A 72,089-nucleotide genomic window follows, 5' to 3' on the forward strand; every position below is an offset into this window, starting at 1 on the left:
AATATTCAACTCTGAATATCCACATTTCCCAAAAGCAACAGGAAATCAGTAAGTGTGGTGAATTTGAATGTGTATAAAACCACAAAGTGCCCATGTTTTATCAGAAAGAGAATATTTTCAAATTCCTTTCTGCTCTGTTTTTCTGCTGCTTTCATTGTTTTTATTCTTCATTACCAAGAAATTATAGAGTTGTCATGCTGCCTTATAATTATTCACTAACATTAATGCACGTTGGATTATTTTACTGCATGTTATGAGGATAATAATAAAATCAAGCAAGATGCATGGTACACAAATGAGTCTAGAAATTACTCCAAGCACTTTTTCTCATCTTCTTTGTGAATATATATAGTAGGTGAGCATATAGAGTAAGTAGAATCTGCCTAATTAATTTAATTCCTTGTTTTTCTGTGTGTGTGTGTGTGTGTGTGTGTGTGTGTTTAAGCTTACGGAAGTTAGTAACTAAAAAGAAAACAATACATGCAGAGTCCGTGCTATGTAAATGTATACATTTTAAAGATAAGAGTAGAATTTCATTGCTTGATCATTTTCATATTCATCACACTAGCAGAGAAATTTAAACTATCCCTCCAATACAAATCCTCCCCAAAGAATGATAATGCGTTATCACTGAGGATAGGTCACACTCTAAGTAAGGTAGTAGAAGCATGAGCCTTTTCTCTTGGGAATTTAATTTTAATGAGTTGCTTTTCAAAATTCCCAAGTCTCCAATCAGCAAAAGGGTGATGATTGGTTAGTTTACCGCTAGGTAATGGCGGGTGTTATTCTTAAAAAGAGAGGTATACCAGTGTCGCAAATAATGGCATATGGAAAGCTGGTTAGTCTTAATGGTAGCCCTATTTATTTCCTTGGATGAAAATATTCCTAAGTGAGCAAAAATAGTGTAGTTGGTGTGACGCCATTTTTATAAAATCATGGGTAGATCGTTAGAGTTGCTTAGTGACATGCTTCTAGTGATTGCATCATATTCATGGTTAACTGCTGTTGTTTCTCTTTCTCAAACTCATTTAAAGGAAAAGTCATGTCACACACTGAAGCTGACCTTGTTTTCACAGAGGTCTTAAAATGTAAATGAACACATGTTTATCTATCAACGAATAGCCCACAAAAAGTAAATATTTCCTTACTATCATTTCTGGTATATTCTTCCACACCTCACCATACATGGCTTATTAAACTATCCCTCTAATGAAGTTTCAATATTCAAATGTAGCTTTTAGTCAATTTGCTAAACAACAGTTTAGCAAGTTAGTCAGATTGGCCACATCTTTGAGTGTGTACCCGTGTAGAAGGAACTTATCAATTAAAAATTAACCAAAGCTTGTCATTAAAATAGTGCTTGGGGTCTTGTTATTTGTTGTCCCTATAATCAGAGTCTGGCTGGCAACTGTGAACTTGAGAGATGTGGACAATGACTGTAACATGAGGATAAGGGAATGTCTTTTTTCAGAGAATTGTCCTATGTACCCCGATAACATGAATGTGCAGTGCTCAAGGGCTGTCTTTAAATTGACGATGACTTGTTTGAATCATTTAATAAGGCCATCTTAGCAATGAATACTTTCATAAGGTATCAGAATGTTTGAATAGATGAGCACTTGGGAAATACACACACATTTGAGTAGAAGTTCTAGGAAATGTGTAATTGTGTAATTCTCTGATGAAAACTCATAGAAATCCACTCTGCAGATAACAATGTTATTTCAGACAAACACATATACACCATTATTTGCATAAAGATTATTTTTTCAGAAGTTTTAGTAAAACCAGAAAAGATAATAGTTATTTTATGACACATGTAGTTTGGCGAGTAAAAATACAAGAGCATGTATAGTCCAAGAAAAAAATAAATGCCAATCATTTTGAGGATAGGGAATTTTATTTTGAATGCAGTGTCAGAGATGCAGAAACACACTTACAGGCTGGATATTACTTCCAGAACCTCTGTATCCTCTGCCATTTGCTCTTATTTCTTATATTCATTTCCATGGGATTCAAATTGTTTCCTTGAGAAAATATTTACAAACTGTTTTTGAACTTGGGACTATTCACATATTGAAGTGTTCTTTTATATTAATAAAATGGCTGTAGTATGATTTTCTTGTTTGCAATTCTTTCCTTGATAGCTCAATTTTCCAGCATGGCTGAAAATACTAAACATCTTGAATGTAGGCTCCATTAATTTCTCAGTTGGTGAAGTTGTGTGTGTGTGTGTGTGTGTGTGTGTGTGTGTGTGTGTGTGTATTTATGTGTTGATCAAGCCATTTTGTTAGGGTGAAGATACTTCACCCAAATCCAATGAGCTGGTTGGCTTCTAAGAAATTATTTTTTTAACAAGAGAAAATATGCCTCTTTTCATAGAAAAACAACAACACATTTTAACCATTAGAATGACTTTGCATATGTGTGCCATCTGTATATAGTTAAGATTGAAAATGGAGTATGAGATTAGAATTTGAAAAAACATCAAGAGCATGTCATCTTCTGAAACTTAAGCTAATAGAATTAGTATAAGAGGGAACAGAACAGCCATTCTCAGGCCTAGTGTGTTGTCAAAGAAACAAGACTAACTGTAAAGATTGAATGGGATGTGTAAAGCATAGAAAAGGGAGGTGGGGATGCAACAAATATGTGTATGTCTTTGCTTTCTGCATTTTGGATGCAATGCGTGTACTGAGTATACAAAATAATTTCCAGTTTTCAGCTGATGCCTTGATTCTTACCAGTGTCTGGGGTAGGTGATGAGGGCAAGCGTGAGGAACCCCAGCATCACAGGATCACAGGCTACAGCCATACCACTGGAATGTGTCCTCAGGTTTCCTGAGGTTGTTGAGGTGTTGAGAACATCGGCCTTGGTGAGGAACACAGAGCAAGAGGAAATAAGTGTCAGCTTTGTCCCGGAAGAGTTAGGATCAAGTTCTGCCATCAAGGGCTGAGCATAGCCAGGAAATGTTGGAGACATTCGGGGCATAAACTTGGCAGTTACAGGAGTGAAGAGTTAAGGTGGAGAAGGATGGCAACATGATTTGCAGAGTCTCTGCAAAATAAAAATCTAAGGCCTCTTACTCATAATTATTAAGAATTTCAAGACTATGACAGAAGAGTGTAAACCAAGCATGGGCCTTTCTACGTGCAGAGCCCTAGGCAGTCAAAACACACATGAAGGTGGCATGGAGTGGGGGCAGAGGTAAAGGATAAACATCAAGGCCCCCTTTCATTCTTTAAAGTAATGACAAACTATGGGAATCATGTTAATTCAGATTATTGTTATATTTAATTGACTTTTCCCCATTTACTTTATAAAAGTTTTAGTTTCCTGTGGCAAGAAAATGCACAGGCAGTCTTGTCTCATATATCCAAGTAGAATTAGTTTTTATGTCTCATTGTTTTTCCTTAATTATTGAACGCACAGTGCAAAATGATGACTTCATAATGCCTCTTACTTTATTTAAGATGAATTAATTACTTGATAATCTTAGCTTGTAGTCTACTTTAGCCCATAGGCCAAAGAGTAATGTAAAGGATAGTTTCATCGTTCAAATTCAGGGAGATCACATGGTGCATTAAAAATTACATTTGGGTTGTAGGACCAACATATATGTGACTGTCAGTGACTCAGTTAAATTATGTAAGTCTAACCTGTAAAATTTATATTATATTCGTGTCTGTAAATGAATCAAGCTATTGGGAAGAAAATGCACATTTCTCTATTGTAAATCAAAGGTTTCTAAATTCCCTTCCCTCCTAACATTGATATAACGTGTGCGCGTGCTCATGTGCGTGTGCACCTTTGTTGTAAAGAATTTCACCAAGGGTGTAAAGAGGGGATGGACCACAGCCTCTTAGAATTGCTCTTTGTTAACCAAGTGAAGGAGAAAAAGCCAGTGATCATTGAGGGACAAAAGGGAAAAAAAAACTAGTTTACTCTTTTCTAATTCTAAGGCTATTAAACCATGTTTGGCAGCTAGATACTTATATTTCCAAAACAAATAAAGGTCTTTGCTGGGGTTAATTACAAAGAAATGAAAGTAGTATCTGTTCTGATCACATCACAGCTGTCATTTCTCTAACAACACCACATTCCAAACTAGAGGCCACGAAACACCTCGGCACTATTGTTGGGGGCAGAACCTTTTCAGATTACACTTTCTGTGCCAAAGAAATGACTGTTACAGGCGATTTACCCACACGTTTCAGGATTTAATATAAACACACAACTTTTTTTCCTTAGAAAAAAACATTAAAAAAGCTCTGCATTCGCACATCTACAGCTATGCATATGAACCCCAGGCTTCATGAGAATTCCACCGGGAGGTTTTCACAAGGACCGGTGTGCAGGCCCCCCTTCCAGAGATTCTGAATAACTGAGAGGGGTTTGGGCACGCTTGCTGAAATTATTAAGTTCCTCGAATAATCTCGGTATTTAGGGAGGCTTGGGAAAGCATTGGTTCCAGTGTAGATATGTTTGACTTCTACTGCCCTTGGAGGTAGAGAGGAGGAGAGAGAATTTGTGCTTTGGGACGGAGAGATCAAAGTCCTCCAAACTCCTAAATGTTGGCATCCCTTCTCTGCGTGTTTGGTATCTTGTCTGGAAGCTTTAAAGATGGCGATCCGAACCCGCTGGATCACTTTTCCGCTGCCGGGGCAAAATCCTAGGTGGGGGTGGCTTATGGGGGCTGTGGTAATTTCACAAGGTGCTATATTTATGGGAGCCTTGGTGGAGGGACATCCAGTGAACCTGTGGCAAGTCGAAAGAACATCATTGAGAGGGTTCCCTGAGAGTAGCCTGGAGCTGCTGACTGAGATAGATAATGGTCAGTCCCAACCGCCCAGGGACTGACTCTGAGCTCACACGCTTATGGAATAAAGAACTGAGCACACAGCTTCTGTCTGCAATGCATATGGCTGGACCTGGTGAGGAGGAAAGTTAGAAAAATGATTCTATAATCATAGGATTCACAAAATGACACAGTTTTGTTAGCAGAATCCCAAACTGCTAGAGTATATAGCCTCCTGCCACAGAACACCAGAGGGATCGTCGGAGCTGACAGCATGGACGCTGGGCGCTGAAGAGCTCGAATCCAACTTTGGACCCTCCTGCTTACAAGCTGTGCAACACTGACAAGTCATTTGCTTTTCTAGGCTCAATTCCCTCAACTATAAACTGGGAATATTAAAATTGAAGAGGTTGTTAGAAGGCTTCATTAAGTTAAAAACAAAAATGGTGGTATGTAGGAAGTACTCAATATGTGTCGGTGATTAGAATTACTTTCATGTATTGAAACGCTGATAGTCCAAAAAAGAAAGAGAATATTACCAGTAATTTAGCACTTACTATGCTAAACAGCTTATAACTCAGAGCCAGTGGGATAAAGCTGCTATCAGGAGCTGTGAAGGGGATGACTTACCACCAGGCACATTTCCATCTGTTGCTGTTGATTAAACATGCCGTTGGAATTAAAGTTGTCACACGCTAATTATAAAGCCAGCGATGGCTAATTCATATGCCTTTGAAATATACTCCCAAAGTAGCAGGTAAACAATGTCGGCAATTACAGCATCTCATTAATTCTGTAAAATGTGATAATATTAGCTTGAATTAGGTGGTTAACAGTCCCCTTTTCCAGAAAAAGTGACAATTGTAAGGGTTGAAAAGCTTCCGATCTGCTACCAGATGTGAAATTTAAGTATAAAGGAGAATTCTAGAATTCGAAGCAGGGAGGTTTTCCTTGGCAAGTCACATCTATGCTGAGTTTAGTTTGATAACACAAATGCCAGTTGGATAATAGAAAATCTTGGTTTGCTCCAGGTTCCAAAGAATTCATTCCCCAGAGGGTCAGACAAATGGAGAAATCTTTTATACCTCCCCAGTCACTGCAGCCATCCTGAATTTTACTAGGCTGGTGCTGCAAGCCAAAACCAAGTAAGAAAATTCCAGGAGTTCACAGAACATCAGGCCAGCTGTTGACCATGTGTCTACTGTCTGGGTGATTAATGCCCCAGCTGAGACCGGGAGGGACAAGAATAAGAAGATCGTGGAAGATCCTTTCCTGACATAGTTCTTGCTAAACATGCTTCTCAGGGTTGTTTTACCACTGGGAACATTTCTAATTCCTTTGACCAAAAGGCCATTTTTATTATATGTATTCTCTTGTATTTACACCAGTAAATTTTAGAATCTTCAAAGGGTGAAGATGCTTTGTAAGATTCCCTTTTAAAGACTATTTGCTATTGAGGAAAAGAAACATCTCTTGATTCCCTAGGGTATATTTATTTGTCCTAAATATAAATACATGAATTAATAAACTCAAAGGCAAGACATATATGATAAAAACTGAATTAATCTACTCATTGCTCTTTTTATTTTAAAAATAATTTATGGCAACATTATGCTTGTATTTAATACAACGACCCAGTAGTGTATCTTTTTTTTAAAAAGACAATTCATCACTGTTTAAAAGAAGAAAGGGAACTAGCATTTATTAAGTACTTACTACTACACAGTCTCTTAACTTACGTTCTTTTATTTAATATTCACCTTTATTTATTTTTTAAGGTTTTCTTTTTAAGTAATCACTACACCCACATGGGGCTTGAACTCACAACCCAGAAATCAAGAGCTGCATTCTCTACCAACTGAGCCAGGCAGATGCCATTAATATTCCCCTTTAAAGTGAGTATTTTTACCTTCATCTTAAAGAAGACAAAAGGGAGATTTTAGAAACTAAGTTGCCCAAGGTCGCCGAACAAGGTTGACTCCAAAATCAGAAAACTTTTTGGTACATTTTGCTCTTTCAAGTCTCTATTGTTTACATTGTCAATAAACAAACAATAAAAGAAAAAAGAAAGAACTATAAGATTTGGTGTAATATTAGAGCAGATTCTAAACTTGATTGATCAACAAAATCAGGAACTTGAAAGAAATTTTCCTCTGGGTTGATTTTGTGGGTATCAGATTTTATTGGGGAACAATAAATATAGTTGCTAAAACAATATTTTTCTTGGTCTAGGCAACATAGAATGCTGGAATAAAAACTGCTGAGATCATCTGAAAGCAGTATGCTGTAATTAAAGGATTATTGAATTAAGAAATCAATCTATGCTTAATACTTTCTCTAGGGCACCTGGGTGGTTCAGACACTTAAGAGTCAGACTCTTGATCTCAGCTCAGGTCTTGAGCTCAGGTTCGTGAGTTCGGGCCCCGAGTTGGGCTCCATGCTGGATGTGGACCTACTTAAAAAAACAAAAAACAAAACAAAAAAACAAAACCCAACTTTTTCTATAAGATGAAGAAAGTAATATTTGGATTTCCAATATAACCTAGAATGTTCTAGTCCATTATGATTTATATAAAACTTCAAACCTAGCCTTGGGGAAAGCATCGCATAAAATTACATTTCCAACACATTGGTACTGACTATAGCCTCTTCTCAATTGTTTGTTCAAATCTTCCCTTGATCTGCATCCTATTGTCTCTGGATATTCCATTATTTAAAAATCTAATATTGATTTCCCTTTAAAATAATTTGCCTTGCTTATTGGCACTGAAGTCTGGTGACAATTCCCTGGCTCTCACCTTGAGGACAACTCACCTATTTTCTTTAGCAGTGGCCCTCAAGCAACTTGGGGTGAACATCTGACTTGTCTGAGCTGGCTTCTACCACCTGGTATCTCATGCAGTTCCCTAGATGTGATACAAGGGCCAAACACAGAGACTGTAAAAGAACTTTGGAAACATCAAGTGGAATGTACAGACTAAATGTACAGCATTATTATCAATAGCATTTTGGCTGACTTTTTAGTAGAAATTAATATATCCAGATTGGAGGAAATTATACAAGATAAATTACCTGGTTTCTTTTACAAATATATTGTTTGGAGGTGGAGGAGAATGGAAGCAGAGCTTAAGAATTAAAAAAACATTTAAAAAGATATTAAAAAATATCAGGTAAAACCAATGAGAGATGTCAGGTATAAAATAGATATTATTAATATTGTTTTACTCTTAAATATTCGATGTATATGTATTTATTTATATATTACTGAGGTCCTTTTAAAACTTACATGATTGAAAACACTGGAAGGATTCTCTATTTGTCAAGTTTGGGCTAATAAAGTCATATGAGAGAAAGTGGAAAAGTCTAAGATCAATAATACACCAGAAAACTATAATTTAGGCAGGATAGTTAGACTGGCTTTTTCCCAAACTTCCATTTTCAAATAAGCTTTTAATAATTGACTCTTCTTGTTGTCTGTCTGGAAAGAAAGCAATGCATGCAATAAACTTCATCCATTCTCCATTCCAGGATTCACATATGTAGTATCTATCACTTTGAACAGAACAAATACATGTGGTCAATTAAATTCAACCAGGTGTTTTTTGTTGGCAAGAATCTTAGAATCATAGCCCAGGTATTGAAGGACCCTTGGAGATCACAACCTAATTTCCTTAACTTAATTCATTTTTTCCTCATTTACCATCCATAATCTCTCAAACTGGTGTCTATGTGTAAATATGTACATGAGTTGGGTTAATTCATTACCAAAGCAGAACAGGCCCTCATGCCATCTCTGCACTGTGTTATATTCTGAGAACTCTATGTGATGCTAACAATCGGCCAGGGTGATTTGTCTGCCATGGTGGGATTCTATCTCACTTAAAAAGCCATGATTTCAGTCTTTACATTGATAAATAGACATAATAACATGATGGATGGTTTTAATTTCATAATATGACTTCTACTTTGGGAAATCACAGAATGCTGCAGATTAATGCATGTGATTGAAAATAAGTGACATCATGAAATCAGGTAAGACTGACATCAGATGAGCTAAATATTGTTCAGGTCTTCCTCTGCTCTGTTTTGAATAGGAAAAACAACACAAAACAAGCCTCCCTCAAAAAAACCTTCATTTTTTCGCCATGGTATCTTTATAAGTGTTCTTTTAAAAAATATTTTATTTATTTATTTGAGAGAGAGAGAGAGCAGGGGGAGGAGCAGAGGGAGAGAGTGACTCTCAAGTAGACTCCCCACTGAACAAAGAGCCTGACACGGGGCTCAATCTCATGACTCTGAGATCACGACCTGAGCAAAATCAAGAGTTGGATGCTCAACTGACCGAGCCACCCAGGGGCCCCTCTTTACAAGTGTTTTAAAGACACACGATTTCTAAATACTGTATTAGAAAATGTTCAACCACCCAAAATCCCTATTAAGAGATACCAAGGGGATCCAGGTGTCTGAAATCAAAACGAAGAGCATAACATTGTTTTTAATGAAAGCTGTTCAATGTCAGGCCAGAGGTAAGGCCCTCTCAGCAGTGACAGTGCTTAGCCAGCAAACTAGTAAATCTGTTCACCTACCGAAAAGCTTAATGAAAAGATATTTAAAAAGGAACTGCGGGAGAAAAAGACATCTTTTACATGAAAATGTAGAAAACAGGTGAAAAAGTATGATATGCAGATCTTGATTTAGCCTTTTCTTGTGATGCCATCAGCTCCCTAAACACATCTAAATGTTCAATTGCAATATATTGCAACTTACGTTAATCGGTTGCTTCAGTGCTAACCTGAGAGTGGAATTAAGCTGAAAATAGACATGGGAGCTGTTCGTGGGTTGATTTGCAGTGGGATGCAGTGTGCACGTGTGTATGTGGACAAGCATGCATATATATGTACATATAATTTAGTGATGATATTTTCTGTGCTTAAAACTCATCCATTTGGTAAAGAAAGATCAATGCCAGAAAAGAAGAGAATAAAAAGGGGATTTTGTAATTTGTAAAGACATACATATTCATACTTTTTTTTTGAGACAAACAAATGAATCATTGGAACTAGCCAAAGTATTCTGAAAAACTTAAAGGTAGTGAATTGATATTTGATTTTTTTTTTATTTATTTATTTGACAGAGATAGAGACAGCCAGTGAGAGAGGGAACACAAGCAGGGGGAGTGGGAGAGAAAGAAGCAGGCTCATAGCGGAGGAGCCCGATGTGGGGCTCGATCCCATAACGCCGGGATCATGCCCTGAGCCGAAGGCAGACGCTTAACCGCTGTGCCATCCAGGCGCCCCTGATTTTTTTTTTTTAATAAGGAATTTAGATTCAGAAAGTGAGATTCACAGTGGCTGGCCAAATTAAAGTTTGGATTTTTCATTAGTTGTTTGCTATTTTTCAATGATTTTCAATAATGTGTGGTAGATATAGACTCAGTGCAGGCTTTGGGAATTAGATTTCAGAGGCATCCTGTGGAACCTGGAGGATCGTGAAAGTCCAAGGGGCATAGAAATCTTTGAGATGTCACCTAGTCACGTATATCTCCTGAACTGGTCACAAACTTTTGCAGATGAAAAGCAACATAGCCCTCTGTCAGTAATACCCTCTAGGTTCAAGAAGTGGATTGTGTTACCTTGGAAAACTAAACTGTCTTCCACCAGCAGTCTTGTGTTGCTGCCTTGTAATGTTTGCTTCAGAGCTAGGCAAGCAAAAGTGTTATTCAAAAAGACTGTAAAAATTCACTCGCAGATTCCTTATCAGAACTCATAATAACCACCTAAAGACTTTGGTTAATCATATTGACAAGAGGACCAAATGGAAAGTAGACTTATGTTGGGATTTTCACAGCCCTCTTCATAGATAAAAGGAAACCAGTCACATTTTAGGGCTCATCAAATTCTACAAATGGAGTTATTTGCCCTTCACCTTCTCAGTTGAATGTGGAAATATTTTCACCTCATATCATTAGAAGATTACTCTCTCTACATTTCTTACTACTAGAATAATGTCTTCTGTAGATTATATTGTTTTCTCTGTTTCTTCTACAATTGGAATACAGACCACTACTATATATCATAATTTCATTACCTTTCTAAATTATTTTTGATGATCTCCTTAGACTTAAAATATCTATAAATAATAACACTTTAGAGAGAACATCAGTTATATTTGAGGGCCTATATCATGGTTCAAATGTCTCCCAGTAACTTGTATAATTTTCATTTAACTTAAATATTCTCTGCATTAGATTGGAAAGATTACAATAATTATTTTAGGCTGAAAATGACTAAGAGTAAAGAGAGTTTTCCAAAGAAGCAGAACCAATAGGAGATTAGATATGTAGAAAATAGGTAGGTATAGACAGATGTAGATGTAATTTAGGTATGATTTGACAGACAGAAGTCGAGAGAGACAGAGAGATTATGAGAAACTGGCTCACAAAATGATGGAGGCTGAGAAGTTCCACAGTTTACTGTCTGCAAGCTGGAGACCCAGGAAAGCAGAAGGTTTAATTCAGTTGAAGTCCAAGGGCAGGAGAAGATGAAATGAGATGTCCCTGTTTAATGGTGAGGCAGGAAAAAAAGGATGAATTCGACTTTCCTCCACCTTTTGTTCTGTTAAGGCCCTCATGGACTGAATGGTACTCACCCACAGTAAAGAGGGCCATCTACCTTACAGAGTCCACTAATTCAAGTATTAATCATCTGGAAACACCTTCAAAGACACAATGCAGAAATATGTTTAATCTGGGCATCCCATGGCCAGTCAAGTTAATGCATGAAATTAACTCTTACAAGTCCATCCCTTGTCAACTTGGTACCCATATGCATCTCCTTAAACTACACCCAATCTCCAAATGAAGACAAAAACAGGGCCATAACCTAACCTAATATAGCTACCCTGCATTCAACTAAAAATACACAAATCTTTTCCCTAGAAGAGGAAGTAAAGTCCTTGAGTGATGTTTACTGTTCTTGATATCCCATAAATTAAATACTAGATGTAAAGTTGATATATACATATGTATATAATACATACACATACATACACACAAACATATTCACAATAAAATAATGAGGAAATACTCATGATAATTACAGTTTTTATATCTGTAACTGAGGACTATAATTGGGCTGATTTAGATCATATTTGGTTTTCTGGAAAACCTTGTGAACTGCCCAAAGCTCTGTCTGTTGAAAGGATTTTCCCTCACCATTGTCCTTCAAGGTGGCCCAGAGAGGGGGTGTAATGCTACAGCTATCCAGTGGCCCGTGGTATCCGCATATCCCGCAGAACCATCTGCCAACCAGGCCCCAGTTTTCTCTTCTGTCAACCGATCCCGACACTCCCCACGAAGGCCTTAGGTGAGAGAGAAGGCAGATTGGTAGGAGTGGGGATCATGGATATTTGGGTCACTTCTTCCTGTAACTTACTTGTGCTTTCAGGGCCTGCTTAGGCCTGATCATGTATATACAACTTCTCTTTGATAGTACAGTGTTGCTGTGCCCACCCAACCCTATGGCTTGGTGTGTCAGACAACACCCAGTATATGGTGGACACTTCAGATTACATAGTAACTTGGCAGCTCATCATTAAGCCTTTAGTCGCTCCAAAGGCCCGATAGTAGGCTAAGGCCTGTTTCTAAAAGGAAAGTAGTTATCTGTGCAAGATGACAGGGTCTTGCTCCAAAATCCTAAAGGTCTATGCTGCAGAACACCTGTAGGGTCCTGACAAAGCCTCCAAACAGCATCCCTATCTGCCACTGATATGTCAGTGGTATTGAATCTGGTGGATTATATGACCCAAGTGGCAGAGCAGCTTGCAAAGCACTCTGGACATACTGTAGAGCCTTCTCTCATTCTGGGCCCCACTCAAAACTAGCAGTTTTTGGGGGCCACTCAATAAATGGATTAGAGTAACACACCAAATGAGGAATGTATTGCCTGTAAACTCCAGAGGCTTACTAGGTGTTATGACATTTTCTTGGTTGTAGGAAAGGTCAGATACAACAATTTATGCTTGACTTGAGAAGTGATATCTTGGCATATCTACACCACTGGTCCTTATGAAATTTCACTGAGGTAGAAATCCCTTTAATTTAATAGGATTTATTTCCCATCCTTTGACATGCAAATGTCTTACAAATAAGTCTATAGCAGCTCGCCCCTTCTTACTCACCGGGTCCAATCCGCATAATGTCATCAATGTAATGGATCCGTGTGATATGATATGGCAGGAAAAGGAGTATCAAGATCCCTGCAGACTGAATTATGGCACAGGGCTGGAGCGTTGATACATCCCTGAGGTAGGACAAGGAAGGTATATTGCTGGCTTGGTCAGCTGAAAGCAAAATGCTTCTGGTGGGCCTATGGACATGTATGGAGCAAAAGACATTTGCCAGATTAATAGCTGCATACTAGGTACCAGGGGATGTGTTAATTTGCTCAAGCAATGAAACCACATCTGGTGCAGCAGCTGCAATTGGAGTCACCACCTGGTTAACTTTACGATAATCCACTGTCATTTTCCAAAATTCATCTGACTGCACAGGACAAATAGGAGAGCTGAAGGGGGTGTGGTGGGAATCACCAACTCTGCATCTTTCAAGTCTTTGACAGTGGTTCTAATCTCTGCAATTCCTTCTGGGATGCAGTATTACTTTTCATTTACTATTTTATTAGGTAAACACAGTTCTAATGGCTTCCAGTTGGTCTTTCTCACTATAAAAGCCCTCACTCCACAGATCAGGAAACCAATGTGGGGATTCTGCCAGCTGCTAAAATGTCTATTTCAATCAAGTATTCTTGAGCTGGGGAAATAACCACAGGATGGGTTTGGGGACTCACTGCACCCACTGTGAGATAAGCCAAGTTAAAACACCATTGATCACCTGACCTCCGTAAACCCCTACGCTGAATCGTGGTCCAAAGGGATGTTTTGTGTCTCCTGGAATTATGTCAATTCAGAGCCAGTGTCCAGTAGTCCCTGAGAGGTCTGATTGGTTCCTGTCTCCCAATGCACAGTTACTTTGGTAAAAGGCAATAGGGCTCTTTGGGAAAGACTGAGAGAAATACTAATAAATTTTTGGTAGTGTCCTGGAGTCCTTCCTTAAGGGAACTTGGCTTCTCTTCATTCAAGGGACTCTGGGTCCATAAACTGCCTGAAGTCTTGGAATTGATCAAAGGACCATGACTCTCTGTTTTTATAAATCAGTTTAGATTTTTGTTCACTTGACCTAGAAGTTTTTTGCTTCTACATATCAAATAAGAATTTTGTAGGCTTTCTATCTACTCCACTTCTAGGAATTCCATGATCAACTAGCCAGTGTCATAGGCTTGCATGAGTCAGAATATTCTTTTTTTTTTTTTTTAAAGACTTTATGTATTTATTTGACAGAGAGACAGCCAGCGAGAGAGGGAACACAAGCAGGGGTAGCGGGAGAGGAAGAAGCAGGCTCCTAGAAGAGTAGGGAGCCCGATGCGGGGCTCAATCCCAGGACTCTGGGATCACACTCTGAGCCGAAGGCAGATGCTTAACGACGGAGCCACCCAGGCACCCTGAGTCAGAATATTCTGTTTGCTGCTTTGATTCTACTGTTCATTTCTGTAACCACACCCCCCTTGCCTTTAGTGGTTGTGTGCCAACAGCTGCCTCCCCCTCACACACAACACACACACACACACACACACACACACACACACACACACACACACACACTAGGATCCACCTAATCCCATTGCATTTAGATTCCCCAGTTTGGCAACTGCAGTTCCCACTGTGAAGTCTAGTCTACAGAGAAAAGTGCTCATAACGCTCTCCAAGGATCGTGGGGCTCCCTTCACATACTTATTTCTCACAGTGTTGGTGAAAGGCATGTCTTCTGGACCTTCCCAGTGTGGGTGGGTAGGTCCTAAGTGACAAAGTCACTCTAATATGCCGATCTCCCTGAGACTTTGAATCCCTTCTATATTAGACCAAAGCCTGTCTGGCATCACCAAACCAACTCACATGGGTCATCTTTTGGTCCATGTTTCAGCCAACCAACAAAACAAACTGTTAGAGCCCTTTCTAACTCTCTGAGCTGTGACCTTGAGTGCAGAATCTCTGCTTAGTGAGCTCATGGTCAATGAATTCTGCCTGATCTAAATTTCAGTTCCTTCTACCATTATCCCACACTCTTAGCATCTATTCCCACATTCCCTAAATTTCTGTCTTTATAAATTAGAAAATTTAAGTAGTTCTTTTGGAGTGTAACATGTTTCATCATGGGTTACAGCTTGTTACAGCTCTACAGATAATCATTATAGAAAGGAAAAGCCCCATTCTGACAATATCCATAGTCCAAATAATAACATCTGCAAATGCTAAGCATTAATATTTTCTTATGTAACTTTAATTTTTATTGTCAAATTTTATTAAATAGTATGCATAAATGCTATAAAAACACAGCTAAAGAGGGCAGATAGACCTGAGAGAAAGAGATTATAATTCTCAAAGATGTAGGTTTTGGTATATCATGCCCCCCCCCCCCCAGAAATCAATGGACTCAATGAATAATTATGTATTACAGGTTAAATATATTACAGAAGACCCTTTATGTTCATGAGCTGTTCTCAAATAAATGGAAAAATGGGTGTGTTAGGTTAATGTCACAGATAAAATCTAGACCTTCATATGGATCATGAAAATCCCAATGTTTGGGCCTTCCCCCATAAAGTTTGTCACACTTTAAATATTTTTCAAGGTGAAATTGACATGACATGAAATTAAGTATTTTAAAGTGAATAATTTTGTGGCATTAACTCTATTCACAGTGTTGTGCAATTACCACCTCCACCTAGTTCCAAAATATTTTCATCACTTCAAAAGAAAACTCTGTGTCTATGAACAGTTATTCTCTATTTCCCTCTCCCCCAGTTTCTGGCAACTATGAATCTGCCTTCAGTCTCTGTGATTTATCTATTCTGCATATTTTATATAAATGGAATCATACAATAGGTGGTATTTTTTGTCTGGCTTCATTCCCTTAACATAATGTTTTCAAGATTCATCCATGTTGTGGCATGTAACAGTATTTCATTCCTTTTTATGGCTGAATAATAGTCCATTTTATGTACATATCACATTTGACTATCCATTCATCCACTGGTAGATACTTCCTGTGCTTCCACCTTTTGGCAATTATGTAAAGTGCTGCTATTTACATTATCTACATATACTTATTTGAATTCTGTTTTCAATAGTTTTAGATACATGCCTTGAAGTGAAATTGTGGAGTTATATGGTTCTATGGTTAACTTTTTGAGGAATCATCAATTTTTCAAGTTGCTGAACCATTTCACATTTCCTCTCACCAATGCATGAAGGTTCCAATTTCTCTAAATCCTCAATAACACATACTATTTTCCTTTACCTTTTAAAGTTATAGTCATTCTACTGGGTGTGAAGTAATATCTCACTGTGGGTTTGATTCGCTTTTCCCTAATGACTGACGATGTTGAGAATCTTTTTATGTGCTTATTGGCCATATAGATTTTCTTTGGAGAAATATCTATTCAAGTCCTATGCCCATTTTTTACTGGGTTGTTTCTCTTATTGTAGTTGAGTTACAAGTGTTCTTTATATATTCCAGACATTAGACGCTTATATGGGAATCACGAATATTTTCTCTCATTCTGTAGCTTGTCTTCTCATTTTATTAATAATGTTCTTTGGTACACAAACATGTTTTTAATTTTGATGAAGTCCAATTTAATTATTTTTTCTTCTGTTGACCATGCTTTTGGTGTTATATCTAAGAAGCCATTGCCAAATCCAATGATCATGACAATTTACCCATATATTTTCTTCTGTTAATTTTATAGTATTAACTTCCATAGTTAAGTTGTTGATCCATTTTGACTTAATTTTTTATATATGTAAAGTAGGAGCCCAAATCCATTCTTCTGCATGTAGTTATGCCGATGTTGCAGCACCATGTGTTGAAGATACTATTCAATTACCATCGAATGGTCTTCAATTCTTTGTCAAAAGGCAATTGGCCATAGACATATGGGTTTATTTCTGGACACTCAATTTTATTCTGTTGGTCTATTTAGCTATCGTTAGGCTAGTACCACACTGTTGTGAAACTATTGCTTTGTAGTAAATTTGGAAATCAGGAAATGTGAGTCCTCTGACTTGGTGCTTTCCTTCAAGGTTGTTTTAGCTATTCGGGTCCTTCGCAATTCTACATGGATGTAAGAATTACTTTTGCCATTGCTGTAAACAAGGTTGTTGCTATTCTAATGGGGATTGCATTTACATCTTAACAATATTAAGTGGTCCAACGGAAGAGCGTGCAATGTCTTTCAATTATGTAGGTTTTTCATTTCTTTTGACAATGTTTTGAAGTTTTCGATGTATAAGGCTTTCACCTTCTTGGTTAAATTTATTCCTAGGTAATTTACTCTTTTTGATGCAGTTGTAAATGGCACTATTTTCTTAACTCCTCTTTGGATTGTTTATTTTTGATTGGGAGAAACACAGCTGATTTTTGCAGGTTGATCTTGTGTACTGCAACTTTGCTGAAGGTATGTATTAGCTTCTCCGAACTCTTCTAAGTATGCATCCAGCACTGACAAGGCAGGTGATGTTCCAAACTCACCAGTGTACACATGCGCCTTCGAATTCCCTGATTTCCTAAAAACAAACAAACAAACAAAAAACTCTCTCCCATTTTTCTTCTCCTGGTGTCAGTGCTTTCTTTGATTGTCCGAATCATAATCACTTGCCCCCAGCAGCCATGGGTTGTTTATTTGCCTTACTACGTTTTTGAGTAATGTCAACCACCACTTTTTTACTCTGTCTTCTATTTTAGTTGAAAACAAAGACAAGAACCTTGTACTTAAGTTGGTACTTAAGGTGGGCATCAGACAGATTGTACTTAAGTCAGTACTTAAGGTGGGCATCAGACAGATTAGAAGAAACAAACACGGTTCTTTGTGAGTATGGTCTGCTCTTCTCCACTGTGCTGGGGACAGGGATGGGGCAAGGATAAATAAAAGTGCCATAGAGTTTTACAGCCATTTTTAATTAGCTTTTTTCTTAATTCAGTGTTTACTTGGATGCTTTAACCTTTCCAGAATTCTGACCAGGTTGGTTCTGACAGTTGTGTTTGATTTTTTTCAATGATTCTATGGAGAAACTGGTCCTTGGAGCTAGTTTTTTCACTAAAATCACTTCCCTTCCTCCTTTTAAAAGGATAATAGAGGTCCATCTAGCTGATATTGATACCTTTCTTCTCTCTCAACAGACTCAAACAATTTCAAAGGAGATCTTTAAATAATTCAGTTGGAGTTTTTAAGGTCTGAGTTCAAGGAAAGTATCTGTTGATTCTTTTTAGTTCTGAGAAGAGCTTTCTCATCTTGGAAAATACTTCTCCAAACATTCAGAGAAAAAAAAATTCCTTTCTTTCTTGTTCCATGGTGTTAGAGTTTTTGGGTTTGGTTTTGGGTTTTGTGTGTGTGTGTGTGTGTGTGTGTGTGTGTAAACACATCAAAATAGATAAGCATACATAGAGCGCAATGTCTCCTGATCTACTCTAAGGGTATAAGAGTAGGATACTACCACTTACTTCGGATGATAGCAGAACAAAAGAAAAAGTAAATCTTGGATGAGTTGTGCTAGAATAGTAATGGCCCCAGTTTTTCTGAGGTTGGTATGGAGTAGAGTCTATCTAGCTACTGCCTTATTCTACATGCTATCAGAAACCCAAGCACAGGGAGATGCCACTTGTGGGCATTTTGGTTGACAGACTCAGCTAAGCCTAGACATTGAGTAAACTGTAACCACCTCAGACATTTGAGTGAGGAGGCATTCAGATGATTCCAGCCCCCTGCATTGGAGTCTTCCCAGCTGGGGCACAGGAAGAGAGGCAAGCTATGTCTCCTGTCCAAATTCCTGGTCCACAGAATCAGTGAGCACCATCAGTGAGCACCATAGAGTGATGCTTAGTTTATGACACTAAAGTTGAGGGGCTTGTTGTTCAACAAGAGATAATTGGAGTGATAGACTAGAAATAAGACCATCATCTTACAGAATTCAAAGAGTTAAGACAGAAAATGAATATAAACAATCCAGCAGTTTCTAACAAATAGCAAGTATTCAACAATGTTAGGCCCTCACCCATCATGCCCAAGGAGTTTTGTTCAAATTAATCCTGTATGGATGGCTGAGAGTCATGCCCATTGAGCAAATAAGAAACTCAAGTCCTACCTACATCCGCTGTCATCCATGCTTCCCCAAATGGCTAGCGTGCTGTGACCTTGTCTTTACAAAAAAGAAAAAAAAAAAAAAAGACTTGGGTTTACTTCACCAAATGGCTCATACTTATATTAAACTAATTTCCACAGAAATACTTTTGATACATTCTCTTCTATGAGCAGGTCAATTATGCTGAAAAGGAAAAAAGAAAGACATCCTTAGAGTTAAGAAATTCATCATGGACTTATATTAGAATAATCATGTTTTGATTTTAAGAGAAATGTTAGCCCACTTTTGGAAAATACCAGTGTTTTGTACATTTCATACATTCTTTCAAAGAGAAAAGACTGTGATAATAATTTTATATATTATGCCTACTTAACTTTCTCTGAGAATAATTACAATATAAGCAGTCTAAAGAATATTTTTCTGACAGCCCTTCATCATGCACTTTACACTATAGTAAGGAAGAATATAATTTTTATAAGGTCTGAATTTTTATATTCTTGTTACTATTTTATGTGGACGTAAGAACTGAGATACAGATAAGATTGAAATATATAGTTTTCTTAAAGTTCACTTTGTTATTACCAGTGAAAGAGGCCCTCAAGGAAATAGGAGAATAAGTAATTGAGTCAAGAACAGTCACTGGGTGCCTATAGTACTCCTCTCATAAACAGGAATGTGAAACAAAAGATATCCCATTATAGTGTATCCATCCACTATTTATTGAACATTTCTTAAGTGCATTATACATGTTACAATGGAAGGAGAAAAAATGAAGTTCATGTGTACTTATGCTTTCTAAAAACTTTTAATCTCATTGTGGAGAAAAGACAGATGAAACAATTAATATAAATTCAAAAGCAGCATAGGAATTAGAGATAAAATGTAAGTTACTACAAGCAAGGTGTTGAGGGCTTTGGAAGAAAGGAGCTGGCAATACAGAAAGATGTAGCCACAGAGTTCATAGTGAAGGTTGAACTGCATCTTCATTGGGAAGGAAGAAACACACTTATATTGTAATCTTGAAGTGCTGAATGTCGGAAATTGTCAAAAGAAAATATATGTACAGAAAATTATTATTCTATGATTTAAGAACTGCACTTTTGTAGAAGTGTCTTATTTTATTGAAGAGAAAATTCTTCCCATCCTCTGTGCCTCTAAGATATCCTAATACCTACACATATCTTAGAATTTCATTATATTAAAATAATCTATTAATGTGTTTTTCTCTTTCATTGCATCATGGACCTTTTGAAAGCAAGGGCCATACCTGATTCATGTTTCTGTTTCTAACATTTTCCATGAAATATAGTAATTTATATAAAATAAATTAAATAAATCTCAAGCAGTTAAGTAAATCACAAAAAAGCGTATTGGTGGTAAAAGGCAGAACTCAAGCTTAAACATAAAGTATTTTGGACACCAAAGTCCATGACCTTTTCACTCAAATATGCTGCTGGCAAAAACATATTCTAAGAAATATGTGGATAATTTAAATTCTCTTGCCTCGCCCTCTGTTGTCTATGCAGCAAAAAGATAACTGATTTGAATTGCTGCCTCGGTACAAAGCCACAGATGACTAAATCAAGTGGTATGTAAGTAGACAAGAGAAGAGTACCCAGAAGTGTTCTGGCTCCAGGAAAAAGAGGATGACCACACGGAGTGATAGAAATATAGGAGAGGAAAGCCTGTAACCCACGTGAGCTGTAGAAGGAAAGGACTAACATCACAGAACTCATAGCCTGTGACACATAGTCACGTTGCTGAACCAGGTGCGTACTGGTGAGTGTATGTTGAGACACATTTCTGACTCCGAGAAAGTTTTTTTTTTTTTTTTTAGAAAGAAGAAAGTAGTCAAGTGTTAATCTTTGGCTAGTACTTTTTTCCCTCCCAGACCGTTGGAAAAATAACAACTAAACTGTGGCTCCCACTGGAACACTGGAAGTAATTTCTTCAAATGCCCCCTCCTCTGGCATCAGCCTCATTTGGGGGCTATTTCATGCTGCTTTGGGGAGCCAAATAATCAGGGGCATGGAATCAAGCCAGAGGAGGTCATTCCTTCCGTGTTGTATGCTGATTTCTAAGGTCCTGTAGTTGAACAGTTGTAAGTTACATTTCACAAGGCAGGCACAGAACATAGGTATAGTAGAACCCCACCTTTTTCTAAAAGAAAAAGAAATACCGATTTTTAAAAAGGAGGTAAATGGACCATCTTTCAGGGTTGCTTCTGGATCTGGCAGAGAACTCAGGAAAGCAGAGATGGTCCTTGATTTTTACTCTATAACAGTAGTTTTCCCAAATCCATAAGTTGTTTATTGGTTGACTTGCATAGTTTGTTCAATACTTTTATGTGAAAGTATTGAGGTTTAGCCTCAAAGATCTGTTACATGTGGTTTTGAAAAGACCTAAAATGGTAGCATGTTTTCTTGGTATGAAAATGAAGTAACTAAGGCTTTAGTAGTTAACAAGATGAGGGAAGTTTGCCTTAATGTGAAAACCTGCATCGTGTCTGTGTAGCTGAGCCTGGGGACACATAGGCCCACATGCTGTTTCCCAGTTAATCACAAGAACTTGGCTTGGATGCTTAATACTGATGACAAGAGAGCTATAGTTTGTTTCTCTTTAATCAATATAGTCAAGCTTTAAGTCTAATTGCCATTGAGTTAAAACACATGCTACTTTTCAACGTAAAGTCACACTTGGACGTGACTGCTCTTCAAATTGGAATTTTTGTGCTTGCCTCCTTGACCACTACTACATGTAATATAGGACAATTCATGGATACATCTTATTTCAAGGGTCACAGAATTACAGGCCATCAGAGCCATAGAGAAATCTGAAATGATTTTAATTCTTTAACTCAACAGACATTGATCGAGTGCCTATACTGGGCCAGGCAGCGGTCCAAACACTGGGGAGAGAGCTGTGAAGAGAAGGGGCTCCCAGTCCTCAGCAAGCCTGCCTTCCAGTGGGGTAGGGGAAGGACAGGGAGTCTATTAACAAACAGAGGATGAGATCATCTTACTTCCCTATGCATTCTATGAAGAAAATGGGAAAGACTGGGGGGCCAGAGAGCAGAAGGGAAGAGTAGCTTGTTCCAACTTTTATTCAATATAAGAATTTCCACGATCACCCTGCTGAAGGGAAGGGATCATTTTGTCTTAATGTGCATACCTTCTACCCCTGAAACTTTTCCTTAGTGGGAAAATCACCCTTTCTTCATTTCCCCTGCCCAACTCTCAGGGGCCTTGCCCAATTGGGGACCCCAATATGCCCTGTCATTAAATGTATAGCACTGATTGCACTTATTTATGTACATATTTTTCTCTCCCAAAGACCATGTGCTGTCCCTAAAGCATGAATCAGGCAAACCTGATTCCTTTTTGAGTCCAGTCTGTCTGGCAGAGTCTTACTACCGGGTATGCAATCAATACAAATGTTTAAAGAATGAATGAACAAGGGAATGGGCCATGAGCCAGCTATTCTGTTTTATGCACAACTCTATTTCCTAGAATATTTGTCCCCTACTAAACTTTAAGCCTTCTCTCTCCAGCTTCCCCTTGAGCCTAGTTGCTCTTTCAGAAGCGCACGAAGAAATCCTCCTAAAGATGTCAGCCCACCTTTCTTTCATGCCCCCCCCATGCCAAATAACATGTAATATTTTCAGGGTAAATAGCCCCTATTGCTTACCTCTCATTATAATATTTAAAGTCGTACCATTCTTGCCAACATCCTCATAATTAACTCTAGTTTTTTAGTGCTCCTTTCAAAGAAAAGGTCTTAAATAATTTAATAGATCAGCTGTGTTCTCAGCATCCCAAAGTCCACTGGTGCAATTACCTTTTACTGTAAATAAAAGTGGGTATTTTAGATGCCAGGTTATGAGACTTGAAGATAAAAAAAAATAACAAAATTAGATAAGTCAATATGTAAATATGATATGACTTGGTATTAGAAACACACTTATTTATTTATTTAAAATCATTCCATTTCCTTTCTCTATTCTAGGTAACATGGAAATAAAAATGGATTTTGAGATATGGTAAATTTAGAATCTTCATAGGAATATACAATACTGTATACACCGTGTGTGTGTGTGTGTGTGTGTGTGTGTGTGTGTGTGTGTGTGTAAAATCTCCTGGTTCTGTTTCTCTTAAATCTTGACTAATGTAAGATATGGTAAGAATTATTATAGTGCAATTATAGTAGAGAAAGCCAAGTAGAAGAAGCCTCGCTCTGAACCTGACTACCCTTCAGCCGAAATAGTAAATTAAAAATATATATGTATGCATATATATTATATATATGTATTATATATGGAATTGTGTGTATATATGTACAGCTGTATTTTATATATATATACATACATATATATGTGTGTGTGTATGTATGCATTATGCTTGGAAGAAGTTGGTGTCAGCTTTTACAACTTAAAAGATACAGGGATAACATTTCCAATATTTCCATTTCCATCACCTCTATAAAAATTAAGTCATCATGGAGGATTATAGCGGATTGCTGAAAACTCAGCTGAGTAGTAGCACCATTTGCAGCTGTTACGACAAATGTGATAACTTTGTTAGAGTGGATGAACATGACCAAAGATGAAAACAACACATCCGGGATCAAACAAGAGCAGGGTAGAAGGTCACAAGTAAACCACACAAGCTGAAGATCCGGACACCCACGCCACCTGCCACTCTTGCCCCGGCAACTCTCCTTCAGCTGATTCCTATGGCGACAAGCTGATGGAAGAGGAGAAACAACATGCTCATTTTACTGCTGAGTCAGCTTGAATTTTGGGTGCAAGACAAAGGTGCACTGCAGCTACACTAAAGACTCACTTAGAAGTTGTAGAAAGACAGCAGTAAGGGAAAATTAGTTTGTGTACCTGGTATGCCACTTTCTGTGTAAAAGGAAGTGGCCTAGGGCTGTGTGTGTGTGTGTGTGTGTGTGTGTGTGTGTGAGAGAGAGAGAGAGAGAGAGATTACAGGTAGTGGTGAATGGCTTGACTGGTTAGTCATGGGTCTGCAGGGAGGTAAGGAAAAGTGTGAAAAACCAGGGTCAAAGAAGTTTGAGAAAAAGGCATGCAATTGGCTGGACCTATGGGGATCTGTTATGAATATATATCACGTGTTAACACAAACCAAAGAATATCACTTAGAGATGAAGAGCTAGACGACAAAGCAAACAGGAATATGTCACCAGTTGATGTCAGCTACAACTTCACTGCTGGGAAAGTGGGTACATGAAGAAAGAGGACATGTTAGCAAACATGGAGACATGCGCAGGCCCAACACCAAGAACTTCCATTCGTCAAAGCTAATCTAGCTACTGCTACTGCAAATGTCTGAGCCACCAGCATCAAAGATACCCCAAGGACCTCAGCCAGTTATTTGGAATCTAGTTGATTATGTTGGATTCCTTCCACTCTTGAAGATACAATGACTTATCTTGACTGATCAACACATACTCCAAGTATAAGTGTTCCTTTCCTATGTGCACATCCTCAGTCAGTACTAATATTTAAAGACTGATAGATGCTTGATCTATTAACATAGGATTCTGAATTATGTTGCATCAAACCAAAAGACTCACTTTTCAGCAAGGAGCGATGGCAGTAGACTCATGATTATGAGTCCACTGGTCTTATATCACCTTATTCAGAAGTTGCTGTCTTGGCAGATACATGGCAGAGGCCGAATCATGGCTGAGAATTCAACTTGTAGACAATATCTGTGTAGATGGGTTACCATCCTCCAGGCTTTAGCATATATTCTAAGCTAACAGTCATTATATGATACTTTGTCCTCAAAAGGCAAATATGTGGGTCAGAGGACCAAAGAGTAACAATAGGAGTATCTCTGTTTAGCCTCTCTTCCAGGTACCCTCTTGGGAAATCTGCATTTTCCCCACAGCTTTGAGCTCTGTGACTTTAAAAATCCCAAGTTCCCCAAAGAAATGTCTTCCAACAGAGGAATGTCATTAAACTTAAATTCATAGCTCCTGCTCTGTCACTTTGGGCTCCTCATGCCAAGAGACTATCAGGCAAGGAAAGGAATCACCACAATCACCACTCTGTCAGGTGTAATTACCTCTGATCATGAAGAAAAGGCAGCACTGTTGTTACCTGTTGGGCTCAGGGAAGAATCTGGCACCCATGTGATACACTTTGGTGTATCTTGATACACCCCTCCCCCACCAGCACAGTAGTGATAGTAAATAGACAAATTTAGCAGCTGTGACCTAAGACCATAGTGACCAGGGGCCTAGATTCCTAATGGATGAGAGTCTGGGTCTTCTTATTAGAGTCGCTAGCTGAGGGTGGAGGGTAATAAAACATTGGTAGAAAAAAAGAAACGTTGACTATCAGCCAAGTACCAGAAAGCTCTGAAACTGCACTCCTCCTCTTCAGACAAAATAGTAAATAAAATTTGCAGTGAGAGGGGCCCATAGTTCATCCACCAACTTTCCTTTTGTAAGTTACTTATGAAAGAGGCCACCAGACTCTTGAAGTAGTTGTTCTTTAAATATATTTAAGCAAAGCTGGTGAATCCAGGAGAGTACAGGGTAGATTATAGAGGCTGCTTTTCATAGGCCACACAGAGCCTCCCCCTTTGCAGGACTGAAGCTTGCATTCCCCCTGTGGCTGGCATTGCTGGTGATTGCCAACTCTCAGCTTGGCACCCCCATGCCCCCCCACCCCCACCGGAAATCAGCCTCAGCTGAATGGAGCCACTTATGCTCCCTTTCTAGGCCGGCACAGCCTGGAAGTGATGATAATGCAGGGGCATAATGGCCTGGTCCCTTTGCGCCAATGCATGGTGACTCTGAGTAGTCGTGCCAAGTCCAGAGTTCTGTGGGCCCAGCTGAAGTCTTTGTTGTGACTGCATTGCAATTCACCGTTCTTTCTAGTTAATCCTGTTTCCCCTTGAGGATATGTGTTAATCTTGAGAGTACTTTCCAGTAAATCTCCTATGTATGAATCTGTATCTCAGAGTTTGTTTTCCAACAACCTGCAACACACCCCACTGGGAAATAGGAAAAGGGTGGAGAGATTAAGGACATCATGCTTGAAACAATGGGTTCCGGAGTCATACTGACAGCTGTTGAGTATTATCTCCGGAGCACATACTGAGACAGAATTTAACATGCATGATATTTATGAAGGATCAACACCTAATCTCAATTCCACTGGGATGTCTGGAGCCTTGGTCAACTTCTTGGAAAGGCCAGTCACTGGGTATGAGAGGCTCTAGGAGGAGTATGCCCTTAGGCAAGGCAGCTCAGCCCTAAAGAAGCTGTCCGCAGAAGCCTGTCTGCTAATGGCGCTCCCAGCTCTTGGGAAAACAAATCTTTCTTTGAAGAATGGTTTGTGGGGGGGCACCTCCCTGTCTGCCATGTTAGACAATAAATTAATGTGCTAAAATTTATCAGTTTTGACCTTGGGCAGCTATTCAGTCTCTTGAATTTTATTTCCTCTTCTGTAAAATAAAAAAAGTTAATAATAGTACCTAGCTTTTTGTTGTTCTGAGAATAAAATTAAGTAACATGAGTAAAGTATTTCCTGTAGGCTTGTATTGGTAGGTGCTTAATACGGGTTAGGTTCTCGTCGTAAATAATTAATGAGACTTTGTAATTGACTGCCTACAAAAATTAAAAGAGAGAGGGAGAAATTCTTCTCTGCTTCAACAGAAATGTTCATTTAGCTAGAGTATAAGAGACAATCAGATTGTAGGATGCTTTAATGTTTAAGTTTGGTGGTTTCTAAGTAGTCGCATAGCTGTATTAACTGGAAGGCTCTTTAAAATATGTTTTCAAATCGTCTCTATAGAAATTCCAACACTGTGGGTCTGGAGAGGAATATAGTAGATGTTACTTTAAAAAAAAATTCTTACCAAGTGGTTTATTGTGTTTAGATACTACTGCCTTCATGGCACAAATGTCCTGTTGCCAGGTGAGTATTTGACTTCTGCCATCTGCATGTGAACTGTTCATGTAATGAGTGGATTGGATCCAGTACTCCTCCTGTTCTCCTCTCACTCTACCATTCTACTATTCCCATGTACAAATCTATCTACACTCTGTTATCTTACTCATGAATGGTAGTGATGTTAAGCATTTTTAATATCCCAATGATACTTGTGAAAGAAGAAATATAGGTATTGATCTTTGCCCCCAACTTCTGACACAGAGCTCCTAAAACCCTTGTAAATATGGGTGATAATGTTTGGTCTTTGACCCCAGTTCCTAGTACAGAACTCCTAAGACCTTTGTTAATTTCCTGAGTAAAGGAGTATATGTCATCAAGGGGCTAAATACTTTGGAATTTTCTGGGTGATTGGAGCATCTTTTATTCTAATGAGGTGACTCTTGGTGGGTTCCTGGGTAGGTGCCGTTCACCAGAAAGACCAAGCTGTGATTAGAAGCTTTTTACCCCTTCATCCTCTGGGAAGGGGAGAGAGTCTGGAAATGGAGTTAATAATAATCAATCATGTCTACAAGATGAAGCCTCCAGAAGAATGGGGTTCAGAGAGCTTCTAGGTTGCTGAACACTTGGAGGTGCTGGGAAAGTGCCACAGCCTAGAGAGGGCTTGGAAGCTCTGTGCCTCTTCTCCCATACCTTACCTTGTATATCTCTCTCATCTGAATGCTCCTCTGTATCCTTTATCATGGCCTTTTATAATAAACTAATATGTGTGTTTCCCTGAGTTTTGTGAGCCACTCTAAAAAAAAAGTATGAGACCCGAGGAGAGGGTTGTGGGAAGCCCAATTTATAGCTGTTCAGTCAGTAGTACAAGTGACAACTTGACTTGTGATTGACATCCGAAGTGAGGAGTGGGGACAGTCTTGTGGGACTGAGCCCCCGATTTGTGGGATCTGATGCTAACTCCAGGTAGAGAGTGTGAGAGTAAAGAAGAATCACACAGAAGGGGTGTGTCTTCCTCTACAGTGCCACATGACCCCCAAGCCCAAGCCAATCCCCTGAAAATGGCTACACAATTCTCGAGACTATCTAGAGTCTACTCTTCTCTACCTGCTATCAATTTCCCACTTGATATTACTGTTTACTTTGCCTCTTTCCTCTATGGGAACACTCTTTAGGCAAGGATAGCAGTGTCTTCTTGTAAGGGAAGGGGAGCCAATACAATTCTCTATCTCAGGACTGCTTCTGCCACTCTGATAGCCCAGCCTCACCTGACCATAAATAGTTAACTCTGAAGACCCACCAATCTGTTATATGACATCTAACTTATTGAAGAAATCTAAGTGGGATATAAACTAAGACAAGAGCTCAATTATGAAATATCACTCCTCCAAACGTCACGTATTTCATGAAAGCACGACTTCCTAATCTGATCAACAAAACTCAATTCATTTGAATCATTTTGAATACTCTTTTTTGGGCACATTCCTTTGAATATTTATTGATATACATACAGAACAAAAAGTTGGATTGCTACACAGAACTGGGACACATCAGAATCTGACCTTCTTGTGCGAAAAGCTCTCAAAGTACTATCAAGTCTGAAAATAATACACATTCAATTTTTGTCTCTATTAAGTGCATTCAGTTCTACTCTTTTGTCCACAAATAGTCGCATGTGCAAATAGAGAGAATGTAAAGAACTTCACATAATTTTAGCACTTGTACAAGATGACATTTTTGAATATGCCAAGTGTGCTCAGACTAGTAAAACTTAGCATTTTCTTAGTTCTTTTATTGAGTGATATGTCCTCTGTTGAATAGCTTGGCACTGTTATATTTACTGTCACCAATTGTAGGAGTGGTTCTGAAGAGAGTCCTCAATAATCCTTGATTCCAAAATCACCCAGCGATATTTTTCAAATACAGATTCCTGCATATCTTATATTGGACGTCCTAATTTCATGTAGTTTAAAGTGGTTCAGTGTAGTGGCAATTTCTCAGTAATATTATTTAGGCAACAAAGGGGATTTTTAGCTCCTACAAGCCCCTGTTACTCTTGGTAACTTTCTCAGGATGTCCTAGATGGGGTGGGCCAATTTTAGGCGAGTTACTCACTACGTGGACCCACATAAACAGGCTTTGACAACATCTGGTGATTTTTTTCTTGTTTTCAAGAGAAGCATGTATTTGTTTGATCCTCGTTTTCCTCAAAATCAGTTTTTATGCGAAGGCACAAATGTGACTGGTCTCATTTAATGGAGGGAAAAGGTGAAATTCTGAAAAGATAATCGGGGCTCCAACCTTAAGCGGATGGGTCCACTTTGTGCAGCTGACTTAACCTCTGAAACATATCTTCACCTTCAGATTGGGTTGTGAATACATGTCTAACAAGGTTGTGGTGAGAATTAAATGAGAAACATATAAAGTGTGTAGCATAACTCCTGGAAAAATAAATGGAAGCTATTAAACTATTATGCAGGGACCATTAGAGGCTCCTGGATGATAAGTATCTGGAGGCAAGAGATTTGATAACAAGTCTCAGTATGAACTAAGGCAAAGCAATGAAAACCTTACCAAAGAAAACATATTTGTAAACTGACAGCTCCCAAAGAAAATCATTTTGATTCATTCCCTGGAAGATCTGGGCTAGAAAGAGAGCGTAAATCAGAAGTGGATTTAGGAGCAGGACTTAAGGAATACCAAAATTTAATGTCTACATAGAGGGCATAAATCTTCCAAGTAAATTGAGAAGAGGCAGTATTTAAAGAGGACAAAAAACCAGGAGAGTCTTTCTTCTGGAAGCAAGAGAAGGCACTACTTCAGAAAGAGTGTGGGCAATCGTGCTGGATGTGCTGAGGATGGCAGAGTCGGATGATGGCTGACATGTATTATCACTGGGACGTAATGACTGAAACAGGAGCAATCTGGGTGGAGAAAAAGCCTTTATCAGAGTATATTAAAGTGTGAATGTCAGTTGAGGATATGTATACAGTGCTTATAGACGGTGTTTAACATTTTGTGATTTCCAAAAATTTGGCCAAGAAAGGATGAAAAGAGAGGGGAAAGAAACACCAACTTAAACAGCAGCTCATCTTTGAACTGAGAGGGATATGTGAGCCCAGGATAAATCCATCCAATGAATGAAGAGATCATTCTGGAGCTTGTGGATGGCAGCAGGAGCCAGGATATGGTATAGTACAGCTTTAAACTATGACAGGTGACATAATGTATTTTTATGTGAACATATTGACCCTTTTTCTGGACACTTTCTTATTTTCACAATATTTTTTTATAAAATGGACATTTTATTTTTTATTTTTTTAAAGATTTATTTATTTATTAGAGAGAGTGAGTGGGGGGAGGGGCAGAAGGAGAGGAAGAGCAAGAGTCTCAAGCAGACTCCCCCTTGAGTGTCGAGTCAGCCACAGGGCTCGCTCTCACAACCCATGAGATCATGGCCTGAGCTGAAACCAAGAGTCAGATGTTTAACCAACTGAGCCACTCAGGAGCCCCTACCACAGGCATTTTAAATATCTCTGTTGTATAGAGAGGAAACCATAACAACTTTCCACACATCACACAGCTAGAAAGTGAAGGAGTCAAAGTTTGAACCTGGGCAGGCTGACGACAGTGTAACCACCAGCAGAATCAGCATACTTACAAATGTCAGAAGCAAGGTTGACTTTGTTTGTTTTTAAGAAATGGGTAGATGGTAATTGCTTTGAGTGACTGGAAGTATTACTGTGTATCAAGTTGGACCTAAGCCCCATCCCTTCCGTGTTACCTGGGATGTCGGAGAAACAAAACAAAAGAGCATTATGTGAGGGGTTTTAAGAGCGACAGCAGCAAGGCAGCAGGAGAGACTGTACGCCTTGCTTTCTTTCCTCCGTCTTGGTTCTAAATATTTCACGGGATTTCTCCTATTAAATACGATTGCCCTCAGTTAAAAAATGGGCAAAGGGCCTGAGTAGACATTTCTCCAAAGAAGATATACAAGAACTGACAAGCACATGAAAAGATTCTCAACATCACTACTCATTAGGAGAGCAAATAAAGCCACAATGAGGTATAGCACGGATGCCCAGTGAGAGGGCTACAATAATAAGGGAAAAAGGAAACGAAGCTTTGGCAAAGATATGGAGAAATTGATTGGAACAATGGTACGTTCAAGGGGGGCATGTAAATTGCTTTCGTCACTGTGGAAACAATTTGGCAGTTCCTCCAAAGTTAAACGCAGAACTATAACATGACCCGGCAATTGCAGTCCTAAGTATGTACCCCCAAGAACCGAGATCTGGTACTCAAAAATATACAGGGCTACACGTGTTCATAGTAGCACTATTCACGAAAGGTGCAGGTAGAAACAGCACAGAAGTCCTTCAGCAGATGGAAAGAATACACTGTGATTTATACATGTAATGGAACATTATTCAGTCATAAAAAGGATTAAAGTATCTGATACACATTACGACATGGACGAACCTCAAAAACACACTGAATTCACAGCGCTAGACGCAAACGATCACATATTCCATGTTTCCCTGTATCTGAAATACGTCAGAGTACGTACACCCATCGAGACAACGCGTATTGGTGGCTGCCAGGGGCTGGAGGGAGGGGAGAATGCAGAGCCCGTGTTTAATGGAAGCGGGGTTTCCTCTTACATGATGAAAATGTTTGGAACTGATGGAGGTGGTGATTACGTAAAATTGTGAATGCACGAAATACTTTTGCCTTCAAAAACGTGCTTTTAACAATGGGAAGATGCTTCATTTTACGTTAAATGAATCTCACCTCAATTTAAAAAAAAATAAACTGCTTTGGATTTGGTATTTCCTTTTTAAACGTGGAAATCGGGCAGACACAGTGTCAGATATCAGCCATTTACAGTGATTTGCCCGTTGACTCTACCGCTCCTCTTGCCTGATAGAATGTGTTTCTCTGTGTTCTGGGAGTTTCAGTAGAGAGGGAGAGAACAGGTCTCTTAGTGCGAAGCCTGTTTAGGAAGGAATCACGGAAGGGGCTGTTGATCATCTGAGTAGCTCCTAAGTATGATTTGGAGTAGCAGAAATTGCGGGAAGGATATGTGTGGGTATTGACAAAAAGAAAGAGACCAGGGCTGAATTCACATGTTTCCATAATTTTAGTGAGTTTCTCCTCAGTGTGGGTAAATGAGATTCTTCATTTACAAAGGAGCTTCCCTTGGTAATGAGTTTTCTTAGCAAGCTATCTGCCAGATATATTTTCAGGTGCTTCCTTTGTGTGTGTGTGTGTGCGCGCGTGCGTTTGTGTGTGCGTGTGTGTGTGCATGCGTGTGTGTGTGCGCGCGTGTGTGTAAATCATTTTGAAAGCTTTGATGGTCTACTTCACATGAAGGTTCGAGCGAAATGTGTAACGGAGATCAGAAGGCGTCAGTGGTTGGCAGACCCTTGTTTGTGACCCTTTGAGTCCCCCGCCATGCAAACTACAGCACGTGTTACATGGTCTCCATTTGCTGACATCAGCTCCCTAGTGCTCGCCTTCATTTTTCATCATAAATATCCAACATGACTTTTTAACAGGACTTCTCTGTCAGGTAACTCAATCCAGTTGGGAAAAAGTCTTTTCCCATTTGTTTAAAAGAATGGATTTTTGGTTAACATAGTTGTATGGAGATGTGTGACATTTTACAGTATATCAATAAAATAAAATTTGGCTTCTAACCGGGTGTTTCATACTGACTCTCACAGTGGGGTGGAGGGGAAAGGGGTTGTTTCAAGACAATTCCTACTAATACAGAAAAGGGACTGGGTTGCCATTTGTCATCTTTGTGATAAAGTGAACCTTGGGGCCTCAATTATTCTGCATGCCACTTCTATTAGACTTATTTGTAGCTGGAGATTTCTTCCGAGGTCTGATGAGGAAAGAGTCACATATCAAAATCTAAATTTATTATTCAGTTCGTAGAAAAAAACCAACCACATCAAGCTAGACTCTTGATGAAAATATCCTTCGGTGGACAATCTTATTTGGAACTTAATCACTAGATTTAATGATATCTTTTATCTCCATCAATTCTGATACATATACAAGCTGAGTAGTCTTATTCCTGAATCTCAAGGACAAGTTCTGTGTTTATTTAACTTGTATTTCTGGAATCTGGAGCAGTACCTAGCTGATTCCCTAGACTCAGCAAATAGATACATCAATGAACAAATGAACTGAACATTTTCCCTATTTCTAGAATAGTCTCTCTGATTTTATCTGTTATGATTACCAAGTTAAACTTCATTCTTCCTCACATCTCCTCATTACCTGTTACTTGAAATTTATATATAAATATATACACACACACACACAAATATATATATATATATATTTGGGGGGAGCGGAGGGGCAGAGGCAGAGGAAGAGAGCGAATCCCAACCAGGCTCCAAGCCCAGTGCAGAGCCCAATGCGGGACTGGATCCCACAACCCTGAGATCATGACCTGAGCTAAAATCAAGAGATGGACATTTAACCTACTGAGCCACCCAGGCGCCCCAATTGTTTTTCTTTTTATAAACCCCATATTACCTAGCATAGTTCAAGCTCTTTATTTGTTGTTTTATAATATATTGATTTATAATATAATAATAGTTTATAATATTTGACAGACAGAATCTCATATCTGCTTCGGTGCCCGGGCTGTTGTGACATCTTGCAAACATGGCCTGTCACTTCTGGAAAAGCCACTGGAACAACTAAGAGAGAAGAATGAAAAGAAGCTAATGACAGTATTATGTTGTCAACTGTACTGACTTCAGAGATTCCCTGAAAGTTCCTGAGGACCACCTGACATCGTCAGAGCACATCTTGACAATAACAGACAAAGTGACTACAAAATAACTTTTCTTCCTTTTGACCCACTTGCTACCAGTCCTTTGATCTGACATCTTTTGTGAAGACCTTTGTGCCCTGAGGGTAATTCCTGCAGGCCCTCTACTGACCTGGCCTGTTTCGCTGAAATAATCTGCTTGGCCCAGGCATGAAATGCACTAATTAATAGTGATGGTTTGTAACGGGGGTCTGAGACTCTTCTGGGAATGTTTTCTAGAGCTTGCTAACATTGTATATTGAGAACAGAGATTGATGACTTGCATCTGGTCTTAATGAGACCTCCAGGAAGGTCAGCTGTTGGGGCAAGAATATGCCTGCAGGACCAGTAAGGTGTAAGAAACATCGGTGAAGATTTAATTCTGCACTTCCTGGGTGTGAGATGTTCCACGCACATTGGTGGTTGGGGCCCAGAGAGAAAGCGTGTCTGGTAGGGCCCTCATTGAGGACAACAGGCGCTCCGCCTGGCCTTTCCCAGACCTTGTTGTGAGGTAGCCTTTGACTGTGATGCATATTTACTTTAGAGCTATTGCTATATTGTATCCTTTTCCTACAAAAAGGTACATTTGTAAGCATTGCTTTTTTGATTCCTGAGACTTCTTTAGAAATGGAACCCCATCTGATGGCCACTTCCCTAATATTTCCAGCTCATCCCCATCTCTCCCTCCTGTGAACCCCGACAGCATATGTGTTATGCTGTAGGCTTGACATCTAGTTGCACTGTGCGTTTTGTTATCTTTAAATTGGTTTCTAAGTGCAGGTTTTATCTTCCCATTAATTGTAAGCTCCCTGAAGTAAAAGGCTGTGATTTTTCTTTTTTTAAACTCCACATTACTTAGCACAGATCGGGCTCTGTATTTATCAGTTCAGACTGTCATAACAGAGTACCTCAGACTGAGCGGCTTAACCAACATAAATGTATTTCTCACAGTTCTGGAGGCTAGAAATCCAAGAAAAAGGCATTAGCAGGGGTAGTTCCTTGTGAAAGTTTTCTTCCTGGCTTGCAGATGGCCACCTTAATGCTGTACCTCACAAGGCCTCTTCTCTATGCAAAGAGAGAGAGAGAGAGAGAAAGAGAGAGAGAGAGATGGAGAAAGGGGAGAGAGAAGAGAGGAAAAGAGGTAGGGGAGAGGGAGGGAAGGAGATCGCTGGTGCTATCTCTTCTTCTTATAAGGGCACAAGTCTATCAGATTAGAGTGCCATCCTTTTTGCCTGATTTAATCTTAATTACCTTCCTAAAGACCCCATCGCCAAATACAGTCACATTGTAGGTTAGGGCCTCGATTTATAAATTTTGACAGGGGAACACAATCGCCAGCTCAGTCCAGAGCAAGCTCCCAGTGAACTCTTGTTGAACTGAGCTTAACTTGTTTCATAAACACAAATGGTCGTTTACATGCCCTGAAACAAAATGATCGCAGTGACCGTGGGGTTGTTACGTAACTAAGCATCACTGCACCTGTTCGTATTCTAACGCCTCTAAAATCACTGAGTCATTGGAACGATTAAGAAAAGTAGGCAGCAAAGGAGAGTTTTAGATAAGTGCGGTTTCATTTGTTTTCAGTAACAACTAACCTAGCTTTACCAATCACCTGAATCATATAAATCACTCATTCTGACATTGCTGATGTCCTTGGGCCTTCGTTCTTAGAAAATAAATGACTTGTATGCAGGATGCAGCACCTTTGCAAATCAGTTGACAAAATTTAACATAGATCCAGAGGGATTTCAACGTATATCTTCAAAGTAATTCTACCTCAATAACCTCTCTTATTTACTTATTTGTTTATTTAATTATTTTTATTTTTGAGAGAGAGGGAGAGAGCGAGTGTGGGGCGAGTGTGGGGTGGGGGCAAGGGCAGAGGGAGAGGGACAGAGAGAATCCCAGGAAGGCTCCTTGTCCAGTGCAGAGCCCAAAGCAGGGCTCTATCTCACCATCCTGAGAACGTGACCTGAGCTGACATCAAGAGTCAGACGCCCAAGTAAGCCACGCAGGTGCTCCCTTATTAACCTCTTTTAAAGACTCCGTTACAAATAAATTCTAGTTCTCACACCGCTACCCAAGCATATAACACCTGTGTAGCGGTAGTTTAACCGAATTAGTGGTCCCCAGATCGGCAGGACCACTGGGTTTTAACAGCCCTCCTGGTGATTCTGAGGCATTCCAGATTTTGAGGTTTACAAGTTGATCAATAGCTCCAAACTCTGCCTTAACGTTAAAATATCAGGAAAGCTTTTTAAAAATGCTGGTGTCACCACAAATATGATTTAGTTGTTCTAAGGTTGGAACTAGACAGCGTTGATTTTTAAAAGTTCCCCAAGTGATTCCAATGTGTAGACGTGGTTGAGAACCACCATCCTTGATTAATTTCCATGCCATTCAAAAGTGAAGTTATAAGCCTGTTTTGTAACCTCAAGCAGAATTTATAAAGGAGGCCAGGATTCCTTTAAGGTCGGGCTTACTTCTGTTTTTTTATCTTCCCTTGACATTCTTTTAATATAGATGCATTGAGATATAAATATAATATGATAATTTTCCCCTCATAGATGCACACTTCAATGAATTTTGATAAATGTTTACTATGATCTAACCACAATCACGATCAAAGTAGAAAATATTTCCATCATCCTCCAAATGTTCCTTTGTCATCAATGGGCAGCCCCTGGCAACCACCGATCTGATTTCTTTCCCTGTAGTTTTGCTTTTTCTAGATGGTCATAACAATAGAATGATGTAGTATATCTAGCCCTTTGCATTTTGCCTTCCTTTACTTTTTTTACTTGGCAGAATGATTTTACAAGTCATCCACGTCACTGCGTGTCACAATGGCCCTTTCCTGTATATTGCTGAATGTATCCTTTACGTGGGCACACCGCTCTTGATTTTTCTACCACTTGATGGACATTTGGGATACTTCCTGTTTGGCATATCAGGAATAGTTGCTGTAAGCTTTTGCACAAAGGTCTTTGTGGGACCTGTGTTTTCATAGCTGTTGGATGTGTACCTAGAAGTGTGAATAATGAGTTGTAAGGTATGTAAGGTATGCCTGATTTTATGACACTGGCACCCTGTTTCCAACAAGGCCATACAATTTTTATTCTCATCAGCAGCATGTGAGAGTTCCAGTTGTTCTATATCCTTCACAGTATTTTGTATTTTCTCCTATTTTATTTTCTTTTTGTTTTTGCCATTCTAACAGGTGTGGAGTGGTATCTTATTGTGATTTTAATTTGCTTTTCCCTAATGACTAATGATGTTGAGCACATCTCCTCTTGGTGTGGTGTCTGTTCAAACCTTTGCCAAAGTGCTTAATGGGCTGTTTCATAATGATAGAATTGGAAGAGTTTGTCACATATTTTCGATACCGGTCCTTTATAAGCTATAGCTTTTTGGGAATATTGTCGTCTATTTCATAGCTTTAAAAATAATTCTTTTTTTTAAGATTTTTAAAAAAATTTATTCATTTGAGACAGAGAGAGAGAGAGAGAGCATGAGCAGGGGAGAGAGGTGCAGGGGAGAGAGGCAGAGGGAGAGGGAGAGCCAGGAGCCCACTGAAGGGCTGGATCCCAGGACCCAGAGATCTTGACCTGAGCCCAAGGCAGACGCTTAGCCATCTGAGCCACCCAGGTGCCCCTAAAAATAATTCTTCTTTTTTTTTTTAAAGATTTTATTTATTTATTTGACAGAGAGAGACAGCCAGCAAGAGAGGGAACACAAGCAGGGGGAGTGGGAGAGGAAGAAGCAGGCTCCTAGTGGATGAGCCTGATGTGGGGCTTGATTCCAGAACGCTGGGATCACGCCCTGAGCCGAAGGCAGACGCTTAACAACTGCGCCACCCAGGCGCCCCCCTAAAAATAATTCTTAAATGTCTTTCAAAGACTTGACATTTTATTTTGATGAAGAACAGTTTATGAACCATATACTTTTATTGTTCAGGGTTTTTTTTTCTGTCCTATGAAATCCATGCCTAAACCAAGGTCGCAGAAATTTTCCTCATATGTTTTCTTCTAGAAGTTTTGTAATTTTAGCTTTACATTTATGCCTAAGATCCATTTTGATTTGATTTTTGTATGTGGTATGAGATATCAATTGAGGTTTTGTTTTGTATTGTCTTTATATATGGAAACCCGAATGCTCCACCATATTTTGTTGAACAACTGTCTTTCTCGATGGAATTACCCCGGCACTTTTGTCAAAACTCATTGATAATGTGTGGGACTGTTTCTTGATTTTCTTGTTTGTTCCTCTAATCTATATGTCTAACCTTGTGACAAAAAATTTGTTTGGGCTTCTCTAGGTCCTTCTACTACTACATAAATTTTGAGTGAAGTGTCCTTTCAATGTCTGTTATCTCAAGCTGTTTGGGTCTTTTATATATTCTTCTTAATGTGTTATTTCCTTGTTCTCCTGTTTACCAAAAAAAGAATGTTGAAGTCTCCAACCCTTTGTGGGCTGGTTTATGTGTCTCATAGCTCTAATTGTTAGTGTGTATATCTTTAGGATAGCTCCATCACCAAGTTGCACTGACCCTTTTATTAGTATGATAAAGCCCTCTTTAAATTACTTTGGTAATTTTCCTTGTATTGACGTCTATTTTATTGGATAATAACCAATTCAGCTTATTCTGAATAATGTTTGCTGGGTATATGGGTTTCCATTCTTTTAATTGTAACCTGTCTTTATATTTAAAAGGAGTTTCACACAAGAAGGATATTAGAGGGTTTCAGTTTCTTTGTCAAATCTGACAATCTCTGATTTTATTTGGAGTATTTAGATCATTTATACTTACTATAGCTATTGATATAGTTACATCCAAAGCTACCATCATGATAGCCCTTTCTATTTGTCTCATCTGTTCTGGTTTCTTGTTCTTCTATTTGCTGGCCTTCTTGGGTATCAGGAATTTATTATTGACTTCTTTTTATCTGGACTATTGGCTTATGAAATGTATCTGTTTTGTAATTATTTTTAGTGGTTGCCTCTGTGCTTTGCAATATATATATATATATCTATATATATATATATATATATATCTTCCAATAATATATATTTTTTAATTTTTACACTTCAAATATAGTGTAAGAAACTTTAAAAAATATTCTATTTCCTCCCATCTTTTTTGCTATTGTTTGCCTGTATTTTATTGCTACATATATTTGAAATCTCCAATATAATATTACTATATTAGTATTTAAAAACCATTAAATGTAATGGTAGAAAACCAAAATTTACTGTATTAACCTTCATTCTTTACCATATCTGGTACTCATCATTTCTTTGTATATAGCCAAATTTCCATTTAGTATCACATCCCTTCTTCATGAAGAATGGTCTGATAAGAATGGATTCTCTCTGTTTTTGTTTGCCTAAAAATCATTATTTCATTTAATTTTGGAAGTGTCTAAAACCTATACGAAGCTACAGATAATAATAAAAATACATATACAAAGAATACAAAAGTAGGAGATGAAAAGTTAAATCTCGGTCCAGAAATGTAAAAAATACACCTTTGATTCCCCCCAAATAAACCAATAATAGATTTTTCCCTCCTTAATTCTAAAGCCACAGTTTTGTGAAGGTTGTCGGATCTAACACTTATTTTTATTCTTTCCAAAATTAAAATTTTTCAAATGTTGCCTCTAAGGGGGTTCAGGACACACTACCCCAAATTATGGCACCTTTGCATGTTGAAGATTTTAAGCTGAAGGAGTTTGAGAAAACATCACAAGTAGAAGGATCTATCTGAAGTACCCCCCCTTCCTTCTCCTCTGAAACAGGTCATAAAGCCCTTATGTGAGAGGTGCTCTCTCCCTAAACCCAGAGGAAAGAAGCTTCCTTATATCTGAAGACAAAGGGATACTAAGACAAATCCAAACAAGTAGGCCTGGCTAAATCTTCCTGAACTTACTACATGTATTTACTTATGATCCTCAACCTATCATTTTCCTTCATGACTATTTCTTCTTCATTAAACCTAGCATAAAAATACTCAGCTCTCCTTGTTTCCCCACATCTTCACTTCATCCTGAAGGCTCTCATGTCATATAAAACAGAAATAAATGTATACGTTTTCCTCCTGTTAATCTGTCTTTGTCTGTTTAATTTTCAGACCCCACCAGGGACCTTCAGAGGGTCAAGTCAAACTTTTTCCTCCCTTGTACCTGTGATGCTCTTATCTAATAATCTAGTCACCTGCTCTCATTCTGTCTTCTAAGTACATTTGGCACCTTCTTACAGAATTCCAGATTAATTGTGGTTGATTCTGAGTTTTACAAACCCTAGATAACTAGGTCACACGCAATGAAGCTGCTGGACTCTCCTAGCACGAAAGAATTATTTACATTGCTAAGAAACCATTTGTCTTTTATATTGGTCAGAGCTTCATTTCCTTTTTATTTCTTCTGTCTCTAATGGTGGTAACCATCAGATCAATTACTTGTTTAAATTTAATAAAAATTTTTCTTTTTACATTTACCACTTTCTTCAACTTGCAACCTGAGCTACAAACTCACTGCACTTATAGAATGAATCTAATCAGTTGATTGAAGAGAGAATGTGACAGAAAATTCATGTCCCAATGTCCTTGTCTCTTCGACTCCCAGCAACAACACAGAAGTTTGCGTCTTTTCACCTGTGATGTAATTATTATAATTGGCAAAGTAGTAATAAAAATTAAGAGCATGTATTTAAAAATTCTTCATAATTTTTAACAGCACTATATTCGTTTCAAAGCACTTCCTTGTCCGTTTCCCACTTCTTTCTCACACAAATCTGTAAGGTAGGCGGGGGAGGTGTTATTACCCTTGAGGGAAGTAGCAGGAAGAGTAACAGGGAATTAGGTATGTCTCAGACATAACAGAATGTTCTGCAAAGCAAGCTCAGAGGGCTACATGAAATCGCCAAAGATTTGCTTTCTGGTCCCTTAGGAAAAGAAAAATAAATGGAGTGTGAGAAGGGAAAATTATATTTGTGGACTAGGAATGGGGAGACTTAGGATCTGTGCAGCCATTTCAGATGTGACTCAAATAAGTCACTTAACTTTTTGATTTATACAGCTGTAATAAGATGATGGTGATTATCTTGCCTGCCACACAGGACGTGTGGAAAGCGCTCTGAGAACCAAGTCAGTCTTCTCCTTCCCCTCAAAACTCCAGATCTGTAGCATTTGCTAATCCCCATAACGTAAATAACACCAGTTCATAGAGATGGGTGAAATATGATGATAACGATAATGATAATAATAATAAGGCAGTGATGATTTTTGAGTATTCGTTACATCTGTTTCTAATTTTTTAAAAAAAATATTTTTTAAGAGCAGTTTTAGATTTACCACAAAATTGAGAGAAGCATACAAAGACTTTCCTGCTATGCATAGACTCAGCCTCCCTCATTATCCTCACTCACCACCACACTACGTTTGTTACCAAGGATGAACCTACACTGACACATCAGAGTCACCCAGAGTCCACAGTACCTCAGGGCTCACTCTGGGTGTCATATACTCTGTGGGTTTGAACAGATGTATAATGACATGTGTCTGTCATTGTGGTATCACACAGAGTATTTTCACTGGCCTAAAAATCCTCTGTGCTCCCTCTCTCCTCTCCAACCCTTGGAAACCACTGATCTTTTTGCTTCTCCAAAGTTTTGCCTTTTCCAGAATGCCATGTAGTTGGAATCACATGGTATATAGTATTTTCAGATTGGCTTCTCTTCTTTCTTTCAGTGATATGCACTCCAAATTCCTCTATTGATACGTGTTTATTTTCAGCACTGAATAACGCTCTTGTCTGGACGTCGCAGTTTACTTAGCCGTTCACCTACTGAAGGACACCTTAGTGCCTTCCAACTGTTGACATTCATGAATAAAACTGCTATAAATATCCATGTACAGATTTTTGTGTGGACATAAGTTTTCAACTCCATCGGGTAAATACCAAGCAGTGTGATTACTAGATTTTATGGTAAGAGTATGTTTAGTTTTGCAAGAAACCACCAAACTGTTCTCTAAGTGGCTGAATCATTATGCTTTCCCACCAGCAAAAAGAAGTCCTTTTGTTACACATCCTCATCAGCATTTGGTGTTATGTTCTAATGTATTTTTATTATAAATTTTTATAATTTTTTAATATAGTTTTTTTTAACATTTTATTTATTTATTTGAGAGAGAGAGAGCATGAATAGTGGGGAGGGGCAGAGGGAGATGGAGAAGCAAACTCCCTGCTGAGCAGGGAGCCCAACAGGGGGCTCGATCCCAGGACCCTGGGATCATGACCTGAGCCGAAGGCAGGTGTTTAACCTATTGAGCCAACCAGGCGCCCCTATTTAATTTTTAATAATGACAGATTTAACAACCAGCTAGCACAATTCCTGAAAAATTAACACCTGGTTCTCATATACCAGTAGTAGAAGCCCTACCCCACCCCTTCCAGAAGACCAGGACAGCCTCTGCTTTGCTCTGGTACTGGTGAGAGAACCGTTCTGACTTGAGTTTGAGTTCTTTGCCTTTCTAGAAGTTCCTTTCCCAAGCCTGCTTTCCTCAAGTGAAGCTATAGTCTTTACATTTTCCTTCTGACTGGCTCAGTATCCTCTGCCACTAACTCAATTTGGGATTTCTGTCCTCTCCTCAGAGGATATACAGAGGGCCAGGGAGCTCAGTCAGTCTCCCCAGATCACTGATAGCTTCTTCTCTTCGGTTAGATCATGAATAACCCTGAGCTTAGGTGACCTGTTGAAAAATCATATGGCTTTTTAGTGACAGAGCTGGGGCCACAGTTAATTCGGCTGACCCCCACATCCTCAGGCCTGAGACTGCAGCCTTCTCTTAAGGCAACGAGAGCCAGAGCCCAGAGGGAGAATGAGACCTAGCTCCTTCTATCACCTCTTTCTAATCTGTGGCCTTGTTTTCCTCGAGGTGTGTACTTTAACACCATTTTGGAGTTTTTCCCAGCCTTCTGATATCTTTCAGGGTCAAGAGCGTCCCTTTTTGAGGTGAATAATCCATGGTAATGAATATTGATTTCCAGTAAGTTAGACCAAGATGAAGTGTGTTGCTCTGGATTAGCCATATGTGTCCCTTAATAGCTTGAGAAAAGGCTTCAGAGCAGCTAATAAATAAGCACCAGAGAGAAATAAAAACGGTGCTGTGTTGCTAGGATACCTGGCTGGGCACTTGTTTTATTATCAAGTCAGTAAGTGTAAAACAAACAATGACAATTGCTACCTCAGAGAAATACAAAATGCTTGCTAGAAAGTGACAGAAAGAAAAAAAAACACAGATGACCTCCGGAGAAGGGAGACCTTGCTTCTTGCCACACATTAAGTTTGAAGAAATGTTTATTCTTTCTCCCCAGTCTCTCAGAGGCTTGAAAAACCAGCCACACCAGTCATGACAAGGTGTAATTACAGCAGTAAATACAACATCATGTACATTGTTCTATTGTTGCTTCCTTGTTCTCTGTGTCTAACGAAGAGACAAAAGAAGGCTTTTCCATGGCGATGGTCCACTAAGTACTACCAGGGTTCATTTAGGTTGTGTCTCCTCAAGGCCGGGGCCACTGATCGATTCAGTCAACTCAACAGAAGAACGAGAATCATTAAAAGTACTTCTGGAGCCTAGTAAACAAAACTGTTTCACTTCCCTGTCTGTCTCACCTACTAAGTGAAAATATGTTGAAACTGGCTTTCCTTGCCCCAAATTATGGCTGGCCGAATAAAGGTTACCCATGTCATACTAGTAAAGCCTTCCTGCCACAAAGCAAAGTGTTCCTGGCAGACAGACTAGTCAGTGAGCCCAGTCTTGGCACTGACATCTAGGGACCAGAGTCAGCTAAGCATGAATTAGATGGCAGCCAAAAACAAACAACAAACACAGTGTTGGGAAAGATTTCTAGAAGACCTTCATGAGAGTGGTAAGAGTACAATTAAAACTGGAAAGCCAAATATATTAATGAGTCTACGAGCTGATTCCGGGGGCCTGGAACATGTGATTAAGCTAAAAGGCCAAACCTGGTTAATAGAGGCATTGAGCGAGAGGGGAAATGACACCCAATAGCAAACAGTGGACCACCATCCTTTTTCTGTCCACACTAACAGACATTCACGTTTTCCTTTCACAAAATTCTAGTGCTTTGATTTGTACCTCAGTGAACTAGATTTAAAAATAAAAGGGAAATTCGCTTACAATGGAAAAACAGAAAGGCTGACAAGGAAGGCTTCGTTAGCACAGGATATACATCAAATGGCGGGTAATTCACGCAAACACTAAATTGAGAAACAGGGAAGATCACTTAGGGCCAGTACTGACAGGCTTCCTAAGAAATCACATCCTAGCTTCTTTCTTTCTTTCTTTCTTTCTTTCTTTCTTTCTTTCTTTCTTTCTTTCTTTCTTTCTTTCTTTCTTTCTTTCTTTCTTCTTTCTTTTTCTCTTTCTTCCTTTCTTTCTTTTTTCTTTTTCTTTCTTTCTTCCTTCTTTCCTTCTTTCTTTTTCTTCTTCTTCTTCTTCTTCTTCTTCTTCTTCTTCTTCTTCTTCTTCTTCCTTCCTTCCGTCCTTCCGTCCTTCCTTCCTTCCTTCCTCTTTCTTTTCACAGTATCTGAATTTAGATCTGTGAAGAGAGGAATGGAGTACTTTCCAGAAATGCTGTTTCAAAACCACTGTTTTGTTGTGATAGAGGTAATTTTTTTTTATTTCTAAGAGTAGCTACAATCTTTTTTCTCACAAACACAAATGCTGACCAAACCCTAAACACTTCACATTTGTCTCACCACTCTCCCCCGCGAGACCTCAATCTTGATTTGAAGGGATGGTAATGAATGCTGAGAGGAAGATTCTACTGCCAAACTCCTCCGGGCTTGCTTTTGCCAGCTGAATTATTAGCTTAGAGAAGGCCACGGAATTAGTTTTTTTTTTCTTCATTAATTCATAGAGAGCAATATTCTACATGCCTGTCAGCCATGATTTTTTTTTCCTGGATTGACCTAATAATGTCAGTGTTTAGCTATTCTTTCTATCTTCAGAAAATATCAGGCACTTGGAAGATGCATATTTTTACAAAAGGATATGTGACAAGCTATGAAATCATGTTGCAAATGACAGGTGAGAGTCAAAGTATCTCCCAGCTTCTGAATCCTGATCTCTCTCAAGTGTGCCTCTGAAATGCAGTTCTTATGTGAGAGGGGTTCTGGCCCATATCCCACCATGGTAATGTTGACGTTTCCCCTAGCCCAGGTATATAGGATCAATAATGGTTTATCTTCCTTGGCTCCTGCTGTAGGAGGAAGCATTAATATCTTCCTTAATTAAAGTTAATTCCTGTCCATAAACTGAGCGAAAGCACATTGCTGTAATGCTCTCTAGTCTTCTTTTCTTAAAAACAAGATTTATTTATTTGAGAGAGAGCACGAGCAGGGGGAGGGGCAGAGGGAGAGGGAGAGAAGCAGGCTCCCTACTGAACGCGGAGCCTGATGCAGGTCTCAGTCCCAGGAACCTGAGATCATGACCTTAGCTGAAATCAAGAGTCGGACGCTCAACCGACTGAGCCACCCAGGCACCCCACTGATTTTCTTTTTCCTTCTGCATAATTTCCTCTTTTCCCCTTACTCCCAGCTTCACTGCCCTCACCACGTGGAAAGTGGCAGTTAAGGGTAGGGGAGATTCAGGTCCTCTGTCTATCCTGTAGTATTCCTTTAAGATTCCTTCGTTCTCAGTAATAATGTGACCTTCCAGGAGCAAATATTGCTACTTCGATGTGCTCTGCCCCGAATCTTTTGTCTATACAACCCAGTCGTCATACCATCCTGTGAAAGTTGGAATGCTGTGCTGCCTGAGACATCTCAATTTATGTTTGGTAGGATGAAAACAGATGCAGGTCAGCCTCTTATTGTCTTGATTATAGTCTCATGAGCCCCACAAATGCCTACTGGTGGGAGCTGCTCTCTAAGGCCTTTCTGATCAGAGCGCTATGGTATTCACTATATTAAACTCTGGAGCAATTCTAGAAGCTCGAATATGTATATATACTGGTAACAGTTTTATTGAGATATAAGTCACATAACATACAGTTCATGCAACTGAAGTGTTCAATTCAATAATTTTTAGGATATTCACAGAGTTGTGCAGCTTATCCTCAGACATAGAAAGAGTTCTCTGTCCTTCCCTTATTTGCCTAAAGCCAGGCATAATTTTCCTTTTATAAAGATGGCATAAATTTCCCTTGTGAAGGTGTCCCCTTCTCCTACAGCAGAGAGAGCAGAGTGACTCATCGCCAAAGACATTGATTCAGCACCACGATAAGTCTGCATAAACACACCCCACCGAAATAATCCATATCTTCCATTAGTTCCCCCCTGTGTTTACTAATCACTTCCCCACAAGCTATCCTGCCTCAAAGCCTAAACCCTCTTTCCCTTGTTAAAATGGCATATAAGCCCCCAAGCCTAACTACATCTTTGAGCTTTACTTTTTTCCTCTGACTGTCCGTGAACATAAAATATGAGTAGAAATTATATGTCTTTTCTTCTGTTAATCTGTGTCTCATTAGCTTATCTCACAGGTCCCCAGTCACTAAACCTGATGGGATAGAGGAAAAGGGGAAAAGAGTTTTCCTCCCTAATACCTAGAAGTGGAATTGCTGGATCGTAAGGTAATTCTATTTTTAGGTTTTGAAGAGCAGCCATCTGTTTTCCATAGTAGCTACACCATTTTACATTCCAACCAGCAGTGCACAAGAACTCCAATTTCTCCACATCTTCGCCAAACCTGTTATTTTCCATTTTGTTTTGTTTTGTTTTCTGGTAGCCATCCTAATGGCTGTGAGATAGTGTCTAATTGTAATTTTGATTTTTATTTGATTTTATTTGTTTTGAGAAACTTTACAAGTGTATATTGGCCATTTGTGTATATTCTTTGGAGAAAAATGTATTCAAATTCTGTCCTTTTTTTTCATTTGACTTTTCATTGAGTTGTGGGAGTTCTTTATATATTCTGATCTGATATATGATTATGATTTTATTAGATACATGATTTGCAAACAATACCTCCTATTCTATGGTTGGCATTTCATTCTGTTGATTGTGTCCTTTGATGCAGAAATCAAATTTAGGGGCAGCTGGGTGGCTCAGTGGTTAAGCGTCTGTGTTCAACTCAGGTCATGATCCCAGGGTCCCAGGATCCGGCCCCAAGCAGGGAGCCTGCTTCGCCCTCTCCCTCTGCCCCTCCCACCTGCTCATGCTGTCTCTCTCAAATAAATAAATAAAATCTTTTTTAAAAGAATAAATGTATTATTTATTCATTTATTTATTTTTAAATATTCTTTATTTTAGAGAGAGAGAGAACACGAGTGGGAGGGGAGAGAATCTCAAGCAGACTCCCTACTGGGCACGGAGCCCAATGTGGGGCTCAATCCCACGACCCTGAGATCATGACCTGAGCCGAAACCAAGAGTTGGACACTTAACTAACTGTGTCACCCAGGTGCCCCTCAAATTTATTTTTTAAAAATTGTCTGGATAATGTGGATAAACACTTTCATTTCATGATAACTGTGTTCAACAACACCCACCAGAGAGTCTGGGCACTTCCCTTAATTTTAGTACTTTAGTCAGTGCCTCTAGGGAAATGGGCCTTTGTCATCACCTGCCCCACATCCTAGCCCTGCCCAGTTTGTGTTGTGGGAGGAGAATCCAGATGACCGACTCCTAATTCAAGACATTTTTAGATATCACTGAAGGCAGTCTCTCTGAGACTAAGGTCCTCATTAGCTCCTTGGCACTCACTTTAGAGACCAGGCTTTCAGAAGCTCCTTTGTCAGGTTGGCTTGACTGCTACTTTTTTGTGACTTCTGCTTTGGACTCTGATTATGCATTGTTTAAATTACGTGTCCTGACTGCACGACAGACTCTACCTGACACTGTATCTGCTCCTTGTCTCACATCTGTCCGATATACTAATGTCTACTCTGGGCTTCAAAGTTCTGCTTAGGAATATCTCCTTATGCATAAATGAGGTTCATAATATTCATGCTTTTTTCTTGGAGTCTGGTTGTTCTTAAGATTCATGGATTTAACGCATGTAAAGCATTTAGTGACTTCCTGTGGAAAAACATAAATGTTTACTACTGCTGATGCTTTTCAAACACAGTCCATGTTATACCCCCACTCCCCCAAATTCGCTGCTTCTTGGAAGCCTGCATCACTAATTAGTTATCTCTTGTATTCCCAGTATGACTGTTTAGCATCTTCATTGGCCTTGGGCTGCCAGGCTCTGGTACTAGTCTTTTTATTACTTTAAAAAAAAAAAAGAAAAGAATAAAAATTAAAAAAAAATAATACCGCCGACCAAGAACTCCCACTTGATCCACTATTTGTTGTATGTATAATTTATTTCCAGTTGGATGCCATCTAAATTGATATAAGAAACAAAGTGAAAATTCAATAATAGATAAGTGTCTACACCAAACGTAGAACTTTTGTAACAAATGGATTATAGAAAGCAGCTTAGTCTACAATATCTGGGCAGCCTCTTAAATCCAACTTCTGCCCATAATCAACAATACATGGGTCTATGCTGATGTCTTTGGTTCGATTTATCTACCCAGGGGAAAGTGAACACATGGAACAGAACAAACCAATGTCTAGATTCTACTAATAGGGGATTAGTGGCTTAGTCTCCTATCAATAAGAGGAAGAACAAGCCTGGATAAGTCGAATCCTGCTTAGCTAAGAGAAGGTAAGAGGTGAAAAGGGATTCCCCACACCTGAAACTGGAGCTTAGTCATTGCCTGTTTACATCATATCCTGAGATTTGAAAAATATGATTGACAACCCCTCCATCTTTAGAGAGGCCCTAGTCCAGAAGGTGGCCAAAATTACAGAATGTGGACAGAAATTTCTTTCCTCCAAGGACAGAATTAAATTCCTCCCCACCCCACAAAACAACAATAACTACAACAATAAATATCAGTTGAAAAGGCAGATCTTTCCATTCTTCAAAAAAAACAAGAGTGAAAAAGCCAACAATGGGAAAGAAAAGAAAATGATTACCACAGTTCTTTAGAGTCCAGTAAGCATCATACAGCACTTCAAATCACAGTCTTTTTGTTTTTTTAAACATAAAGTTTACCTAACATTGTTCAACTCAAAGTGGCTTCTTTATCAGTTCATTTTTTTCCCTCTTGTACTTATCTCTCAAGGCTATCACAGTGTAGAGAAACCTATATATTACATTCAGCTAAGATCCAAAAAATGGGTCAGGGACATATTTGGATTGTCCCCTGTGGTGCATGATTCACACTGAAAGTCAGCCCAAGTACAATGCAAGTTTCTCACAGTACAAGTAAGTAAATTGGAAAAGTGTGTTTCATCATTCAGTCTACGGTAAGCAGCTTTAAATTTATGATCACACTCAATGCAAAGATTTTGGGCTCTGATAGGAATTAATAAAAAAAATTTTTTCCTGTTGGGTCAACACTTACAAAATACATCTAAGTAATTGTTATTTTTTTTATAATTTGAGGAAGCAGTCAGGGGAGAGAAGAGACAACTAAGGGAGAAGATAGCTGCTAGCTACCAAAGCTTCTAGAACATACCTGAGTTCTCGAGCTGTTTTCTTCACATTTGTGAAACTGAAAGCATAGTTCACTTCCCACTCGCATCCACTTGTCTCCCCAGACGCCATTTATACCATCTGTCTTCAACATACAATCAGAGTGTTTCAGCTTTTTTCTCCTCTTCGGTACCATTACACGGTAGAGCGGTCATTTTATAATGGAAGGTCACTGGGAAAAAAGACTCCAATATGTCAGTCACCAAGGCCTCTGAAATCCCGGTGCTGAGTATATTCCTGGTGACTGTGTCCTTCCCACGGGCCGAGCACCACGACCTGTCCTCCTTATAATTGAGCTAATGGAAAGAATCCTAGTTTTTTGAAAAGGCCTTGCTAGGACTGATACTTACAGAACTCATTTTGGGAAAGCTGGTATTATTTAAAAAAATATATATGTCCATCAGAGATTCCTTAAACCCCTGAGGCAAACGCACAAACTCATGCAGTGGATTTCTGCTTGCCCACTCTTTTCCCTCAATGAATCAGGGAGTGTAGACTTCAGCCTCGAGAAAGCCTGAATAGATGTCAAGACACTCACTTTGCTTAAATAACCAGCACAGCTTCTTTCAACTTTGGAGGTGTGTCCGAGGTAACTTTTCTTGCAAATAAGTAATAAATAGCAAAAAATAAGTGATTAACAAAAGAATAAATACAAATGGCCAATCACATGCTTTTTTCAATCTTACTAGTGATAAAAAACCAACGGAAAGTAAACAAGTATGTCAGGGTTTGACTACTGAACTGCAAAGATTTTTAAATCATAATACCTATTAATTGAGATATAGAGAAATACTCTCGTGCACCACTGTAGTAGTTCATATTTACGGGGCGCCTGGGTGGCTCAGTCGTTAAGCGTCTGCCTTCGGCCCAGGGCGTGATCCCAGGGTCCTGGGATCAAGCCCTGCATTGGGCTCCCTGCTCTGCTGGGAGCCTGCTTCTTCCTCTCCCACTCCCCCTGCTTGTGTTCCCTCTCTCGCTGGCTGTCTCTCTCTCTGTCAAATAAATAAATAAAATTTAACAAAACAAAACAAACATTTACAAAATCTTTTGACAACCATTATCAACCACTCTTAAAGAATGTTTGTAATATTGATTTAGTGATTCCACATATATTAATTTATCCTAAGGAGCTCAATGAATGCAGAAAATTGGTATATAGTCATTTTTAATAATATAAAAAACAAGCTTTACATGTGCCGATACATATGCCAGTTATATAAGCTATGGTACTCTCATACAATGAACCAGCAGGTACTTGCCTTAGTCGGCTCAGGCTGCCACAGCAAAACACCACACTGGGTGGTTTAAACGATACAAATTTATTTCCTCTCAGTTATGAAGGCCGGAAAGTCCACAATCAAGGTGGTGAAATTTTTGGTTCCTGGCAAGGGCTCCCTTCTTAGCTTGTAGATGGCTGGCTTCTCACTGTGTCCTCAACTGGACTTTCCACAATGAATATACTTGTGGAGAGAGATATTCTCACTTTTTTTCTTTCTGAAAGACCATCAGACCCATTGTATTAGATCCCCACCATTATGACATTATTTAATTTCAATTACTAAAGACCTTATCTCAAAATAGAGACACATTGAAGGTTAGGGCTTCAATATAGGAATTTGTGGACTGGGGGTCACAATGCAGTCCACAGCAGTACTCACGGGAAACAGACACAAACTGATTAACAAAAAAACGAATGAAAAATAGTCATGTCCAAAGGGGATGAAATTTGTGTATCACGGAGTGAGGAGAATGCAAATGAATCTTAGATATTGTAAAGGTTGGTGGCTTCAAAGATAATTCTCCCCAATAAAATCTTATTCCTTAGTACTTAATTTCCCTTGCTGGGTATTGTTTTAGTTTTTACTTCTGTTGTGTGGGATAAGAGTGTTAAGGACAAACCCTGACTGGACTTTATCAGCAGCTGGATGACCTGGAAACGTATTTGATGAAGGCGGTAAGGATAGAAGAGATTCACCTGAGAAATGCCCATTCCAAACTGGCTGTGAGAAATTGCTGCAAAGACTCATGCTGTACATGGGAAGAAGAAAAACAGCCCTTTGCCTACATGGTTGTCAGAGCAGAAATCATGAGACCTTTCTCTTCATCTTTAAACCTGCAAGAAAGATCTAGAAGTAGGGAAGGAGCTTCGGTATCAGATAGAGACCACATGTTCAGTCATTCCAAAGATTCTCATTCTCGCTATAGCCATGAATTAATTGAGTGAAATTTGTCAAATGGTTTTTCAGGAGTATAAAGTAACATCATGTTGATTCTGTGGGCATTCGTACTTTACGGATGACCATGCTTATCGATCAATCTATCATCTATCTATCATCTATCTATCTATCTATCTCTTCTATTACCTATAACTGCTTACCTAATTTTTATAATATTTACATTATTTTGTTTCTATAACATCATGCACACCTTTATATTGTGCTTAATATAAAAATTGGTTGATCTTTATATTCAGTCAATTTATTATTTTGCATGGCTCATTAAATTTTTACTAGAGTGAAATTTTTACAGTTGTTTATTCTCAAAAAAAGAAATGTTAAGCTTTTTTGTACAGGCAAATTAAAGAATGGATGCTACAACAACAACAAAAAAATGTGGAAATCATCACGTCTTTTGGTAAAAAGCAGACATAAATTACAAATATACGTAGAAAATAACTGGAAAGATATCACACAAATATTAACAGTATTTATCTCTGTGTATCTTTTCTTCTTTTGTGTTTGTTTTTGTTGTTCACAGTTTGTTTTATAAATGCTAGAAATTATATGTTTCATACCCTCTTTTGAAAGGGGGAAAGAGTTATTTTTTTATACCTGTTCTTTACACATGTTTAACCTCAACTTCATCCAAGTCTGAAGAGACGTGTACCTTCAAGAGGTATACAAGTCAACTCTCCTGTATTTTCTTCTGTGTCACCAGTAGTTACGTGTGAATCCCTTAAAGAAAGCTATCAGTGACTTGGTGCTCTACCTTTGGTCACTTTACAACCATACTGACAATGTTATAATTCAGTCCTTGCAAGCTACCCAAGATTGATGTCTTGCCATTCAGATGACTGTTTCCACATCTAACAGTTACTCCCCAAATAATCTCACACTCCTGCTTCTGCTTCTGGGTCTTTGGAAATGTCTTCCTGCCCAGAATTTGCTCTTCTCTCTTGCATTCTGGAAGAAACCTTTAAGAGTAAAGTCAACAGTCATCTACTTTCTGTACTTTCTGTTTCTATAAGTCTGACTTATTTTTTAAGAGTCCCTATATAAATGATATCACACAGTATTTGTCTTTGTCTGGCGTATTCCATTTAGCACAATGCAGATTGCTAAAGGGTAGGAGGTGGGGGAACACAGAGGTGTTGGTCGAAGAGTATAAACTTGTTAAAATACTAGTTATAAGGTAAGTTCTGAGGATCTAATGTACAGCATGGTGACTGTAGTTCCCAATAGCATATTGTAAACTTGCAATGTGGTAGGAGAGTAGATATTAAACATTCTCACACCAAAAAAGGTAACTATGTGAGGTGAAGGATGTGTTAATTAACTCGATTGTGCTGGTCATTTCATGAAGTATACTTATATACAATCATCATATTGTGTACATTAAATATACACAGATTTATTTGTTGATTATACCTCACTAAAGCTGGGGGGGATTCCAATAATCATCTTTTGGGGGAAGCTTTCAATATGTCTTCCTCAACCTTTATTCCCACGAAAAAGTCTAGGTAATTACATATCTCTATTCCTATAGGGCCAAGACTATGCCACCATTCCAGCTCATAGCATATTATTTCGGAATTGTTATTTACCTGCGCGTGTGCTATGCTAGCTAATGAGAAACTTGAGTGAAGGCATTTTGTCTTGAGAATTTGTGCCATTAATCCTACCACAGTGCTAGCCATTGTGAGTATATATAGAATAATAATGGTTCAGAAGAATGAAATCCTGAATCATTCTTTTTTTAAAAATCATTCTTGAGTAAAGATCTAAATGTACACATACATACATACACACTGTAGGATATTTTCACTTAAGAAAATGTTAACATAAATTATCCATTATTTTGGGGGAAAATTGGTAGAGACAGTATTGAACGTGCAGTTACAGATACTAGGCTTGAATTTTCACTTTCCCTCTGTCAAGTCTTGAACATGCCTATGAACTTCTCTACTTCAAGAATCTATTTTAAGCCCTATTCGCTTTTAATTTTCTGTTAGGGGAAATTGTACAACTTAAATTAACTCTTCATTTGAGTCATATTTAAAATAGATCCAATATTTCAGAATTCTGTTATATGTTTCTGAATATTCACTTAATCCTCAAATGTACCCTAAAGCTGTTATCAAGTCTAGAATATTTTTGAAGGTTATATAAACTCTCTTGGAACACCTACCACGCTAAAATAGGCATGACATATTTTTGCTGAATATAACTAAGATAAAATTCAAGTGAAACTGTTCGTTTGAACTTCCTGTTTTCCATTTGACAAGTGTGGAAACTAAGGCACGGGTGAGTTATTTAACTTGCCAGATTTCTCACAGCTACTTCTCTGACTTCCAGTTTAATGTCCTTCTTATTCAGCTACAAAATTACATTTATGAGCTATAAGGCCCCACATGGCAGAAGTGAAAATGCGAGGCACTTTATTTTTCCTTTATGAGCTTTCATTGTAACACTGTCGTTCTGAGAAATGCTTAGGTGGCATTTCCAGTATCTGCTCGCAAACTGTCTCCTTCCTTTTGCCTTCCTTCTCTTAATTGTTCGACTCTATCTTTCCAACCTAAAGTTAAAGAATAATAAGCCTGAAAAAGTTATTCCCATTTTCTCTGTATCACTCCAACATCAAATTAAATAGAAAGTAGGTTGGAGAAAATACACCACAAAACCTACACGTGGTCCTTATATAGGATACCAGTTTCAACCCTCTTCTCTTTTGGGATCCAGGGTAATTTATTTCAAGAGAAGAACTGTCCTGATGTCTTGGTCTCCATTCTCTCTCTCTCTCTCCATCTCTCTCTCTCTCTCCCCTTTTTTTTTTAAATTGAAAATACTCTGAGACCTTTTATTAACTGAGCTAAAATGAGTCCCCTTAGAGATCTGTTTTGCAGCTTTATAAAAGTTTGCACTTTCCCCTGAAGTGTCACAAATGTTATCAGTGGAAGCTGTGAAAAGCATATAGTGCTGTTATGTCCTGTAAAAATTATGTTCCCCACACAATTTCCTTGCTGCGAATAAATCTCAGCGAGTGCTGTGGTTGCCGATCATGGAAATTGGAAAGCAGCTTCCCAACCCGTAACACCCATTGCTGCTCTTCCCTTTGCCAGGGAAACTCACTGCAGAGAACTAAATAGAAGAGCAAGAACTGGGAAAGAGAACGGTGTCCAGTTTCTGGTGACCCTGATCCATCCAAGTCACACAAACAGCCAGTGGAATCTACCATGAAGAATCATGATATATTTCTTTTTCGTGAAATGTACCACTGACTATGGTGTCCAGGATCAGCTATGACTACTCCATTTACACCCAGTACCTAGTTAACTCTACAGCAGATACTGGGTGAAATGGAATGGTTATTTTAATATCAAAAAAGATGATAGGAGGTGATTTTACAGATTTTTGTTTAAGCTAATTTTAAATGTGCTCACTTCTTACTGTCTTGTTATTGGTAGTGAGAGTGGCAACAAAGCCTACTTCAACACCGTAGACGAACAATAGACCACAGTGTAAAGTCGTATGGACATGGCACCAAATCCAGGGTCACAGAGATCTAGTGATTATTAGAAACTGAAACCTACAGAGCTACAGTTCTGTGTCCTGTCTCTGGGATTGTGCAGTTTGTCATTTCCACTCTTCCACCGATGTCTCTTCAACGTTCTCTCCCTATGCATCTTTGGTCTTTCTTCTGGAGACACATGATAGAAGATGCTTACCAAAAGGTCCCATGTATCTCAGCTCAAACTGTAAAGACAGACTCAGTAGGGTCTCTAAATCCCAATCACTAATATCTGAGCCAAACTACCTTCCCAAAATCAAATGGTCCGATTAACCTGTCCCTGGGAGATCAAAGCATGGGAGCCCCAACATGCCTGCCAGGCCTTATTCCTATTAATCCAACACCGGTAACCATGAAGAGACACCCTGAAATCATGGAAATGTTATACATTTAAAGTAAAGAGTAACCAAAAAAACTTCCAATGACACGTCTCTACAAGGTGTTACTTCAAAAGGGTTTCACTTTTCTTTAAGTGCTGCTCCTGTAATAGAAATGTTGATTTCACTAGTCCCTGAGCTTCTTGATATTTGAGCAGCATGAGTTGAAAGTAACACCCTTCCTAGGAAGCGAGATTCATCCGCGTTTCCTAGGCCATTTCTGCCCGGGGCCCAGGGAAACACATACATCAGCCTTGTTACTTTGCCCCATTAAGCACTTTAAAGCCTGTTGGTCTTTGGCTTTTAAACTCAAGTAATTATCACTTGGGAGTGCTGGATACCTCAGGACACCAGTCTTAATTAGTCATTTAGAGGGCAATCCCCTGCAGCTAATGAAAGATGAGAAGGGAGCCAACTGAGAAATAGAAATATTTAAGGCAGGGCCTTTCTTTTCACCTCTCCTCACAGTTGTAAAATAGCAAGTGGCAGATTTTTGTTCTTTGAAATATCCAGCAGTTGATTTACTCAAATTGAACAGCCGATCTACTCAATAATGAGTGGATGTGTTAATATCAAAGTCTAGAAAATGAGCAAGGATTGAAAATTCCATTTATATCTGCACTAACTATTCATAATGATACTCTTAAAAGTGGTAAGTGACCAATATGATTGTTAGCATTAAGAAATACCACCACTGGAGATAATCTGGCCAATGATTGTGTTGGGCATAAAAATCCCATTTTCCTGACTTGTCACGCCAGCCAAGTTCTTCCACAGTAACAATCAAGTTCCTGCATCTCAAAGCCTTAACACAACAGATTTTTATTTCTTGCTCAGTGACAATCATTCATGAGGGAACTATCTCAGTGGTGCTTCTCCCAAGGCTGATCCATTGGCCCAGACAGCTCGCACTTTATCACGAACTCGTCTGAAACGCATGGCTTCTAAGATCATGATGGAAGGGGAGGAGTTTTGCATGCATAATGTTAAGGTCAGGAGTAGAAGTAGCTTGTAATGAACTTCTTCTACCTATAATTGGCCAGAACTCAGTCATATGCCCCTTCACCTGGGTGCAGGGAAGGTAGTCTTCTCCCATGCCCGAGAAGAGGGCAACAGTGTTATCTCTGCCTCACCAATCAGTGAGATAATTGAATAAACACAAATAATATTTTTGCAGAAGCTAGGCAGGGTATTAATTTTTAACATTTACACATAGGCTCCTAAGATGGTAGATTGGGGCATTTAGCATCTTCACTTTTGAAAAAAAAAATAAATATATTAGAAAGATAGCTAGAATTTTAGTTCCACGAGATCAAGGTTCTCATCTGTCTTAGTCATCACAAGAACCCTCTTCCTTCAAAGACTGCCTGGTACAGAATGCTCAATAAATATCTCCTAAATGGTTGAAGATATGAGATGGATACCAAGTTTCTCTTATTTGGTATTACATACCAGTTCTTAGAGTATATTCAACTTTCAGTATTTCAGGAGAGGGGCGATTGTATAAAGCTATTTTAATTTTCTAACTTTTTTACATTCATTGCAGAAAAATAAATAAGTGAGTGGTTAAGGTAATTATTTTTGCTCTTTGAATACCCACTTTACCAAGAAAGAAGGAATTCATGCACACACTTACACACTAATCCCAACTAGCTGTCTTATATATGCTTTACACTCTTCTGGGTGCAGTGAACAATATAGACAGAATATTTTCCCTCGTGGAGTTTATATTCTAATATAAATACAAATAAAAAAAGTAAATTAGTAAATGTATTAGCAAATGTACTTTATTTTAATTGTGTCAGTAAATGTACTGTGTGGTCACCTTACAAAATCTGGAGGAATCTCCCCCCCCCCCAATTTGGTTGAGATGTTGAGGCTAGTAACACCACACGTACATAAGAGAGAGTACGAAAAGTTCCATCACATGACTGAAGTCTCTGCAGGGAGGAAGCCCAGCAGGACTCTCGAGCAGGTCCGTAATGACCAGAGGGAGCAAGGAAAGCACCCAGGCCTGGGCTTTTACTGGTGTTAGGGGTCCCTGGGGGCTGGGTGAGAGTTTCCATCTGTGGGCAGGGGCTTGCTGGGTTTGAATCTCCCGCCGGTGTCAACAAGGAGAACCTAGGTTTTCAGATCAGCTTGCCCAGATGTGGGGCCGAATGGACAAAGCTGTCAGCAAACATCCAAAAATGAGATCAGACTCCTCCTTACATTTGTGCCACGTTGTGGCATATGCTGAGGAGAAAAATGTAGCCAGCCAGAGTAATCAGTAGTTTTGACAAGGCTGCAACTTAGATAGACCAGAGAAGTCCTCACTAGCTTCTCTTAAGTGCCAGTTCCTAGTTTCCTGCACACCACAGCCCGGCGCTTTCCATGTGAAGCCCTCAGAAATTACTGAAGTGGTATTTCAGGGACCAATTTAAATGCTGTCATGGACCAAAAAGCAGTTAGGAATGACTGTTCTTGTCAAGCTCTCTCACTCCAGCTTTGGAATTAACTTTTTCAAGGCACCAGATTTCTCAAGAAATCCAATTTTTGAGAACCTTCTAGAGTTTTCTAAAACAAACAGTCTTCATGGCTTTCTCTAAATTGGCCTAGAGTTGTCTCTGACTAGACACTGAAGTTATCCATGTCTTGGATACTCACTTGTTCCAAGGTTAATTCCTATCTCCTTCTGCTTATCTTCTCAAAGAACCACACCTTTAAGCCCATCATAGTTCTGTGAGTATCCAAATACAAGCATTTAGAGCAGAGCTCAGCTATCAGTCCACAGGGATGGGCCGCATATGTAAACTGAGGACCCAGAATTTTCCTGGGTATTATATGATGATAGTAAATTAATTAGTAATAATATAATTAGCAAAATAATAAACACAAGGTGCACATTGTACGCCAACTGTATTCTTTTTCTATTGTTGCTGTAGTAAGTTGCCACAAATTTAAAAGCTAAAAAACCCATAAATTTATGATATTACAGTTCTGGAGGTCAGATGTTCCAAGTGGGCTGGCAAGATTGTGTGCCTTCTGGAAGCTTTAGGAGAGAATCCATTTTCTTACTGACAGAGTTTACTTCCTTGTGGTCACAGGGATGAAGCTTTTGATTTCTTGCTAGCTGTTGGCTAAGGGATATTCTAGAGCCTGCCCACATTGCTCGGTTCTTGGCGCCTTTCCTCCACCATGAAGCCAACAATGGTGAATTGAATCCCTCTCGACTTTGGATCTCTCCTGCCTCTCTCTCGTTATCACGTCTCTCTGATTCAGCTGGGAAAGGGTCTCTGTTTCAAAGAACTTCTGTGACTACATTGGGCCCATCTGGAAAAGATTATCCATGATAATCTTCGCATCTCAAGTCTATAATCCCATCTTTGAAGTCCCCTTTGTGGGGCTCTCAGGTGGCTCAGGTGGTTCAGCAGCCAACTCTTGATTTCAGCTCAGGTCATGATCTCAGGGTGGTGAGATCAAGCCCCACATCGGGCTCTGCACTTGACAGGGAGTCTGAGCCTGCTTGAGATTCTCTCCCTCTCCCTCTGCACCTCCCTCTGCTTGTGTGCTCTCTCTCAAATAAATAAATAAATCTTAAAAAAAAAAAGTCTCCTTTGCTGTCCAAGGTATTCACAGACTTGGGGGATTAGTGTGGGACATTTTTGTGGCGTCATCATCCTGTCTGCCACAAGAACTATTACAAAGTCCAATCCAAATTGTACAGATACTTTGAAGTCCTCCATGATAATTTATCAGACACTATGTGATTTATTATTATTGTTGTTTGGAACATTGATAACTAAATTTTGAAAGAAAATGATGAGTATATCTGGAAGCTGTAATAGGATAGGAAGTAAGATACAACCTGTGCTGATGTATTTGATAACATACGAGACTTCCGGATGGAAACTGAATAAATAATCATGATTTACCAAATGTGCAATATTTAGATAATTCAAAATCCTATCTGCAGGTGACTTTTTTCTTCATATGCAGAAGTTGGCTTAATACGAGAAGTGAGTGAGTCCTTCTGTGGGGGCGTCTTTGACTTTAAATCTATTACCCCCTGGATGAGGGGCTTACAAGGCTAGGCATCCTCACTTCCATTTATATTATCACTTGTGCTTCAAAACCCGGTCACATAGAGTCCCTCCCTCCATAAAAGGGAGATATATGTTAGGCAAGAACGATTATCTTCTTAAAACATGTCAAAGATTCTAAATAATTCTCTGCGAGTGCAGAGCGACTTAATGGCAGCGTGACCCTCATAGTACTAAGGGCTAAAATTATTCAGTACTTTACCAGATCCCAGGCCCTGCTTTAATGGTTTAACTATAGAAACTGATTTTAATTCAAAGTAGGTGAATTATTATTTACCCACTCTATCCATGAGGGAGCTGAGGGCAGAGAGATACTAAATAACTTTCCTCAGACAATGCTGCTAGAAGGAGGCATGGCTAGAATTTGAACCCTGGCAGTCTGATCTCTTCACTGGTTTTCTATATGCTTATTTCTAGTCAGATTTTCATTCCAGCTTCTGGCATCACCCTTCCTTTATGTCTTCCATCCCCTTGTAGACACATCACAAGGGAAAATGTACGTATCACTCGCCAGTAGACTTCAGCCTCTCTCTAGGCTGCTGTTGTATGGGGGGCGGTGTATAAACATAAGCGAGGCTATCTTATCACACTGGGTACATCTTTTACCTTTCTCCTAGGAGCGAACACCTTCATCTGAGTTTCTCTCAGAATGGAGATGGGAAGCGCCTGTAAGAACAATATACCTGTGACTTCGCAGCCACTGTGGATTGACTGACAACAAATCTTGAAGGGCCATATGGTGGTAAAATCCTTCCACGTTTACACAAACTGTAACAACAGACTTAGGACTGTATTCCTCCATCAATATGCCTTGACACGAATAACTACCATTAGCATTGAAAAGAATTTCCAGGTTAAATCTCCCAGGAGAAAAGATCCAAACCCTGTCATCTATCTCACAGACATACTAAATTATTTCTTATGGAGCATGTGGAATTGCCCAAATCAAACACCCAAATGGAGGCAGTAGGGTTTTAGTAGCGATGGTTCTTAAGGGGGGCGGAAGCTGTTCATAACCATTTAAAAAATTAATGGTCCAATATAACCAGAATCTATTCTTTCCCTATAAACTAGAATAGTGTCAATTATTCCCTCAGTTGCATGCAAAGTAGCTGGATGACATCCGAGTGTAAAATCTGGATCATTGTGGCGCTATTTTAAGTCTTATCAGATGCCACAAGTGGGAAGCATCTTATTTTGTAGAATATGCAGTTTTATTGTTCGTACCTTTCCCAAATAAAGAATGGCAAACCCGGCATTTGTCCTTGTCTCTGCTATTTCTCTTGTAGTCTGCTTGACATGAATAAGATCCTGTTAAAGCCAGACAGGCTGTTGACACATTTACAGTACAGACGCAGTTCCCATGAAAATAGGGTGGCTTTCAAAATTCTTTTCATGAATTTGACGTTTTCAATGAAAGGGCAGATGCTAAAAATATGGAGGTTTTATAAAAAATAAATCCATAAAAGTGACAGAATGCAATTCAAGCAGGATTGATGAAAACTAGAGAAAATTATTTGTCTCTAAGGTCACAATTGCAAAAGACTATGCTTTCTACTGTCTGATTATATAGTTTTAATTGTTTCTTAGTCCCCCCCCCCTTTTTTTTGCTATTCATTGTGATGTGGGTAATTCTGTCCTCCCAACCGCATGCCTTGGGCCTGCCTCGTGATCCAGCTCTCTGCGTCTCACTGGGGTCGTGCACCCGTGGACAAGAAAGATATTCCATGATTTGTGTATTCAGCGACTAGGAACCAGGCCCTCCTTCCATTCAAATCTCTAGCATGAATTCAATTTCCAAATATTTTTATAAAACTAGAATCACTACAAGTCTTTCACTGACTTTATTAATTAGAAACAAATCAAGATTAGATTGAAAGATGATTCAATTTGTAGTGGCTTAAATGATGGGCAATTTCTGTTGGCTTTATGGTGTGAGGGCCAACACCTCAGCAGTTCTCCTTACCACGATCTTATGGTAGCAAGACAACTGCCTCAGTTCTAAGCATCATTTTCTCATCTAAGGCACGAAGAAGGGGGGAGATGGTAGGGTTATAGTCAAGAAAGCAAAGTGTTATCCACCTGAATCTTACAGATGACTTAAACCTAGTATATAGGCTCAAACCAGGTGTCCTGACTATGCAGAGCTGTAAGGTAGAGTAAGAAATACAGAGTTTTATATTTCAGGCCTCTCTAGGGAAAGGCAGCAGGGGATAAAATGGGTTGTAAATGGCCTTTGGGAAGCCAATTATGATAGCTTTGTTTCTTTTAATACTTAAGAACCCATTTAATTGAACCAAGATTTTGATGAAATAACTTTGATTTTCACTATCCACACTTTCCCTAGAGCCTTCGAACAGATCTTATTTCCTTCTTCCAATTTCCTGAATTATTAATCTTTATTTTGTTAGCATGACTTTGTATAAAGATACACTATCTCTTTTGTGATTGACCTCTCAACTCTAACACCCTCTTGAAGTTCATTCACACATGGGAGATAGATTAGAGAGAAGTGGAGTTTCAGATCTTTTTTCCCTTTGCAAATAGCTATTTAAAACTGGCCCTGGAGCTTTGATCAATCCTCTTTAGCACCTGAAATTATCAACTAGCTGGGAAATACCAGTCAAGAATTCATGTGTATCTGTTTATTATAAATTAATCACTTTTTCAACCAAGATCTCTCCAAATTTGTCTCATTTCCTTACCCACTAAATACAGAAATTCAATATTCTCAGCTGTCTCACCTGATTCATCATGAACAGGACATTTCCCCCACTTATCTGATTAACTTCCAATTTTATTGTGGTACAGTGAGTTTCATAGCTCGGTGGTCAGAATAATGTCTCCTTCCCTCCTTCCCCCTCCCCCAAAGGGAAAATGTTGTCTATGTCCTAATCCCTGGATCCTATAAATAAGTTGCTTTACATGGCAAAAGGGACTTTGCAGATGTGATTAAGATGAAGGACTCTGGGATGGGGCAATTATTGTGGATTATCTTGGTGGGCTCAACCAAATGATATGAATTCTTAAAAGTCAAAAAAACTTTCTCATCTATAGTTGAAGACAGGCGGACTGTAAAAGAATTCAAGAGATTGCAATGTTGCTGGCCATGAAGATGGCAGAGGAAGGGGCCATGAGCCAAGGAATGTCAGTTGCATCTAGAAGCTGGAAAAGACAAAGAAATGGCTTCTACTCTAGATTTTCCATAGAAGAATGCTGCCCAACAGACACCCGGATTTTATCTTGTTGAGACTGTGTTAGACATCTGACTTTTTGTGTTATTTTAAAACATTAAGTTTGTAAAGATATGTTACAGCCACAATAGAAAAATTTTAGAAATATTTGATCTCTGAAAGTGGGGTCCTGCTATAATCAATACCTATATATGCAGAGTGGTTTGGGAATTGGGCATTAGGCAAAGCCTGGAAGAATCTCGAGACGCATGACAGAAAAAGTCTAGATTGCCTTGAACAGATTGTTAACAGAAATGTGGATGTCAAAGATTTTGCCAGTAAGGGCTCACAGGGAGTGAGAAGTGGGGTGGGACATAAGTCATCTGAGAGAATTTCTGAATTACTGGGCACAGACTGTTAATAGAAATATGAGCCTTCACTGTAGCATAAGGGGAGGGAAGAAAGAGGACCTCTGTGATGGTGATACCTCTATGTTCCAAAAGACATCATAAATTATTGATTCTGAATAGACAGGGAAAAGTTATAAATGTATAAATAATCACATTAAATGTTAATAGTCTAATAGGTTTTCAGATTGCATATAAAAACATGGTCCAGCTATATGAAGCCTACAAGAAATTCACTTCAAAAATGATACTGGTCAGATAAAAATAAGAGTACAGAAAAAGATATGTTATACAAAGATGAAAGTAAAGGAAGCTCCAGTGGCTATACTCATATCAAACAAAAGCACTGTGGAAAACAGATGTTACAAATTGATTAAAGTGATGATTCACCAAAAAAACTTAGAAATTCAAGATGTGGATGTACCTTACAGCAGAGCTTCAAAATACATGAAACAACAACTAACAGAACTGAAAGGAGATCGATAAATCCACAATATAGTGGAGATTTCAGCATTCCTTGTTCAGTGAGATATAAAATAAGCAAGAATATAGGAGAACTAAAGAATACCATAAACCAACGAGATCTCATTGATATTTATAGGCACTTCTCCCAAATGCGCTTGAAGCACTAACCAAGATTCATTATACCCTCTGCCATAAATCAAACCTTAACAAACTTAAAGATTTGAAATCATAAAAAGTATGTTTTCCATCTATATGGAATTAAACTAGTAATTTATAAGAGAAGCATAAAGGGACAGTTTTCAAATACTGGGGAATTAAAAAATACACATCTAAATAATCTACAGGTCAAAGAGGAAGTCTTGGCATAATTTAGAAAACATTTTGAACTGGATGAAAATGAAAAATTGGGGGGATGCAGGTAAAACAGTGCTTAGAGGGAAATTTATAGCTTGCAATGCCTGTATTAGCAGAGAAGGAGATTTTACATGATTAATCTAAGCTTCCACCTAAAGAAACTAGAAAGAGAAGAGGAAAATAAACCCAAATTAAGCAGAGGGAAGGAAATAAGGTTGAGAGCAGAAATCAACAAAATCGAATGCAGAGAAACACTAGAGAAAAGTCCCAGCAAAAAACACACTTTGAAAATATCTAGAAAAACTAATAAAATCAGAAAAATTGCCAATATTAGGAATGACATGCAGGATAATCATGGCCATACTCAGAGGAATTGAGAGAATCATAAGGGGCTGCCAGAAACAACTCCACAAACACAGCTACATGTCACAACTTCGAAGAAACATCACAGCCCTAGTTCAGGCTCTTGTCAAAGAAGTCTTGGAAATTTCAATATTTTTCTTAATGAGCACTCTGACTCTAGCGTCACCTGAGTCCCACCGATTTCTAGCATATGCTTGGCACAGGCGAAATCTCTTTACTTTCCAAAGCTGGTCAAGTAACCCTTGTTTCATATTCTTGAATTCTTTTCAATCATTTATTAGAAAACAATCCTTCACATACAAGGTCTATTGCAATGTGACCTCTTCTACATCTTTCTGTATGACTGATTCCTTATTCTGACAAGCCACAATTATTGTTTTGACCTTAATACACAATTATTTCTCATGTACGCTTAGAAGGCCCTTCAAGATTTGAACTGCAAACTCCCAGACTCCCTAGAAATCTAATTCACTTTATCTTTAAAGACTTATCTTTTTTTTTTTTAAAGATTTTATTTATTTATGTGACAGAGAGACAGCCAGCGAGAGAGGGAACACAGCAGGGGGAGTGGGAGAGGAAGAAGCAGGCTCACAGCGGAGGAGCCCGACGTGGGACTCGATCCCGGTACGCCGGGATCACGCCCCTAGCCGAAGGCAGACGCCTTAACGACTGCGCCACCCAGGCGTCCCTTTAAAGACTTATCTTATTCCTCCAAGGTCATGTATGTGTTCTTTGCCAAATGCACCTATTGCATTTCGTCTATGCTTAATTCTTACATGCATCGCATGTTTCTGCCATTATTTGTTGGTCTGCCTCCCACTGAATAATGAAATCTAACATGCAGGCGTTGTGTCTCTTTAGATCTGTATCTTCACTGCCTTGCACAGGTCTCCCACATTGCAGCCCTTCACAAGCTTCAGATGAACAGGAATATAAATGAGGAGATAGTCAAAACCAGTTATGGAAGAGTCCAATCACTGGTGGTCAATTAGTTTTCAAAATGGAAAATTAGTAAGAGTTAAATACATGGATCATCTCATTCTTTAAGTTTCCCAAAGTGATTGCTTGAATTTCATTTTACAAAAAAAGCCACTGTTTGTGTACTGTTGATCTGCTAACTTTGACCCCTAAGTTATCAACTTGACACAGACTATCATCTCCTACCACAGATGTAATAAAATGTATCCTAACTTGTAAAAGTATTTTGACATTATCTCCCACACATACAATTAAGTCTTCTCTCTTCCCATTTGCCATGCACGAGTGCACACAACATATGCTCACATGGCGTTCTTTTTATGGAACAGTGGATGCAAAATATCATTATAGCATTATTAAGCATGAAATATCATTAAGGACAATCAAATGAAGGCACCAAAGGATTAATACCATGCAATATTGCCTTTTCATTATTTTCAGAGGTTGCAGCTCTCCCAGTGAGACTGCTATAATTTATAATTTGCCCCCAACAATCTGTTTTAACAATAACTTGCCCCAGTGGCAACATCTTCCAAAAGAGACCCTCCTTCTTGACATCTGGCAGGTCTCTTGTCCTGCATCTTGTGCCATTTTTGTTCTATCTCATTATGCTCAGGGATGAACACTTTGGGAACTGGCAGCCACTTACTTATATTGTAAATGGGTTTATGTCACAAGTAGTTTTGAAGAGGAGACAGAATTTTCTGAATTAGGGGCTTTGGTCTGTTCCATTAGGTAATGCAATGTGAAAAAGTGACTCATCTGGATGACAGACGATTCATTTTGAAGGAGGAAAAATCAGAAGTGACATTACATTCTGGTAGTCTTTTTTTTCTTTGCTTACTCTCCCAAGAATTAAACTAGTTAAATTAGCTCAAATGATTGTCTGCTCTGTAAATGCAACTCTTTCGAAATAGAAAAACAACAGGTGTCTTGGGCAGACTTCGTTTCTCCAAAGGGCAGCAGAGTCATTCTGTTTGTGTGATTTTCTTACAGAGAACTAGCTCTTCTTTGTGGGAAGGTGGCCCTCTCTGCTGAAAGGTTAGCCTGCCTTGAATCAGGTCGTTCAGGGAGACCCCAGCCATGCCTACACTGACCTATCTCCGCGCTGAGGGAGCTGCATTAGTCAGCCTGCTGTCCCTAAGGCTTCCAGCAGAGCGACAGCTCCATGGAGAGAGGCCACGGAGAGTAATGGCGGCTGCTTGCTCAGAGTGTGACGAGACTGCTGCTCGAGCTGAGGCACCCTGTTAACGACGGTATCAACGGGTTTGAGGATTGCAAATGGATCAGGCTTACAAAGGAATAGGCAGAGTCCAGGGTTTGGAGTGAAGAATGACTTCAGCAAATGGGAGAGGCTTTCAGAGGTCATCTTATCCCGTTAGGTCTACATTTCCATCATCATCATAAACACTCCAGGGCCTGACGTTCCTCAGGATGGCAGAGAGCAAGCAAGCAAGGAACGAATGCCTGGAGTCAATCACCCAGCGTCTCCGGTCAGCCACACCTGTGGCCGTCTAGACGCTGCTCAAGAGCTTCGGTCCATTGCTCTGCTTTCGCAGTAGCCTCGTAAGGAGGGCCAGAACGCACCCAAGTCTACAACTGCTTGTTGGCTGATGTTTCTGCATTTGACTCACATGTGAAAAGTTGGCTTTTTAATCATTACTTCGTATGTTTCATCTGTGCTCTGCTGACAGGTTCCTTTCTTACTCATGTCTGGCCAGGCGTGGGGTTGAGAAAACAAAGGTTCTCTATGGTTATCCTTCTGCCTTGTTTACGTTCTTTTTCCAGACTTTCACAGAACAGCTCTGCTCCTCACAAATGCCCAGAGCCCTTCCAGAAAGGCCCTGGGTCTAGTTTGCCTACAGGGCTACACGCCAGGGCTTTTAGCAGTGGCTCAATCTAGCACACAAGATTTTCCTCAGACCTTTCCCTAAGGACGACTGAGGCCCAGTCCTTTCCTGTTCCCTCTTCTTTGGGGTGGAAGCTGGTACCCTGGCTCATTGTAAGGGATAAGGGTTCAGGAGAAGGGTCCATAAAGGGGACATAAGAGATGAATATGGATTAACGATGCACTGCCTCATTTACCATCTGGAATCATCGTGAGTCTCTTCTTAGACACGAACTTATTGTTCTTCTTTTGTATTATTTTCTTTTATACCATTTTGCTACCAAATAATATACATAAGAACATTGAATAATTTAACAAACGCAACTAATATTTATTGAGTGTCTGCTCTGTGCCAGTCACTGTCGTAAGCGTCAGGATGCATTAGTGAGCAAATTTGATAAAGATTGTATCCCTGCAAATTCCACGTTAGCCTCGATTCAAATAGTCTCCTCCAGCCAGATTATACAATCTACATCTTACACTTACTTAAAAGAGTCAATTTCCAGGGGCTCCTGGGTGGCTCAGTCGTTAAGCATCTGCCTTCAGCCCAGGGTGTGATCCCGGAGTCCTGGGATCAAGCCCCACATCAGCTCTTCCGCTATGAGTCTGCTTCTTCCTCTCCCACTCGCCCTGCTTGTGTTCTCTCTCTCGCTGGCTGTCTCTCTCTCTGTCAGATAAATAAATAAAATCTTAAAAAAAAAAAAAAAGAGTCAATTTCCAGGGCTAAAAAGGAACTTCGGGGGTATCAAACTCACTCTTTTCAATTTATAAATGAAAGGCATGGAACTCTGGGTTTCAGCCTCTAGTGTACATATGATTGTTCTAGGGAATATTATGAAAATGCCAATGCCTGCATCACAACATGAGAGATCTAGAGTAAAGTTCAGGAATTCACATTTTCCAGAGCATCTCTGACAACTCTGTTACAAGGAATTGGGGATCCTACTTTCAGAAAGAGTAGACTGGACAGTAACTGGAATGGTGACTCATCACTGACTGGAAATCTCCCTTACCCTTCTCTACAGGGTGGTAGATGGGAAAGTTAAATTAGAAATTATTCCTATGTTCACACAGTTTATTTGCCCAAAGCTTAGGATCTGCTCAATGCTGGTCAGTCTAGTTGCCATCCCTCTGATGATAATTTATTGGTCTAGATGGAGGCATCTGACACAATCCAATGAAGCTGACTGGGACAGAGTGTTCTGTTAAAACTCTAGCCCTCATTTTGACTCTTCCACTAATCTAGTTTTTTTTTTTTCTCTCTGTTTTAGGCACCCAAAATAATACCATATGGTATTATTATATTAAGCTCAGTTTTACTCTAAGCTATTTCCATCGATTTTCTCTGTCTTGATCCAACAGTCCAGACTAACCACCAAACAAAAGCCCCAGGCCTTGCCGACCACTACCAATAATACACTAACAGACATGGCAGTAACTCCAAATTCGGCATCCTTTCCGCCTAAAAGCCTTTACCCAGATATCTTAATTTGATGCCAAATAACCACCAGCTCTGTGGGTCTTTGTATCTGTTCTCCATTAATCCATACCCTTCAGTTAATGTGGTTCATCAGTTATAAAGAACCAAAGTAAATTCTATCGCTTGAGGATAGCCATCTAGTTCCCACTAAAAATCAGCACAAATTTCTTAGCATCATAGAAGATGTGATTATTCTCTAATTATCCTGGGGGTGAGGGTAAGGACTTTAGGGTCACCGGTATGAACAGCTGGAAGAGTGTTAGTATTACATTTCAGTTTAGCCTCTCAATTGCAAATGATGGTAAATCTTGGAGAAGAGATTTGCTATTGCTCCTTAGGGAGTGCCTTTATATTGGGAGAGAGTGGTTATTCTGCTTGTTGCAAGAGGTTTAAATTTCTTCATGTGGCTTTCTTTCTCCACAGGAGAAAGGAGGCAAGGTAAATGTCCATCTCACTAAAGAAAAGTAATCTGTATGATGCCACATGTCTGCTTTGAGTATCTTCAAAGCTGCCCTGCTAGCTTGTCTAATTTACCATCCCTGGGGAGAAAGTTTATAGGAAGAAACAAAACGAACCTATTCTTAGATTCTCCAAGAGCAGCTCCCTTGCAGTAGTTTAGCAGGAGATTTGTTGATGTATTTTTTAAGCATTTATTTTTTTTCAGGGAAAGAATAGCAATAGAATATAGATACAAAATATGAAACTTCAATGGATGGTCAATTATCCCAGGGAAGTTCACACCCTTTGCTAAGAATGAGAAAAAAATAATATGAAAAGTGTGACACCTTGGGACATTTTTCGTTGCAAAGCTATTTAGTGGAAAAGCTACCACGGGGTGTTTTTAAAGTATCGAACAACTTCTGTTCAGAAGAACACACCGCAGTATCTTAATGCCTGCCAGAGAGAACCCTGGTTAGGAATCAGGAAACCTGGAATTGATCCTGCTTTTTTCTTTCTTTTCTTAATTCAACATTTCTTTCCCTACCTGTGAAATAGGGAGAAGAATAATATCTGCCAACTGAATTGTCTGACGATCAAATAGATGATGTACGAAACGTGCTTTGTAAATTACAGAAGGCCGAGTATGAGATTGTCATTTTACTGGAGTAAAATTTACATAGAGTAAAATCCGTTCTTTTCAGTGTGCAGTTCTTTGAGTGTTGACACACTTGTGCTTTAATGTAGCTGTCACCACAGTCAGGATCTAGCACAAATCCATCGTCTCCATGGTTCTGCCTTGTCTCTGTCTTCTCCCACTTAGCAGAACATCACTGAGATCATCCCCCTGTTGGATGAGTCCTCTATTCCCTTTTACTGAGGGATAGCATTCCATTGTATGGATTTACGGCAGTCTGTCTGTACATTCCCAGGTGAAGAACATTTGGATATTGTTCTCTTTTGGTGATGATGAGTACATCTGCAATAAACAGAAGCATGCAAGTGGATACAATTTTTAATTTCTCTTGGGTGAATACCTGAGTGTGGGGTTCTGGTCATATGTGTGTATATTTTCCTTTCTACAAACTCTTTTCCAAAGTAACTGTACGATATTTCATTCCAATCACCAGTGCAAGAGATTCCTAGTTGCTCTACCTGCTCCCCAGCACTTAGTACTGTTAGATTTGTTGGCTGCCTTGCTTTGGTTTGGCCATTATAATAGACGCGCAGTGGTGGTTCATTGTGGTTTTAATTTGCATTTCTCTAATAATGAATGATGTGAAGCATATGTTCACAGCTTAGTTGCCATCTACACATCTTTTTATGGTGCATCTTTGGCCCAAATATCATGAAAATCTCTCTTTTTTTTTGGTATTATTTCTTCTTAATATTCACACTCTTCCAATAGCAGGACACATCAATCTCGTATAACAGATGACAAATACTGATTCTCAATGTGGTTTAACACATGCACAAAAATGCACAGATAAGAAGCGTCAGAGCTGGAGTGGAGGAGATTTGTCTGATTATAAAACTCATGGTCACATTCTAGTTCCACAGAAGACAGTGTGCTCTTCTAATATGTAAAAGTCTATCAGTTTCTAGTTGGCTTTAGGGAAATGATGTGTATTGAGAATTACCAGTGGAAATTTTTTAATATAAAGTCAGCTTGCTTCTTTCTCTTCAATTGCTCTTCAGAACTAACCCAGTTTTCTGCACTAGTCATATTTATTGAGAAGGTGCAACATAACTTCACTGTTTTGAATTAGGAAACAAATCTGCTGGACAAACTGCATGTGATTCACAGTGGAATTTTAGGTAAATATAATCTTAGGTTACCTACCTCTGGCTTATTGGTGTCTCTACCTCTTCAGTTAGTGTGATGAATCAAACTTACTATTTGTTTCCTGATTATCATTCATTATAAGCCTTTCTCGTGACACATATTTTTTAGTACAGACACTCAGTGTACAGAGAAGAGGAGGAGCCTCCCGTGTCCTGTGCAGAAAATAACAATTATAAAAACTGCTACACTGACCACTATCGACCACTGCAGGTGATGTAGGTGATGAGTCTGGGACCGACTCAGTCAATGGCAGTCACTTTATAATAGTATTACCAACTGTGAGCCAGAGATTTTGTGAAGCAGACCCAATAATTCCAACAACTCTATGAAATAAATAGTTACAGCAATTTTACATGTGAAACAATGACATTTTGAGAGATTAAACAATTATATAGAATCACCCAAACAGTAAATGAAGAAGACAGGATTCACACCAGGTCTATTTGATTCCAAAGTCTTACTCTTGACCCCTCTACTCAACTTGTTGCTGTGTAAAATATTTGGAATGCTCCTAAGAGCAATGTGAGGCCTGACATTCCACTAACACCAATAAAGTGTGTTTTTAACATGTATGTAGATATTATGTGAAGGGATTATCCTTGGAGTCCGAAAGAAAACCAATGACAGCTATTAACTAAGCTGTAGAAACCAACGAAAAAACAGCATTTCTGTGTCAGTCAGGATTTGGTCAGGGAAGTAGAACCGTTACGACTACCGAAGAATATGGAGCAATGACAGGAACTAGGCGTAACACAATTGAGAGACGTGTTTGGGAAGTAAGGGCCCCAAGGGGAGCTGGAGGATCACAGAAAAGTCCCTAACTAGCTCTGCTAAACTTTGGAGAAGGTGGAAAAGTCAGAGCCTACAGGGAAGTCTGGCGAGCTAGGCGTGTCCTGCTGCCAAGGTGTGACCCCTGAGGGGCGCTGATGGAGAGGTTTGCCAAAGGCTGTTGCTCCTACATCTGGTGGTGTGATTGGGATGATTGTTGGTCCACAGAGCCGAAGTCAGGAATAGTT

The sequence above is a fragment of the Ursus americanus genome, chromosome 1, assembly GCF_024610735.1.
Source record: "Ursus americanus isolate L20-20 chromosome 1, mUrsAme1.1.p, whole genome shotgun sequence".
Classification (NCBI taxonomy): domain Eukaryota; kingdom Metazoa; phylum Chordata; class Mammalia; order Carnivora; family Ursidae; genus Ursus; species Ursus americanus.